Consider the following 70,298-nt stretch of genomic DNA (forward strand, 5'->3'; position numbering starts at 1 on the left):
TTATATCAACTACAGAACAGGAAGTCTCGTTCAGGTCGAGTCAGCTCTGAAACTCTGCACACAGATTTGTACCTGAAAACAATAATATTAACCTAATTCTGAATATAATCTGTCATCTTCTGAAATATCTGCTGCTATCAGACAGAAATACAGTATAATGGAGGTACAGTGTTAGTATATACCTTTATTATTATTAATGTTAGTTTTAATGTACTGGGATCCAGTTTCCTTCACCACTGAATGGACTATGATGCTGTTAAAATGAACAATTCTTAAATGGAGTCTGGTGTATACTTTAAATGCTGTTATTTTAAATGGAGTCTGGTGTATACTTTAAATGCTGTTATTTTAAATGGAGTCTGGTGTAAACTTTCATTACATGTAAACTGTATATGACTGATGACTAACAGCTCAGCATCACTTTTAACACTTATTGTCTCTGATGGGAAACAGGAAGTGGTTTATGCTGAGCAGGTTCATATACAGAGGAGGAAACACAGGCAGGAGGTCTCACTCTGAACTTATTTATGGAGACTCAGTCCCATTGACAGCCTGTTCGGTCCTTGAGCAGTCCTGGAATCCATCCAGAGGTTTCAGGGATCATTCAAGGACTTCAAGGGTCATTTTGAGGGCTCCAAAGATATATGAAGGGGCCCTTGAAATGCGTCCTGAGCTTTGGAGGAACCCAAGGAGCTACTTCAATGACCTCAGGAATATTTTCAAGCACCTTACTCTCACCATCATCCTGGAACCTCATTTAAGGACTTATATAAGGGAGTGGAACCTGGAACCCTAACGACACCCCATGAACTCTCCCAAAAGCATCCTTGAACCCTTTTTTAGAAAACCTGGAAACACAGTAAGTCTGGAAGTTCCAGGACCCTTCAGGAGGCTCCAGGCTGGTCGGAGGAGGCGTCACGGACAGTTTAAAACGGTCCCAGTATTCCTGAGGAGTGAGTCCTCTTGAGCTGCAGAGAGGATCTTTGGCGAGGCAGGTCGCTGCTTCGGAGAGGAAACAGGTTGATGTTTGAGACACTCAGAGGACAGACAGACACTCAGAGGACAGAGAGACACTCAGAGGACAGACAGACACTCAGAGGACAGACAGACACTCAGAGGACAGACAGACACTCAGAGGACAGACAGACACTCAGAGGACAGACAGAGACACTCAGAGGACAGAGAGACACTCAGAGGACAGACAGACACTCAGAGGACAGAGAGACATCATCAGAGCTTCAACTTCTTCTGAGTCCATCTTTTTTCCTCTCCGCAGCTTCAGGTGAGTTTTTAAAGTTGATTCAGTTCCGCTCTCATCACTTCTTCTTTAATTAATCTTAATGAGATAAAACCGCGTCACGTGCACGACTTTAAACATCATTTAGGGATCATGAGCGGTGACCGTCAGTGTGACGTCACCTCAGAGTTAAACTGACTTCGGGCTTCCTGTTTAAATCTTTGGCTTCATCAGTACAAGTACTGTGTGAGTACTGTGATCTAGTATTCACAGACTGATAGTCTTTAGAAGTACTTCTCTCAGTTAAAGAACACAAGTGTAGTCTGCAACATGTGAAGTAAAATAAAAGTACTTGTTCTGCAACATGGGCCTGTCAGTTACAGTATTCTGTAGTGTATCATTGTAGTATTATCAGTAGTAATAACTCATACACGAGTCAGCAGCCTGCCGCTGTTGTAGCTGCTCATTTAATCAGTAATGTGTAACTGCAGCTGTAAGATTAATGTGGTGCAGTAAAAGTACTGTGTTTCCCAAAGTATAAAGAAGCATTAAATGGAAATACTCAGTACAGTACAGATAAATGTACTTTAGTTACTTTAAACTGATACCGAAGTTGTTCATTTGTTCTGTCCAGAGTCGATTTAACTTCATCTGAGTTGTGATCAATTCTGTGTGAAAGGAAACAAACACGAGTACACGCTGTAATACTATCTGCTAATACTATCTGCTAATACTATCTGCTAATACTATCTGCTAATACTATCTGCTAATACTATCTGCTAATACTATCTACTAATACTATCTGCTAATACTATCTGCTAATACTATCTGCTAATACTATCTGCTAATACTATCTACTAATACTATCTGCTAATACTATCTACTAATACTATCTGCTAATACTATGTGTGTATTTTTACTGGCCTGGACCGACACTGACTCTGATGTGTCTCTTACTCAGTGATGAAGGAGCTCAACTACAAAGACGAGGTGATGAAGATCATGGAGGAAGCTCCAGGCGCCAGAAAGGCTCTGCTGGAAAACTACGACAACCTGCTGAGTGTGGCCGACTACTGCTACAACAACTATGTACAGGTCAGTGCTACTACTGCTACTGCTACTGCTACTACTACTGCTACTGCTACTGCTACAACAACTATGTACAGGTCAGTGCTACTACTGCTACTGCTACTACTACTGCTACTGCTCTTACTGCTGCTACTGCTACTACTACTGCTACTGCTACTACTGCAACAACAACTATGAACAGGTCGGTGCTACTGCTACTACTACTGTACTACTACTACTGCTGCTACTGCTACTGCTACTGCTACTACTGCTACTGCTACTACTGCTACAACAACTATGTACAGGTCAGTGCTACTACTGCTACTGCTACTGCTACTACTACTGCTACTGCTACTGCTACAACAACTATGTACAGGTCAGTGCTACTACTGCTACTGCTACTGCTACTACTACTGCTACTGCTCTTACTGCTGCTACTGCTACTGCTACTGCAACTACTGCTACTGCTCTTACTGCTACTACTGCTACTGCTACTGCTACTGCTCTTACTGCTACTACTGCTACTGCTACTGCTACTGCTACTGCAACTACTGCTACTACTACTGCTACTGCTACTGCTACTGCTCTTACTGCTGCTACTGCTCTTACTGCTGCTACTGCTACTGCTACTACTACTGCTACTGCTCTTACTGCTACTACTGCTACTACTACTGCTACTACTGCTACTACTACTGCTACTGCTCTTACTGCTGCTACTGCTACTACTACTGCTACTGCTACTGCTACTACTGCAACAACAACTATGAACAGGTCGGTGCTACTGCTACTACTACTGTACTACTACTACTGCTGCTACTGCTACTGCTACTACTGCTACTGCTACTACTGCTACAACAACTATGTACAGGTCAGTGCTACTACTGCTACTGCTACTGCTACTACTACTGCTACTGCTACTGCTACAACAACTATGTACAGGTCAGTGCTACTACTGCTACTGCTACTACTACTGCTACTGCTCTTACTGCTGCTACTGCTACTACTACTGCTACTGCTACTACTGCAACAACAACTATGAACAGGTCGGTGCTACTGCTACTACTACTGTACTACTACTACTGCTGCTACTGCTACTGCTACTGCTACTACTGCTACTGCTACTACTGCTACAACAACTATGTACAGGTCAGTGCTACTACTGCTACTGCTACTGCTACTACTACTGCTACTGCTACTGCTACAACAACTATGTACAGGTCAGTGCTACTACTGCTACTGCTACTGCTACTACTACTGCTACTGCTCTTACTGCTGCTACTGCTACTGCTACTGCAACTACTGCTACTGCTCTTACTGCTACTACTGCTACTGCTACTGCTACTGCTCTTACTGCTACTACTGCTACTGCTACTGCTACTGCTACTGCAACTACTGCTACTACTACTGCTACTGCTACTGCTACTGCTCTTACTGCTGCTACTGCTCTTACTGCTGCTACTGCTACTACTACTGCTACTGCTCTTACTGCTACTACTGCTACTACTACTGCTACTACTGCTACTACTACTGCTACTGCTCTTACTGCTGCTACTGCTACTACTACTGCTACTGCTACTGCTACTACTGCAACAACAACTATGAACAGGTCGGTGCTACTGCTACTACTACTGTACTACTACTACTGCTGCTACTGCTACTGCTACTACTGCTACTGCTACTACTGCTACAACAACTATGTACAGGTCAGTGCTACTACTGCTACTGCTACTGCTACTACTACTGCTACTGCTACTGCTACAACAACTATGTACAGGTCAGTGCTACTACTGCTACTGCTACTGCTACTACTACTGCTACTGCTCTTACTGCTGCTACTGCTACTGCTACTGCAACTACTGCTACTGCTCTTACTGCTACTACTGCTACTGCTACTGCTACTGCTACTACTGCTACTGCTACTGCTACTGCTACTGCAACTACTGCTACTACTACTGCTACTGCTACTACTGCTACTGCTACTGCTACTACTGCTACTGCTACTACTGCTACTGCTACTGCTACTGCTACTGCAACTACTGCTACTACTACTGCTACTGCTACTACTGCTACTGCTACTGCTACTGCTACTACTGCTACTGCTACTGCTACTGCAACTACTGCTACTGCTACTGCAACAACTGCTACAACAACTATGTACAGGTCAGTGCTACTACTGCTACTGCTACTGCAACTACTGCTACTGCTCTTACTGCTGCTACTGCTACTACTACTGCTACTACTGCTACTGCTACTACTGCTACTGCTACTGCTGCTACTGCTACTGCTACTGCTACTACTGCTACTGCTACTGCTGCTACTGCTACTGCTACTGCAACTACTGCTACTGCTCTTACTGCTGCTACTGCTACTGCAACTACTGCTACTGCTCTTACTGCTGCTACTGCTACTGCTACTACTACTGCTACTACTGCTACTGCTACTACTACTGCTACTACTGCTACTGCTACTGCTACTACTGCTACTACTGCTACTACTACTGCTACTGCAACTACTGCTACTGCTACTGCTACTACTGCTACTACTGCTACTGCAACTACTGCTACTGCAACTACTGCTACTACTACTGCTACTACTGCTACTGCAACTACTGCTACTGCTACTGCTACTACTGCTACTACTGCTACTGCAACTACTGCTACTGCTCTTACTGCTGCTACTGCTACTGCTACTACTGCTACTGCTACTACTGCTACTACTACTACTACTGCTACTGCTCTTACTGCTGCTACTGCTACTACTGCTACTGCTCTTACTGCTGCTACTGCTACTACTACTGCTACTACTACTGCTACTGCTGCTGCTGCTACTACTACTGCTACTACTACTGCTCTCACTGCTGCTACTGCTACTACTACTGCTACTGCTGCTGCTGCTACTACTGCTACTGCTACTGCTACTGCTACTACTGCTACTACTACTGCTACTGCTCTTACTGCTGCTACTGCTACTACTGCTACTGCTCTTACTGCTGCTACTGCTACTACTACTGCTACTACTGCTACTACTACTGCTACTACTGCTACTGTAACTACTGCTACTGCTACTACTGCTACTGCAACCACCGCTACTGCTACTGCTACTGCTCTTACTGCTGCTACTGCTACTACTGCTACTGCTCTTACTGCTGCTACTGCTACTACTACTGCTACTACTACTGCTACTGCTGCTGCTGCTACTACTACTGCTACTACTACTGCTCTCACTGCTGCTACTGCTACTACTACTGCTACTGCTGCTGCTGCTACTACTGCTACTGCTACTACTGCTACTACTACTGCTACTGCTCTTACTGCTGCTACTGCTACTACTGCTACTGCTCTTACTGCTGCTACTGCTACTACTACTGCTACTACTGCTACTACTACTGCTACTACTGCTACTGTAACTACTGCTACTGCTACTACTGCTACTGCAACCACCGCTACTGCTACTGCTACTGCTCTTACTGCTGCTACTGCTACTACTACTGCTACTACTGCTACTACTACTGCTACTGCTCTTACTGCTGCTACTGCTACTACTACTACTAGTGCTACTGCTCTTACTGCTGCTACTGCTACTACTACTGCTACTGCTACTACTGCTACTGCTACTGCTACTACTGCTACTACTGCTACTACTACTGCTACTGCTCTTACTACTGCTACTGTTACTGTACTACTACTACTTCTGCTACTGCTACTACTACTACTACTAATAGTACTACTACTGCTACTACTACTACTGCTACTACTACTGCTCTTACTGCTGCTACTGCTACTACTACTGCTACTACTGCTACTACTACTGCTACTGCTCTTACTGCTGCTACTGCTACTACTACTACTAGTGCTACTGCTCTTACTGCTGCTACTGCTACTACTACTGCTACTGCTACTACTGCTACTGCTACTGCTACTACTGCTACTACTGCTACTACTACTGCTACTGCTCTTACTACTGCTACTGTTACTGTACTACTACTACTTCTGCTACTGCTACTACTACTACTACTAATAGTACTACTACTGCTGCTGCTGCTACTACTGTGCAATGCTAAGCTAACCCCTCCCGTCTCCAGACTTTGTGCTAAGCTAAGCTAACCCCTCCTGTCTCCAGACTTTGTGCTAATTTGCACCTCATGTAAATACTGTAAATATCTTTTTAGTTTATTATTCTATTTAATTCTATCTGACTTGTTTGTGTCTGTGTACAGCTACTCCACTTTAATTGACCCCCGGGCACAAATAAAGTTTTTTGAATTGAATTGAATTGAAACTAAGCTAACTCCTCCTGTTTCCAGACTTTGTGCTAAGCTAAGCTAGCCCCTCCTGTTTCCAGACTTTGTGCTAAGCTAAGCTAACCCCTTCTGTCTGTGTGAGTCAGTCAGGTGATGGCAGCATGAAGGCGTTGGAGGAAACTAAGAAGTTCACCACCCAATCACTGGCCAGCGTCGCCTACCAGATCAGCACGCTGGCCAACAGCGTGCTGAGTCTCCTCGACGCTCAGACCAATCAACTTCGTCACATGGAGTCTTCCATCAACCTCATTGGTCAGGTGAGCCCCACCTCCTCTGTGACAGCAGGTGATTAAAGGTCTGGTTACCTGCAGAACCTTTAGAACCCAAACAGACGCTGAGTGTGTTTGTTCCCTCTGACTGTGTGCTTAGAATACAGATCATCACTGTGTGTGTGTGTGTGTGTGTGTGTGTGTGTGTGTGTGTGAGAGAGTGTGTGTGTGTGTCTGTGTGTGTGTGTGCGTAGGCCTCAGTGAATAAATGGAGCTTCTGTTCTGCGTCTGCTTTGTGTTCATTAACAAACTACTGCGAGCGGCGCTGTGGAGTGAAGCTCCTCCTCCTCAGATGTCTTCAGAGCTCCAGTGTTGATCTCAGATGTTGTCGTGTCGTTTCAAACAGGTTTTATTGTGATGATTGTTTGATCTGGATCGGGACACAGTTAGAGTTTGATGAGATAACAGCAGAATCTTTTACACCTCTGGACTCAGCCAATTATCATTATTGATTAAACTGCACTGTATGTATTGATAGTTTGAATAATATTTTAATAATTAAAATGTCCGAAAAGAGTCCAAAACCTAGAGATAATCAGTTGGACACGTTATCAGAAAAGCAGAGGCCTGAAGTGTGAGATGATGTATTGTGATCTTTAACTTTCATTTAATTATAAGTGTATTAAAAATAAATAGGTAGTTTTTAAGACAAGCGGCTGATAAACGGACTCGTTATTCGGTTCCTCTGCTTTAACGTTCTCACACATTCTGTTTCATGTCGTCCTCCTCAGACGGTGGAGATGCACAAAGAAAAGGTTTCTCGAAGAGAGATCGGTGTCTTCACGGCGGTGAGACGAGTCCCACGCAGCCACAAGATCCTCCCTCCTTCTCAACCGCCTGCTGGTACACAGCCCCGCCCACCGTACAGCCGCCGACCAATCAACTACCAGCAGCTGGACGGCCTGGGCCACGGCATGAAGGTCTGTCTCACACACACGATCATATTAACCAAGAGCTGTGTCAGTGTCTTTCTGACTGTTTTTGGTCTTAAACCAGTGCAGAAGTTCCATCAGAAAACTGTCAATTTAGTGCTGCTAATTCAAACATGTTAAACACATTGGTTAAAAATGGGCTGTGAGTGTTGGTGTGAATCAGTATGATCAAGAAAAGTCAAACAGAGCAGCTCAACAAGAAGAAGAAGCCAAAATAAAAACAAAAGCAGAAGTGAAGTGTTGTAGCAGCAGCAGCGTCTGCTGTGGAGGAGTCGCTGACAGGAAGTGAAGCCGCTGCAGTGAACCACAAAAAAGAAGTGAAGCTGCTGTGAAAGTTCCTCATTGAAACTTCAGTTCTCTTCACTGTGAACTGAGATTCTGACAGAGCTGCTGCAGGATTAGTTCCTTCTTAGAGTCTCCGGCCTGCAGCTCTACTGCTGCAAACTGCGAACTACTGCAAACAACTGATAACTACTGCTGCAAACTGCGAACTACTGCAAACAACTGATAACTACTGCAAACAACTGATAACTACTGCTGCAAACTGCGAACTACTGCAAACAACTGATAACTACTGCTGCAAACTGCGAACTACTGCAAACAACTGATAACTACTGCAAACAACTGATAACTACTGCAAACAACTGATAACTACTGCGAACTACTGCGAACTACTGATAACTACTGATAACTACTGCGAACTACTGCAAACAACTGATAACTACTGATAACTACTGCAAACTACTACGAACTACTGCAAACAACTGATAACTACTGATAACTACTGCAAACTACTGCAAACAACTGATAACTACTGCAAACAACTGATAACTACTGCAAACAACTGATAACTACTGCGAACTACTGCGAACTACTGCGAACTACTGATAACTACTGATAACTACTGCGAACTACTGCAAACAACTGATAACTACTGATAACTACTGCAAACTACTACGAACTACTGCAAACAACTGATAACTACTATAAACTACTGCAAACAACTGATAACTACTGATAACTACTGCAAACTACTGCAAACTACTGCGAACTACTGCAAACAACTGCAAACTACTGATAACTACTGATAACTACTGCAAACTACTGCAAACTACTGCAAACCACTGCAAACTACTGATAACTACTGATAACTACTATAAACTATTGCAAACAACTGCAAACAACTGATAACTACTGATAACTACTATAAACTACTGCGAACTACTGCAAACAACTGATAACTACTGCAAACAACTGCAAACTACTACAAACTACTGATAATTACAGAGAACTACAGAGAACTAGAGAAGGCAAGTTCTGAAGAACTTGCGGTTGTGAATGCTCCCTGTTGAGAAGCTGACGCCAAATGCGGATTGCTGGCGTTGAAAATGTTGATTAAAGTCCAGAATATCTAAAAACTGTGAAATAATTTAGGGTTTGTTGAAAAGCTGAGGCCAAACTGAATTGGTGACTTGAATTTATTTGAGGTCTCGTCTGAAGACAGCGAAGCTTCCTAATAGTTGGGTGAGAATGAAGGATTAAAAATAGAATATAAGCTGTGAGCCAAACAGGAGTATGAAGAGATGTGACAGTGAGAATGAATCAAATACTCTGAATGGGACTGAAAAGTGAAATAAATGTCAATGTATCAGTGTTTGGGAACATTTAAATATTTAGATGGAGATTCTGGCTTGAATGAATGAAAAGATAACAGTTAAATATAGTTACAATGTTTGGAAATATAGTCTGTATATCACTGTGTGTATTAAATTGACTCATTGATAAATCTGTCTCTCTCTGCGTTGGCCCAATTGATCTCGGTTGCCACGGTGATGGTAACCAGGGTGGTCACGGTAACGGACTGTGAGAGTTGATTTAATAGTGATTTTAGCTGAGGCTCACCTCACACTAACATGCTTCTCCCTGCAAAACAGTAACTGCTATCACTCAAATAATGATATGGTCGAAACTATGAGAGTCTTGTAAACATTTAGGGAATTTTTTGTGTGTGTGTGGTCAAAAATGTGTCTTGTGGAGCAGTTCAGAAAAGTGGATGTGTTCGCCTGCCTCCAGATATTTTTCCTATCAGTTTCATGGGAGTTAATGCGGCAGTTGGTCGGTGTTCCTGTCAGTTAAACGCCCACAGAGCCAAAAGTTTTTGTCCGATTGCCTCCAGAGAACCACTCTAGCGACCAGCACGAGTTTTCCTACAAGCTGATGTTGTCATTTTTCTGCTGGAGTGAAAATTGTGGACGCAAGTGCGAGTTGAAGACGAGGTTTTGTGAATTTTTTTGAGCTGCTCCCCACTCTGTCAGTTGGCTCCTGCACTCTGGCTGTCAACATTCCACCACATACACACCAATGCAAAAATCTGAAAGTGGCTGAAAAGTTACCGATGTTTGAACTGCGCCTGTGCAAAAAGTATGAATGCTGTGAGAAAGAAGAATACAGGCTTGAATGTAGACAAATAGTGGAATATTTCAGAGTTCGAATGGAGTTTCTATCTGGAAGTGTGAATGACTACATGAGCTTTGAAAATGCTTGAAAAAGTGTGAAATGTGGGATTTTTTGAACATCCCGTCATCTTGAATGGAAAAAAATGGCCGAAAAACGTTGAATATCTCTGAAAGTATGAACGATATGAATGAGACAAATGGACGCGGTCGATTCCCAATTGAGATGAATATTTGGTGTTTGAATGGAGTGAATACGTTGAAAAATGTTGAAGGAGTTAAGGGCCAAACTTTCTGACCCGGAAGATATAATAATAAAACAGAAGAACATTGTGAAGCCTCCTGCGCTCACAACCAACCACTGCAGCCCGAACCCTGAACCCTGAACCCTGAACCCTGAACCCTGAACTCTGAACTCTGAACCCTGAACCCTGAACCCTGAACCCTGAACCCTGAACTCTGAACCCTGAACCCTGAACCCTGAACTCTGAACCCTGAACTCTGAACCCTGAACCCTGAACCCTGAACTCTGAACTCTGAACCCTGAACTCTGAACCCTGAACTCTGAACCCTGAACCCTGAACCCTGAACTCTGAACCCTGAACCCTGAACCCTGAACTCTGAACCCTGAACCCTGAACCCTGAACTCTGAACCCTGAACCCTGAACTCTGAACCCTGACAAGCCAACTGGTGCAGCTCAACAACATTCATCAGACTTCATATTTCAGTTTGTTCGGTGGATCTGGATCACGGTGGATCTGGATCACGGTGGATCTGGATCACGGTGGATCTGGATCACGGTGGATCTGGATCATCACATCAGACTCGTTCAAATATATTTTACATGTTAAAAACAAACAGGCTTTCACTCAGGTTCATTTCACTGAATCTTTAAAGGGCTGGAGGCAGAACACACAGAATTAATATGATAATTATATTCTGAGGTTTTTATCTGAAGTGAACATAGTTTATTTTTTAACTCCTGAAATCAGTCAGAAGTCTCGTCTCTGCCAGAACAACCAGAAACTCACTGAGTGGAAACATGTGAAACTGTCCTTTAACCAGCCTCTTATTGTCTCAGCAGAGACACACACACACACACACACACACACACACACACAGACATCCACACACACAGACACACACACACACACACACATCCACACACACAGACACACACACACACACACACACACACACAGCCTTTGTTGAGCGTGGGAAAACATTTAGAGAGACTAATTAGAGCTGCTGAGGCCTGAGAGGCTCTATTGATGCCCCCCCACACACACACATACATACAGTAACACACACACTCATTAACACACACTCGTGTCTCTCTGCCCCCCCCAGGTCTCTGGGAAACAGCCGGACCGAACAGGAACGATCCGTAAACATGGAGCCTCCACCAGGTTCTTTGATTCTGCTGAGTTTCTGCTAATGACAACTTCCTGTTTCACATCCAGCGTCTGTAACAGGAAGTCTCACTCTGTGTGTGTGTGTGTGTGTGTGTGTGTGTGTGTGTGTGTGTGTGTGTGTGTGTGTGTTTCAGGTCCAACAAAGCTCCGGAGCCGGTCCAGTGCCCAGTGGCGCCCCCTGTCAGCGGGTAATAACCGTCTTTGTGGAGACTGTGTGAGAGTTAACACCCGGCTTCAGGGTTCAGGTTAGATCAGGTCCAGGTTGGATCAGGTTCAGGTTGGATCAGGTTCAGGTTAGATCAGGTTCAGGTTAGATCAGGTCCAGGTTGGATCAGGTTCAGGTTAGATCAGGTCCAGGTTGGATCAGGTCCAGGTTGGATCAGGTTCAGGTTAGATCAGGTCCAGGTTGGATCAGGTCCAGGTTAGATCAGGTTCAGGTTAGATCAGGTCCAGGTTGGATCAGGTCCAGGTTGGATCAGGTTCAGGTTAGATCAGGTCCAGGTTGGATCAGGTTCAGGTTAGATCAGGTTCAGGTTAGATCGGGTCCAGGTTGGATCAGGTTCAGGTTGGATCAGGTCCTGGTTAGACCGGGTCCAGGTTGGATCGGGTTCAGGTTGGATCAGGTCCAGGTTAGATCAGGTCCAGGTTGGATCAGGTCCAGGTTGGATCAGGTCCAGGTTAGATCAGGTTCAGGTTGGATCAGGTCCAGGTTGGATCAGGTCCAGGTTAGATCAGGTCCAGGTTGGATCAGGTCCAGGTTGGATCAGGTCCAGGTTAGATCAGGTTCAGGTTGGATCAGGTCCAGGTTGGATCAGGTCCAGGTTGGATCAGGTTCAGGTTGGATCAGGTCCAGGTTAGATCAGGTCCAGGTTGGATCAGGTTCAGGTTGGATCAGGTCCAGGTTAGATCAGGTCCAGGTTGGATCAGGTCCAGGTTGGATCAGGTCCAGGTTAGATCAGGTCCAGGTTAGATCAGGTCCAGGTTGGATCAGGTCCCGGTTGGATCAGGTCCAGGTTAGAGTGTCAGGTCAGAGACTCTTAATGTTTCAGGTTGATTTTCACATTAAAAGCCTCTGAGAAGTTTAAGATGAGCACCCAGCAGACAGTTCTGCCTGGTTTCACCTCTCAGGCTGCCGTACCTTAATGATGAAGGTTGCTGGGGCAGTAAGCAGAGAGGAAGAGAGGAATAGCTAACAGCTAACACTGTTAGCTAACAGTGTTAGCTGTTAGCTAACACTGTTAGCTAACAGTGTTAGCACTTATAGAGCTGACTGCACGTTGACGGTGTAAATAACGTCCTTTTAGCTTTTTAAATTTTATTTATTGATTACCGTCTCTCAGCTCCAGTTTTGGGAAACCTGTTGCTCCGCCCACCATCCCCACCACCTGTCCGCCTCCACCTGAGTGTGACATCATCACCAGTCTGCTGGACGATGCCCCGCCTCCTCCTCCTCCGCCCCCTATAGCGAATGAAAAGCCAGCTCAGGACAATGAGGTCACCAACACCTCGGCCGTGCCGCCACCACCTCCTCCACCACCGTCAGGAGCGATGGTGGCTCCTACCCCTCCGCCACCACCACCTCCCCCCCCTCCTTCTGTGGCTCTGACCAATCACAGCTCTCCACCGCCGGCTCCACCTCTCAGCCTAGAGACAGGTGAGGTGCTTCTGACCGAAATATGTCAATGGATGTTACAATGACGATTCAATCTAGTCGACATTCGTCCAGATCAGTTCAGCCTGGTTTAGATAAACCTGGTTTAGATAAACCTGGATTATTGAAATCTGGATTTGTTACGAGGTTAAAATGTTGGAAATAATAGTCATGGAAACATCATATAAACCTGGAGTAGTTAAAATCCTTCTTGGTCTTAATTTCCTGTGAGCTCGCTCAGTGTAAATCTATCATTGGTCAAACTGAGTGACATCATGATGACATCACATCTTTTCTGTCTCCTCAGTGGTGGAAGAGAACAGCTTCCCCCCTCCTTCTCCTCCCCCTCCTCCTCCCCCCTCTGATGATGATGGCTTCCCTCCGCTGCCCAATGACAGCTCAGAACTGTCAGCCCCGCCCCCTCCTCCTCCTCCAACACCTGGCCAGGAAGTAGATGGTACCTGTCTGTCTGTCTGTCAGTGGCTTCAGTTTTTGTGCTTCTTCTTCTCTGATGTTTTCCTCTCAGTTTGTTCTTCTGTGGTGTTTTTCTTCAGTGACCCTCCAGTCCCGGAGGAGTCGCCGCCGTCGCTCACCCCCCACCACTCGCTCTGTCTCTCTGAGGGTCCGCTCTGGCCCCGCCTCCCGCTGCCGCTACACGCGCTCTCTCTTCCTGCCCGCTGTCCAATCATGTAAGCCCACAGAGGATGGCGCTGTCATCCAATAGAAACTCTAAAAAAAAGTCTTCCCATTATCACCACACCTGAAGGACACAGATAGATTAATACTTTCATTTGTCATACAACACCGTAAGGGGTTCCAGTAGTCATTGAGAAAGTTCTAAAGGTCCTTGAAGAGGTCATAGTGTCATAAGTTAAAAGTTTCCTTGAGGAGGTTCAATCAGTCCCTGAGTTCCTGACCCAAGGATCCTAGAGTCCTTGAGTCCTGGAGAAGGTTCCAGGAATGTTCCAAGCATTTATTAAACCCTCCACAGATTGTCTATGAGGCAGATGATCACTCCTTATATAAACACCACTGTGAGCCCCCAAAGTAATGCTGACTCAGATTCTGTCTGTCTGTCTGTCTGTCAGTAATGATCCCTCCTCCTCCCCCCTACCCTCCCCCCCACGCTCCTCACCCCTCATCTCCCTCGCCTCGGCTCTGCTTACCTGCTCGCCTCGAACACCTGGGTAAGAAAATACTGTTGTTACTCTGTAGTTACAGTCTGTTACTATGTAGTTGCAGTCTGTTACTCTGTAGTTGCAGTCTGTTACTCTGTAGTTGCAGTCTGTTACTCTGTAGTTACAGTCTGTTACTCTGTAGTTAGTCTGTTACTCTGTTACTCTGTAGTTAGTCTGTTACTCTGTAGTTGCAGTCTGTTACTATGTAGTTACAGTCTGTTACTCTGTAGTTACAGTCTGTTACTCTGTAGTTGCAGTCTGTTACTATGTAGTTACAGTCTGTTACTCTGTAGTTGCAGTCTGTTACTATGTAGTTACAGTCTGTTACTCTGTAGTTACAGTCTGTTACTCTGTAGTTGCAGTCTGTTACTCTGTAGTTGCAGTCTGTTACTATGTAGTTACAGTCTGTTACTCTGTAGTTACAGTCTGTTACTCTGTAGTTGCAGTCTGTTACTCTGTAGTTGCAGTCTGTTACTATGTAGTTACAGTCTGTTACTCTGTAGTTACAGTCTGTTACTATGTAGTTGCAGTCTGTTACTCTGTAGTTACAGTCTGTTACTATGTAGTTACAGTCTGTTACTCTGTAGTTACAGTCTGTTACTCTGTAGTTGCAGTCTGTTACTTTGTAGTTAGTCTGTTACTCTGTAGTTGCAGTCGGTTACTCTGTAGTTAGTCTGTTACTCTGTAGTTGCAGTCTGTTACTCTGTAGTCACAGTCTGTTACTCTGTAGTCACAGTCTGTTACTCTGTAGTTACAGTCTGTTACTCTGTAGTTGCAGTCTGTTACTCTGTAGTTAGTCTGTTACTCTGTAGTTGCAGTCTGTTACTCTGTAGTCACAGTCTGTTACTCTGTAGTTACAGTCTGTTACTATGTAGTTACAGTCTGTTACTCTGTAGTTAGTCTGTTACTCTGTAGTTACAGTCTGTTACTCTGTAGTTGCAGTCTGTTACTCTGTAGTTAGTCTGTTACTCTGTAGTTGCAGTCTGTTACTCTGTAGTTGCAGTCTGTTACTTTGTAGTTACAGTCTGTTACTCTGTAGTTACAGTCTGTTACTCTGTAGTTAGTCTGTTACTCTGTAGTTGCAGTCTGTTACTTTGTAGTTGCAGTCTGTTACTCTGTAGTTAGTCTGTTACTCTGTAGTTGCAGTCTGTTACTCTGTAGTTGCAGTCTGTTACTTTGTAGTTACAGTCTGTTACTCTGTAGTTGCAGTCTGTTACTTTGTAGTTACAGTCTGTTACTCTGTAGTTGCAGTCTGTTACTCTGTAGTTACAGTCTGTTACTCTGTAGTTGCAGTCTGTTACTCTGTAGTTAGTCTGTTACTCTGTAGTTGCAGTCTGTTACTCTGTAGTTGCAGTCTGTTACTCTGTAGTCACAGTCTGTTACTCTGTAGTCACAGTCTGTTACTCTGTAGTTACAGTCTGTTACTCTGTAGTTGCAGTCTGTTACTCTGTAGTTAGTCTGTTACTCTGTAGTTGCAGTCTGTTACTCTGTAGTCACAGTCTGTTACTCTGTAGTTACAGTCTGTTACTATGTAGTTACAGTCTGTTACTCTGTAGTTAGTCTGTTACTCTGTAGTTACAGTCTGTTACTCTGTAGTTGCAGTCTGTTACTCTGTAGTTAGTCTGTTACTCTGTAGTTGCAGTCTGTTACTCTGTAGTTGCAGTCTGTTACTTTGTAGTTACAGTCTGTTACTCTGTAGTTACAGTCTGTTACTATGTAGTTGCAGTCTGTTACTCTGTAGTTACAGTCTGTTACTATGTAGTTACAGTCTGTTACTATGTAGTTGCAGTCTGTTACTCTGTAGTTGCAGTCTGTTACTATGTAGTTCCAGTCTGTTACTCTGTAGTTACAGTCTGTTACTCTGTAGTTACAGTCTGTTACTCTGTAGTTAGTCTGTTACTCTGTAGTTGCAGTCTGTTACTCTGTAGTTGCAGTCTGTTACTCTGTAGTTACAGTCTGTTACTCTGTAGTTAGTCTGTTACTCTGTAGTTACAGTCTGTTACTATGTAGTTACAGTCTGTTACTCTGTAGTTAGTCTGTTACTCTGTAGTTACAGTCTGTTACTCTGTAGTTGCAGTCTGTTACTATGTAGTTACAGTCTGTTACTCTGTAGTTAGTCTGTTACTCTGTAGTTGCAGTCTGTTACTCTGTAGTTACAGTCTGTTACTCTGTAGTTACAGTCTGTTACTATGTAGTTGCAGTCTGTTACTCTGTAGTTGCAGTCTGTTACTATGTAGTTCCAGTCTGTTACTCTGTAGTTACAGTCTGTTACTCTGTAGTTACAGTCTGTTACTCTGTAGTTAGTCTGTTACTCTGTAGTTGCAGTCTGTTACTCTGTAGTTGCAGTCTGTTACTCTGTAGTTACAGTCTGTTACTCTGTAGTTAGTCTGTTACTCTGTAGTTACAGTCTGTTACTCTGTAGTTGCAGTCTGTTACTCTGTAGTTACAGTCTGTTACTCTGTAGTTAGTCTGTTACTCTGTAGTTGCAGTCTGTTACTATGTAGTTACAGTCTGTTACTCTGTAGTTAGTCTGTTACTCTGTAGTTACAGTCTGTTACTCTGTAGTTGCAGTCTGTTACTCTGTAGTTACAGTCTGTTACTCTGTAGTTACAGTCTGTTACTCTGTAGTTACTCTGTCTGTTACTCTGTAGTTGCAGTCTGTTACTCTGTAGTTGCAGTCTGTTACTCTGTAGTTGCAGTCTGTTACTCTGTAGTTACAGTCTGTTACTCTGTAGTTACAGTCTGTTACTCTGTAGTTGCAGTTTGTTACTCTGTAGTTGCAGTCTGTTACTATGTAGTTACAGTCTGTTACTCTGTAGTTACAGTCTGTTACTCTGTAGTTACAGTCTGTTACTCTGTAGTTGCAGTTTGTTACTCTGTAGTTGCAGTCTGTTACTATGTAGTTACAGTCTGTTACTCTGTAGTTGCAGTCTGTTACTATGTAGTTACAGTCTGTTACTCTGTAGTTACAGTCTGTTACTCTGTAGTTACTCTGTCTGTTACTCTGTAGTTGCAGTCTGTTACCTAAAGTACTTGTTGTCCTGTTTATTATGACAACATCATACTATTACTGTAGTAACGCAGTAGTTCTACACATCAGAGTACATACACGACTCCAATAGCTCCAATCAGCTCTGCTGCTTTCTGTCAAAGCTCCGCCTCCTCAAACCTGATTGGCCCATTACAGCTGTCACTCACAGGAACTGTGTGCTGTTCACCTAGATCTAGAGATCCCAGCCCCACCCCCTCCTCTCCTATTGGCTGATGAGGGTGGTTTTGATGATGTCATGCCACCCCTCCCTCCCCCTGTGGACTACGACACCAACGCCCCCCCACACTACCTGGAGAAAGGTACCGTTACTACCAATACTACTACTACTACTACTACTGCTACTGCTGCTACTACTACTGTTACTACTGCTGCTACTGCTACTACTACTACTACTACTACTTCTACTACTATTACTGTTACTACCACTGCTACTGCTACTACTTCTACTACTACTACTGTTACTACTGCTACTGCTACTACTACTACTACTACTACTTCTACTGCTACTACTGTTACTACTACTGCTACTGCTACTACTGCTACTACTACTACTGTTACTACTACTGCTACTGCTACTACTGATACTACTACTACTACTACTGCTACTACTACTACTACTACTGCTGCTACTACTACTGCTGTTACTACTACTACTGCTACTACTGCTGCTGCTACTACTACTACTACTACTGCTACTACTGCTGCTACTACTACTACTGCTACTACTGCTACTACTACTACTGCTACTACTACTACTACTGTTACTACTACTACTGCTACTACTGCTACTACTGCTACTACTACTACTACAGTTACTACTACTGCTGCTACTACTGCTACTACTACTACTGCTACCACTGCTACTACTACTACTGTTACTACTACTGCTGCTACTACTGCTACTACTACTACTGCTACCGCTGCTACTACTACTGCTGTTACTACTACTGCTGCTACTACTGCTACTGCTACTACTACTACTACTGTTACTACTACTACTGCTACTACTGCTGATAGTACTACTGCTACTACTACTACTACTTCTACGATCAGACTAATATATACGCAGTATAGAGTTAGATACTGCAGCATTGTGTTAGATACTGCAGTATAGTGTTAGATACTGCAGTGTACTGTTAGATACTGCATTATAGTGTTATATACTGCAGTGTAGTGTTAGATACTGCAGTGTAGTGTTAGATAATGCAGTATAGTGTTAGATAATGCAGTATAGTGTTAGATACTGCAGTGTAGTGTTGGATACTGCAGTATAGTGTTAGATACTGCAGTGTACTGTTAGATACTGCAGTATAGTGTTAGATACTACAGTGTACTGTTAGATACTGCAGTATCTAACACTATACTGCAGTATAGTGTTAGATACTGCAGTGTACTGTTAGATACTGCAGTGTCTAACACTATACTGCAGTATAGTGTTAGATACTGCAGTGTACTGTTAGATACTGCATTATAGTGTTATATACTGCAGTGTAGTGTTAGATACTGCAGTGTAGTGTTAGATAATGCAGTATAGTGTTAGATAATGCAGTGTACTGTTAGATACTGCAGTGTAGTGTTGGATACTGCAGTATAGTGTTAGATACTACAGTGTAGTGTTGGATACTGCAGTATAGTGTTAGATACTGCAGTGTAGTGTTAGATACTGCAGTGTCTAACACTAAACTGCAGTATAGTGTTAGATACTGCAGTATTTGTCATCTGACTGCAGTTCTCCTGTGTGTCCAGTGGTGGCGCTGTACAACTACGAGGCCTCCAAACCCGATGACCTGTCGCTCACCGAGGGCGACATCATCTACCTGACCTGTCGCCATGACGACGGCTGGTGCGAAGGCGTCCTCAACAGCAACAGAGGCTTCTTCCCCGAAAACTACGTCCAATCATGTGACTAGACTGAAGCCCCACCCCCTCCCTGTGGCTCTGTTGCCATGGAGATTTTACAGTCAGTGTTACTCAGCTGTTGTCTGCTGCCTCCCAGAGGACAAACAGTTACTGCAGTTTGACTTTTTCATTTGTTTACTAAAAAATTATAAAAAATGATTAAACAATATAAACAGACAAATAAAAACAGCTTGTCAATCTACAAAAGCTCAAAACAAACCACGACTCCGTAAAATAAATATATACGTACAGAATAAAGTAGTGAAGTAGTGACGTCACTCTGACTCTCGTACAGCTCATCTGATCTGAGTGATAAACTTCCTGTAAATCTGAAATGAGTCGATGGTTTAAACAGCCTGATGAATCCTTCATCACTGAAACAGTTTTTAAAGCACAAATGCCAAAAATGTATCAGTTTCAGCTTCTTAAATATAAATATTGGCAAGTTTTCTTTGTTTTCTGTGACTTCCGTTGAACTCCTGATTAGTTTTAAAAATGAACTGATTCATAATTTTGTCTATAAAACAAACAACTTTTCTAAACATTGGTTCGTTCTCTTTCAACGGTCCCTTCAGTGGAGAGGATGATGATGAAGTCCAGAGTTCATAAACAATAAACAAGAAAACAACAGAAGATAAAATAAACTAAATATTTTAATTCCACTCGTAGAAACAATGGACAGAAATAAAACAAACAGGAAGTGACATCAGTAAGCTGTACAGGTGACAAACATCATAAACCCGGGTCACACATGGTCCAGATGTTGTGAAGACAAACAGACGTTAGCCGAACATCTTTCCAGTCCGTTCATCACACAGCAGCTCCAGACTTTAACCTTCAGATACAACAAGTCAGATTTAAAACAAGTGAAAGTAAAGAACTAAATGTGACGCGTCTGTCTGTAATCAGTATGAATACGATGAATCAGTAAAGCAGTTATTGTGTGTGTGAGGGATACAAATTATATTTAAAGAATAAAAGTTTAATTTAAGGAGACAGAAAATCATTTATTAATAATTTATGTTTAAAGTATAAAACTTAGATTTGCCTTTTTTTCTCTTCTGGTTAACAAACTGATTTTACAGCTGTAAATATCAAATGTAGAGTTTTTATTTTTATTCATCTTTTCTCTGATTGACACAGAACTTGAAGTATAGTTTACTGTGAACACTGCTGTACTTTTACTTCAATGAGATACTGAATGCAGCACTTTCCTTTGTAATGATGTATTATTCCAGTGTGCCTGTCAGGCTGAGCTGAGGGCTGCAGTACCCCCTGCAGGCCATAGACACAAACTACAGACTGAAGCTTCAAACTGTCGAACCATCAGTGTTCATTCATAGTGTTGTCACCGTGACGCGGTGTTGTTACTGCTCTGAATGTAGCAGTACAATTATTATTATTAATTAGTAATGTGACATCATCACTGTCTTCAAATGATCAATAAATGAATGAGTCTTTTAACTAAGTTGTGTAGTTTTGTCAGCTTTTATTAGCATTTCCTTGTTTGTTTCATGTTTTTGTTATTACCTTCACAATAAAACTGTGTTGTGGCCCGAAGGAAACGTTTCAGGGGCGTCCGACCAGCATGTTGCAAATAATCTCACACCAACACAAAAAATACAAACATTTAGATTTTGAATTTTAAAATATAAACAAGAAATTAGTATTAGAAACTAGAAGAATACAAACTGAGGTCGGAAACTAAAAGACTAAATGATGTAATATGAGTCCAATGACACGTTGGGGCCCCCTGAGGGAGGTTTCCTGCTGAGACTGCAAATCATCCTTTGGTTCTTTAAGGGGTCCACGTTTGTCTCTGGGGCAAAGTTTCCTGATTGTCTCTGAGGGGCCCCGCTGAGGACGGTTTGAGGTGGCAACAAAGACCTGTGTAGTACGTCTGTGGGAGGTTTAATGGTGCGTTCAGACTGAACGTGAAGAGAATATTCACCTCATGTTACTCTCGCAGCACCCAGCTGGTTGAGCTTCAGCATCTGGATGACGGCAGCTTCCGGCTCTACCTGAGGCCGACCGGTGTCCAAGACTCAGTCCGTCCATCCGTCTCCACTGAGTGGCAGCTTCTTAACAGGTGTGTTAAAATCAATAAATAGTAACTGTGAGCAGCAGGTAGACTGAATGAATCTGTCTCACCGCATCAGTCTGAACCAGAACAAAGAGGTTTCTCTGTGATCATCACAATGCTGCGTCAGGTCTGTCAGCCAGACGACACGTGAACTACTTTTAAATGTTTGTTCTCTGAATGGAGTTCGGATCGATCAGAGCTGTGCTGAGACATATTTCCATGACTTACCAGGTAGTCTGACTTGCTTGCTCACTTTTCTCCACAGCAGCTCCTTTCTGTCCTGTCTCTGTACAGCAGATGTGTTATCGTTCAGCTATGTGTGTCTGCAAACAGCCACGATTACTGATCATTATCCTCTCCTCCATTGCTGTTAATGAATGTTGGGATGCACAATATGTCATTTCTGCCACTAGAGACTCTCTATCCAATCGAAACAGAAGACGCTGCATGTTGTGTGGAGGGCCGGGTGGAGCAGGTGGGGGCAGTGCTGCTGAGAGTCGGTGCAGATCCAGACCTCCTGGAGAAATAAACACCTGGAGTCACATCAGATTCTCGGCTGACTGACGGGAGGAGAGCTCAGAGATTACTCTTGGACTTTGGGATTACTCAGTGGATTTCTCTTCACTCCTGTACAGTTCACAGTTCAGTGAATGAGCTGGACACATGGAGGATTTCCTCTCTGGCAGCACTTTCACTTTCACTTCTGACAACATCTGATTCTGATTCAGCCAATAGGAGCAGAGAGAAGCAGACAGCAGCAGTCTGATGCAGCTTCATCCTCATCTCAGTCAAGTCATAACAAGATAAACTGAGACTGACGCTCCAAACAGGTGAGACCTGTGCTGTAGAGCTGAGAGGCAGCACGACGAAGGTGATGATGATGATCATAATGATGATGATGGTCCACAGCCTGACTCAGAGACCATCTTGTGTCAGAACCGGTTCAGCTGACGAGTGGCTCATGAGGTCAGACAGCAGGATGTGACTTTTGAATCACTGTCTTTGTTTCCAGGTTGATGACATCATGAATGTTTCGACCCATCGGCAGTGCAGCATCGAGTTGGTCAATAAGAGCCGTGTGTACACACTGTGTAGCCCGAGGTGAGCATACAGAGAGGATCATTTCAGAGAGCTAAGCTAGCACGTTCCCCCTGCCTCCAGTCTTTGTGCTTAGCTAGGCTAAACACACCCTGTAGGTGTCTGTGGGCTGCTCCTCTGTCGCTCGTTGAATTAAAGTACATTACTGTGGATATCAGAAAAAAGAACCGTCGTCTGTCCCTCCCCTCCCGTCTGTCAGTCCAGTTCACTGCACAAAAAGACAGACTGTGTCTGATATTGGCGTTAAAGTTCTCCACAAACACGGCGAGAGGTGAAGACCAGTGATGAATTATCTGAGGTGAAGCAGCAGACAGCTCACAGCTACCTGTCACTCAAAGAGGCCACGCCCCTAATGATGCATCACTTTAAGCCTTTATATAATGTAAAGCAGTGAGTTATATAAAAGTTGTGATGAAGAGAGAAACTCTACAGAAACCAGCTGTAAACATGTTTATTTCTGCTGTAAAGTTTAACACGGACTCTTATTGACTCACTGTGGAGCCTCAAGTGGCCGTTAGAGGAACTGCAGTTTGTCACAGTGTTTTAAAAAGTCATACTTGAGTAAAAGTAAAGATATGTTGTTGAAATATTACTTTGGTAAAAGTTGAAGTCACCCAAACAAATAATAATTGAGTAAAAGTCTTAAAGTATCTGATATTTAATGTACTTAAGTATCAAAGTACCAGTAAAAGTAACTGATCCATATATTTTCATGTATAAACTGAAAACTGTGAGTCAGCTGATCAGCACAATCACTATTTTTTATCTGACTGATCATAAAATCAATTACTTTGGCTCTGATGCAGCATGTAATCTGTAAAGTGACTAGTAACTAAAGTCATCAGGTAAATGTAGTGGAGTAAAAAGTACAATATTTGTCTGAGGAGTGGAAGTATAAAGTAACAGAAAATGGAAATACTCAAGTACATTACAAGTACCTCAAAATTGTACTTAAGTACAGTACATGAGTAAATGTACTTAGTTACATTCCATCCCTGGTTCTTGGTTCCTCAGTGTTGGCCTCACTGATCGGGCTGTAGGATATCGCCCCCCACTGGACGTGTAATGAACTCAGTAAACTGTTCTGAGACGATGTCAACCTCCTCGTATTTCTGCTGTTGTTTGGTGAATGTATCAGAAAGTCATCAGTAATCCATTACTCTACACAGACAGTAATCCTGTGAAGTAACTGGTGAAGTAGATTACATTTTGGAGGTGTTTGTGTGTCAGTGTGTTTGTGAACAGTGGATCCTGTGAGACGCCTCTCCCACCAACACTCAGTCCCTGTGAGGCCGGCGCCGCTCTGTTTGTGAAGACTCGTCACGCCCTGCGTGGATCTGTCGGCGTCCTCACCTACGACCAGCTGAACGGGTCCGCTCAGACGTCTGAGGGAAAGATGGCCGTCATGTTCTCTGTTCCGTACGACTTCAACCTGTTCTCTAACTGGTTTGCAGTGGGAGTGTTTGAAATGACCGCAGCGTGTGATCGCAGCCTGTATGAGGAGATGTACTACAGAGCAGAGAGAGGGTTCGTCAGAGGCAGAGCTAAAGAGTCCAGTCTGACCTACAGAGGAGCAGCCGTCACCATCAGAGCCACCATGTCAGACAGTTATACACCTGTCGTCAAGGTGCAGGTGTGCAACAACTGAAGGATGAAGTGTCTTCAAACCCAGTCACCATTAATCCCTGTCAGCCCACCAAGTCCAGTTCATCTCCATAAATACATCACATTGTACATCATATAAACCTGTATGTATGTTTGTTTGCTGTGTCGAAATATTAAATTAAACTGACTGTGTGCAAAAACAATAAAGTTGAATTAAATCTATCAATTTTAATGTGATGAAACATTTTAGTTTTTACATTTTTTTTACTTAAAAACCTGATGACCCTGCACACACGTACGATACGTTTCAAATTATCCTGAGAATATTTACTCTGCGACAACAAAGAAAGAAAATGATTGAACTTGATCAGCTGCAGTCACGAGGTCGACGCGTCATCTGAGCTGCACGACAAATTTTATTCATCAAGTAACACCAGACTTTCAATAAACTGTTCACTACATAAATAAATATATAAATAAGATCAGATCATCAATTACAAAATTAATAAATATATAAATACGATCAGATTATCAATAAAAACATGACAATCAATAAATAAATAGGATGAGATTATCAATAGAAACATGATCACAGATCAATAAGTGTCTCGTGGAGCAGAGTTTGTCTCTCACAGAGAAACAGAATCAGACTCATGGATGAGACGTGTCAGAGCTGCTGCTGAGTCTTTGCAGAGCGCCTCCTGATGGACGCCACCAGCAGGTACAACCGGTCCAGGTGCAGTTTAGTTTCCTTCCGGATCAGCTCCCAGGACGCAGTACTACCACCCTGTACACACACAACTACAGTCAGTACTACTACTTTCAGCCAGTACACACAGTGATACAGCGAGTACTACAGCAGTACTTGTACTCACAGTGCGGTACACAGTACATGTCTCCAGCCTCCTGTAGTACTTCCTCAGTCTGCTGTCTGCTGAGCTGTTAGTCGACACCTGCAGACAGAAACACAGTGCAGATTGTTTCTCTGTGTTCACTTCAACACATTAAAGGAAACAAAGCGGAAACACAGAGGAGTTGAAGTGGCAGCTGAAGCATAAACACTGAGAGGAGTTGAAGTGGCAGCTGAAGCAGAAACACTGAGAGGAGCTGAAGTGGCAGCTGAAGCAGAAACACTGAGAGGAGCTGAAGTGGCAGCTGAAGCATAAACACTGAGAGGAGCTGAAGTGGCAGCTGAAGCAGAAACACTGACAGATGCTGAGTTTCAGTGTTTGTTGAAGTCAAACTGCTGAGAGGAGCTGAAGTGCAGTGAAAGGAGTTGACGTGTCAGTTGAAGTGATGAAGTCAGGTGACGTGTTGGTGGAAATATAAGAGGCTGCACGTCACTTCAAGTGTTAGCATGAAGGACTTCAGGTATCAGTTTAAGTGTCAGTGCTGAAAGGAGCTGAAACGTTATTCATGAAAAGAGCTGAAGTGTCAGTTGAAGTCCTGAAAGGAGGTGATGTGACAAGTCTGACAACTGAAAGAAAACAGTTGAACTGTTGACTGAAACACATGAGCTGAAGTGGTCAAAGGAGTTGAAGTGACAGTCAAAGTCTAAATACAGTTTCACTGAGTCTGACGCTACAGACGCTTCAACCCAAGAGTTTCAGCTGACGTGTTGGTACTGAAAGAAAATGAATACACATGAAGTGTGAGCAGAGAGAAGATGAATACACATGAAGTGTGAGCAGAGAGAAGATGAATACACATGAAGTGTGAGCAGAGAGAGAGAATATAAATACAGACAAAGTGTTTCTTGAAGTTAAAGGACTCGTGAAGTCCTGAAAGGAGTTGAAGCGTCCGTCTGTCTGTCTACTCACACAGGTGTTGAGTCCGTCTATCTGGCGGTCGATGACCGTCAGGAAGTGTTCGGTCTCGACGGTATCCCAGGTAGCGGAGGACAGGTTGTCATGGTGATAGAGATCAGAAATCAGCTCCAGACTGTCTCTGATGAAAACCAATTGAGACTCCACCTGGAGAGAGAGAGGGAGACAGGAGTGAATTCTAGCTTTCTGATTGGCTGATAGAGCTGATGTCATCAGTTGATGTGTTTGCATGTAAATGTGTCCTGAAGTGTGTCGGTGTGAACATGTGAAGAATAATAAAGGACCTGAACAACAGAAATGATCTGAAGGGAAAGTCAGTGAGCTCACTGCTGACAGTCTGCAGCTCAAACACTTCACTGAAAGGAGTTCAAGTGAAGCCGGAGACAACCAAACACTGAATACAGCTGAAGTGAAAGTGCTGAAGTGTCAGATTGACTGACTGACTGACTGACTGACTGACTGACTGACTTACTGACTGACTTACTTGATAATTGATTGATTGATTGATTGATGGATTGATTACCGTTTCATTACGGATCCTGTTGTAGAGTTTGTCTGGAAAGGGAACTGGACTCTCCTGATCAGTCAGCTGACCACCCTGAAACAACAACAGACATACATGTCAACATATAAATAAATATAAATATAGTTATTATTCACTGACACATGACACCTCCTGGAGAAACATTTGGAGCTCCTCAAGGACCTCACAGAGACTCTTAGCACATATTCAAGGAACTCTTTCAAAACCCACTGAACCTCTTCAACTACCCCTCAAACACCTTCAAGGACTCCTGGAGTCTCCGCCTGGACTCCTGGAGTCTCTTCCAGGACCTGGTGTGAGTGTATGTGGACTCACCATGAGGCGGATGTGTTTCAGAGAGGTCCTGCTCAGGTGAGCGTACTGTGTAAGCCAATCACAGCAGAGGACAGGAGTTAAGCTGCTGCAGAGGACGAGGAGCAGGCTGGTCCAGCTGAACATGATGATGATGATGATGATGATGATGATCAGATGATGATGATGCTGCTCTGCTGTGGGTCAGTGTGTCCAACATGCTGCTGATCTGTGTTCAGCTCTTTTTATTCCAGACAGGAAACAGAAAACAGAGCAGAGAAAAGTCCCGCAGTGTTTCCACTCTCACTTTCCACACTGAACTCCACAGTACAAGAATATCATGGAGGTAAAAGTACCTCAGAGTTGTGGTAAAAGTACTTTGATATTAGTGTAGTTTGTGTCAGGACGTGTTTGAAGAGTGTTTCTTACATTTGGATCACTCAGTGATTTTCAGCTGATGTCAGGTCAGTTTAAGATCATTTATTGAAGAACAAAAACATTTTGATAAATAACCCACATAAATAATTATTATTTCATGATTATGACTGACCGTGGGAACATATTTATTTTTTATCATGTTTTAACTCCTTTAGAGTCAAAACTGCAGAACGAGCCTTTGAGTTTGACAGGTATGTGACGTCAGCCTCGTTTTCACTCTGTTTGCTCGTTTTCACTTTCTGGTCGTCAAGGGAACTGCCGCTGATGATGCAAAGCTGTGATGTCATGACTGCGCCGTCACAGCAGGAAACAGCTCATTGGTTATCGGAGCAGACCCCGCCCCTCAGCGGAAGCGCGGCAAACTGTGTTTGTCCGGTGAAGACGGAAGAGACGGTGAGTAACGTAACTGTTACTGTAACTAACTGTAACTGTAAGTAACTGTTACTGTAAGTAACTGTAACTGTAAGTAACTGTAACTGTAAGTAACTGTAACGAGTTTAAACAACCGAGAGGCAAAGAGTGGACTGTTGACGGACTGTTGACGGACTGTTAGTGGACTGTTGACGGACTGTTAGTGGACTGTTGACGGACTGTTAGTGGACTGTTAGCGGACTGTTAGTGGACTGTTAGTGGACTGTTGACGGACTGTTAGCGGACTGTTGACGGACTGTTGACGGACTGTTAGTGGACTGTTGACGGACTGTTAGCGGACTGTTAGCGGACTGTTAGTGGACTGTTAGTGGACTGTTGACGGACTGTTAGCGGACTGTTGACGGACTGTTGACGGACTGTTAGTGGACTGTTAGTGGACTGTTAGCGGACTGTTAGCGGACTGTTAGTGGACTGTTGACGGACTGTTAGTGGACTGTTAGTGGACTGTTAGCGGACTGTTAGTGGACTGTTGACGGACTGTTAGCGGACTGTTGACGGACTGTTGACGGACTGTTAGTGGACTGTTGATGGACTGTTAGCGGACTGTTGATGGACTGTTAGCGGACTGTTAGTGGACTGTTGACGGACTGTTGACGGACTGTTAGTGGACTGTTGATGGACTGTTAGCGGACTGTTGATGGACTGTTAGCGGACTGTTAGTGGACTGTTGACGGACTGTTGATGGACTGTTAGTGGACTGTTAGCGGACTGTTAGTGGACTGTTAGCGGACTGTTAGTGGACTGTTGACGGACTGTTGACGGACTGTTAGTGGACTGTTGACGGACTGTTAGCGGACTGTTAGTGGACTGTTAGCGGACTGTTAGCGGACTGTTAGTGGACTGTTGACGGACTGTTAGCGGACTGTTGATGGACTGTTAGCGGACTGTTGATGGACTGTTAGCGGACTGTTAGTGGACTGTTGACGGACTGTTAGCGGACTGTTGATGGACTGTTAGTGGACTGTTAGTGGACTGTTGACGGACTGTTAGCGGACTGTTGATGGACTGTTAGTGGACTGTTAGTGGACTGTTGACGGACTGTTGATGGACTGTTAGCGGACTGTTAGTGGACTGTTAGCGGACTGTTAGTGGACTGTTAGTGGACTGTTGACGGACTGTTGACGGACTGTTAGTGGACTGTTGACGGACTGTTAGCGGACTGTTGATGGACTGTTAGCGGACTGTTAGTGGACTGTTGACGGACTGTTGACGGACTGTTAGTGGACTGTTGACGGACTGTTGACGGACTGTTAGTGGACTGTTAGCGGACTGTTAGCGGACTGTTAGTGGACTGTTAGTGGACTGTTGACGGACTGTTAGCGGACTGTTGATGGACTGTTAGCGGACTGTTAGTGGACTGTTGACGGACTGTTGACGGACTGTTAGTGGACTGTTAGTGGACTGTTGACGGACTGTTGACGGACTGTTAGTGGACTGTTAGCGGACTGTTAGTGGACTGTTAGCGGACTGTTAGTGGACTGTTGACGGACTGTTGACGGACTGTTAGTGGACTGTTAGTGGACTGTTGACGGACTGTTGACGGACTGTTAGTGGACTGTTAGCGGACTGTTGATGGACTGTTAGCGGACTGTTAGTGGACTGTTGACGGACTGTTGACGGACTGTTAGTGGACTGTTGACGGACTGTTAGCGGACTGTTAGTGGACTGTTAGCGGACTGTTAGCGGACTGTTAGTGGACTGTTGACGGACTGTTAGCGGACTGTTGATGGACTGTTAGCGGACTGTTGATGGACTGTTAGCGGACTGTTAGTGGACTGTTGACGGACTGTTGACGGACTGTTAGTGGACTGTTAGTGGACTGTTGACGGACTGTTGACGGACTGTTGACGGACTGTTAGTGGACTGTTAGCGGACTGTTGATGGACTGTTAGCGGACTGTTAGTGGACTGTTGACGGACTGTTGACGGACTGTTAGTGGACTGTTGACGGACTGTTAGCGGACTGTTAGTGGACTGTTAGCGGACTGTTAGCGGACTGTTAGTGGACTGTTGACGGACTGTTAGCGGACTGTTGATGGACTGTTAGCGGACTGTTGATGGACTGTTAGCGGACTGTTAGTGGACTGTTGACGGACTGTTAGCGGACTGTTGATGGACTGTTAGTGGACTGTTAGTGGACTGTTGACGGACTGTTAGCGGACTGTTGATGGACTGTTAGCGGACTGTTAGTGGACTGTTGACGGACTGTTGACGGACTGTTAGTGGACTGTTAGCGGACTGTTAGTGGACTGTTAGCGGACTGTTAGTGGACTGTTAGTGGACTGTTGACGGACTGTTGACGGACTGTTAGTGGACTGTTGACGGACTGTTAGCGGACTGTTGATGGACTGTTAGCGGACTGTTAGTGGACTGTTGACGGACTGTTGACGGACTGTTAGTGGACTGTTGACGGACTGTTGACGGACTGTTAGTGGACTGTTAGCGGACTGTTAGCGGACTGTTAGTGGACTGTTAGTGGACTGTTGACGGACTGTTAGCGGACTGTTGATGGACTGTTAGCGGACTGTTAGTGGACTGTTGACGGACTGTTGACGGACTGTTAGCGGACTGTTAGTGGACTGTTGACGGACTGTTAGCGGACTGTTGATGGACTGTTAGCGGACTGTTAGTGGACTGTTGACGGACTGTTGACGGACTGTTAGCGGACTGTTAGTGGACTGTTGACGGACTGTTAGCGGACTGTTGACGGACTGTTGACGGACTGTTAGTGGACTGTTAGTGGACTGTTAGCGGACTGTTAGTGGACTGTTGACGGACTGTTAGCGGACTGTTGACGGACTGTTGACGGACTGTTAGCGGACTGTTAGTGGACTGTTAGTGGACTGTTGACGGACTGTTAGCGGACTGTTGACGGACTGTTGACGGACTGTTAGTGGACTGTTGACGGACTGTTGACGGACTGTTAGTGGACTGTTAGTGGACTGTTGACGGACTGTTAGCGGACTGTTGACGGACTGTTGACGGACTGTTAGCGGACTGTTAGTGGACTGTTAGCGGACTGTTAGCGGACTGTTGACGGACTGTTAGTGGACTGTTAGTGGACTGTTAGCGGACTGTTAGCGGACTGTTGATGGACTGTTAGCGGACTGTTGACGGACTGTTAGTGGACTGTTAGTGGACTGTTAGCGGACTGTTAGTGGACTGTTAGTGGACTGTTGACGGACTGTTAGTGGACTGTTAGTGGACTGTTAGCGGACTGTTGACGGACTGTTAGCGGACTGTTGACGGACTGTTGACGGACTGTTAGTGGACTGTTAGTGGACTGTTGACGGACTGTTAGTGGACTGTTAGTGGACTGTTAGTGGACTGTTGACGGACTGTTAGTGGACTGTTAGCGGACTGTTGACGGACTGTTGACGGACTGTTAGTGGACTGTTAGTGGACTGTTGACGAACTGTTAGTGGACTGTTGACGGACTGTTGACGGACTGTTAGTGGACTGTTGACGGACTGTTAGTGGACTGTTAGCGGACTGTTGACGGACTGTTGACGGACTGTTAGCGGACTGTTAGCGGACTGTTGACGGACTGTTAGCGGACTGTTGACGGACTGTTAGTGGACTGTTAGTGGACTGTTGACGGACTGTTAGCGGACTGTTGACGGACTGTTGACGGACTGTTAGCGGACTGTTAGTGGACTGTTAGTGGACTGTTAGCGGACTGTTAGCGGACTGTTGACGGACTGTTAGTGGACTGTTAGTGGACTGTTAGCGGACTGTTAGCGGACTGTTAGCGGACTGTTAGTGGACTGTTGACGGACTGTTAGCGGACTGTTGACGGACTGTTGACGGACTGTTGACGGACTGTTAGTGGACTGTTAGTGGACTGTTGACGGACTGTTGACGGACTGTTAGCGGACTGTTAGTGGACTGTTAGTGGACTGTTAGCGGACTGTTAGTGGACTGTTAGCGGACTGTTAGTGGACTGTTGATGGACTGTTGACGGACTGTTAGTGGACTGTTAGTGGACTGTTAGTGGACTGTTAGCGGACTGTTGATGGACTGTTAGTGGACTGTTGACGGACTGTTGACGGACTGTTAGTGGACTGTTAGTGGACTGTTAGCGGACTGTTGATGGACTGTTAGTGGACTGTTGACGGACTGTTAGTGGACTGTTAGTGGACTGTTAGTGGACTGTTAGCGGACTGTTGATGGACTGTTAGTGGACTGTTAGCGGACTGTTAGTGGACTGTTAGCGGACTGTTAGCGGACTGTTAGCGGACTGTTAGTGGACTGTTAGTGGACTGTTAGCGGACTGTTAGCGGACTGTTAGTGGACTGTTAGCGGACTGTTAGTGGACTGTTAGCGGACTGTTAGTGGACTGTTAGCGGACTGTTAGCGGACTGTTGACGGACTGTTAGTGGACTGTTAGTGGACTGTTAGCGGACTGTTAGCGGACTGTTAGTGGACTGTTAGTGGACTGTTGACGGACTGTTAGCGGACTGTTGACGGACTGTTGACGGACTGTTAGTGGACTGTTAGTGGACTGTTAGCGGACTGTTAGTGGACTGTTAGTGGACTGTTAGTGGACTGTTGACGGACTGTTAGCGGACTGTTGACGGACTGTTGACGGACTGTTAGCGGACTGTTAGTGGACTGTTAGTGGACTGTTAGCGGACTGTTAGTGGACTGTTAGCGGACTGTTAGTGGACTGTTGATGGACTGTTAGCGGACTGTTGATGGACTGTTAGTGGACTGTTAGTGGACTGTTAGTGGACTGTTAGCGGACTGTTAGTGGACTGTTAGCGGACTGTTAGTGGACTGTTAGTGGACTGTTAGCGGACTGTTAGCGGACTGTTAGCGGACTGTTAGTGGACTGTTGATGGACTGTTAGTGGACTGTTGACGGACTGTTAGTGGACTGTTAGTGGACTGTTAGCGGACTGTTAGCGGACTGTTAGTGGACTGTTGATGGACTGTTAGTGGACTGTTGACGGACTGTTAGCGGACTGTTAGTGGACTGTTAGCGGACTGTTAGCGGACTGTTGACGGACTGTTAGTGGACTGTTAGCGGACTGTTAGTGGACTGTTGATGGACTGTTAGTGGACTGTTGACGGACTGTTAGCGGACTGTTAGCGGACTGTTAGTGGACTGTTAGTGGACTGTTGATGGACTGTTAGTGGACTGTTGACGGACTGTTAGTGGACTGTTAGTGGACTGTTGATGGACTGTTAGTGGACTGTTGACGGACTGTTAGTGGACTGTTAGTGGACTGTTAGCGGACTGTTGACGGACTGTTAGTGGACTGTTAGTGGACTGTTAGTGGACTGTTAGTGGACTGTTGACGGACTGTTAGTGGACTGTTAGCGGACTGTTAGCGGACTGTTAGTGGACTGTTAGTGGACTGTTGATGGACTGTTAGTGGACTGTTGACGGACTGTTAGTGGACTGTTAGTGGACTGTTAGTGGACTGTTGATGGACTGTTAGTGGACTGTTGACGGACTGTTAGTGGACTGTTAGTGGACTGTTAGCGGACTGTTAGCGGACTGTTAGTGGACTGTTAGTGGACTGTTGACGGACTGTTAGCGGACTGTTAGCGGACTGTTAGTGGACTGTTAGCGGACTGTTGATGGACTGTTAGCGGACTGTTAGTGGACTGTTAGTGGACTGTTGACGGACTGTTAGCGGACTGTTGATGGACTGTTAGCGGACTGTTGATGGACTGTTAGTGGACTGTTGACGGACTGTTAGTGGACTGTTAGTGGACTGTTAGTGGACTGTTAGTGGACTGTTGACGGACTGTTAGTGGACTGTTAGTGGACTGTTGACGGACTGTTAGTGGACTGTTAGTGGACTGTTAGTGGACTGTTGACGGACTGTTAGTGGACTGTTAGCGGACTGTTAGTGGACTGTTGATGGACTGTTAGTGGACTGTTAGTGGACTGTTAGCGGACTGTTAGTGGACTGTTAGCGGACTGTTAGTGGACTGTTAGCGGACTGTTGATGGACTGTTAGTGGACTGTTAGCGGACTGTTAGTGGACTGTTGACGGACTGTTAGCGGACTGTTAGTGAACTGTTGACGGACTGTTAGTGGACTGTTGACGGACTGTTAGCGGACTGTTGATGGACTGTTAGTGGACTGTTAGTGGACTGTTAGTGGACTGTTAGCGGACTGTTAGTGGACTGTTGACGGACTGTTAGCGGACTGTTAGTGAACTGTTGATGGACTGTTAGCAGACTGTTGACGGACTGTTGACGGACTGTTAGCGGACTGTTAGTGGACTGTTGACGGACTGTTAGCGGACTGTTGATGGACTGTTAGTGGACTGTTAGTGGACTGTTAGCGGACTGTTAGTGGACTGTTGATGGACTGTTAGCAGACTGTTGACGGACTGTTGACGGACTGTTAGCGGACTGTTGACGGACTGTTAGCAGACTGTTGACGGACTGTTAGTGGACTGTTGACGGACTGTTAGTGGACTGTTAGTGGACTGTTAGCGGACTGTTAGTGGACTGTTGACGGACTGTTAGCGGACTGTTAGTGAACTGTTGATGGACTGTTAGCAGACTGTTGACGGACTGTTGACGGACTGTTAGCGGACTGTTAGCGGACTGTTGACGGACTGTTGACGGACTGTTAGTGGACTGTTGACGGACTGTTGACGGACTGTTAGCAGACTGTTAGCGGACTGTTAGTGAACTGTTGATGGACTGTTAGCAGACTGTTAGCAGACTGTTGATGGACTGTTGACGGACTGTTAGCAGACTGTTAGTGGACTGTTAGTGGACTGTTGACGGACTGTTAGCAGACTGTTAGCAGACTGTTGATGGACTGTTGACGGACTGTTAGCGGACTGTTAGCAGACTGTTGACGGACTGTTAGCGGACTGTTAGTGAACTGTTGATGGACTGTTAGCAGACTGTTGACGGACTGTTGATGGACTGTTGACGGACTGTTGACGGACTGTTAGCGGACTGTTAGCAGACTGTTGACGGACTGTTGATGGACTGTTGACGGACTGTTGATGGACTGTTGACGGACTGTTAGCAGACTGTTGACGGACTGTTGATGGACTGTTGACGGACTGTTGACGGACTGTTGATGGACTGTTGATGGACTGTTAGCGGACTGTTAGCAGACTGTTGACGGACTGTTAGCGGACTGTTAGCAGACTGTTGATGGACTGTTAGTGGACTGTTGACTGACCAAACTCCATTCAAAAATCTGCCAGTTTAACTCTGCTTCGCCGACAAACTCTTCAGTAGTTTGACATAAGAGGTCTAATGTCAGGTCCGTGTTTCTTTAGAAAACACAAAACCAAACTTAGTTTGATTAAATGAAATTTTTCTTCTGGTTGCTGTTAATATTGTCAGGCCTGTCCGGCCTGCTTGTAAGTTACTTCGGTGAGTTAATAGCTTTTTGAAAGGACACTTGTTTACCGAAACTTTCAGTTCACTCAAAAAAACGATTCAAAGGTTGAAATGTTCTGTATGAATGAATGAATGTGTCAGCTGACAGTGAAGAACTGTTAAATCCAGAGATATTTCAGGCAGGATCTGAACTATGTTCTGCTGCTGGGCTGTATCTCTTCTGTCCTGACACACTGTCAGTGCTGCACTGTGACTAAAACCAGAAGCTATTAATTAATCAAGAGAAAATAATAATAAGTTTTGATTTTAATATATTGATTATATTATTTTCTGATTTATTCATTTACAGATCTCGTTACTTTGAGATGTATTCAGTTACTGATTACAGACATTTTAACTTTAAGCATCTCAAAACATTTCCAATAAAAATAAAATGCTTTTTATATCAGAAGCTTTTACAGTTAATACTGGTACAAAGTACACATGTACTCACAGTACACACAGTACACCTGTACACACAGTACATGTGTGTACACACAGTACATGTGTACTGTGTGTACTGTGAGTACAGATGTACTGTGTGTACTGTGAGTACATGTGTACTGTGTGTACTGTGAGTACAGGTGTACTGTGTGTACTGTGAGTACAGGTGTACTGTGTGTACAGGTGTACTGTGTGTACAGGTGTACTGTGTGTACAGGTGTACTGTGTGTACTGTGAGTACAGGTGTACTGTGAGTACAGGTGTACTGTGTGTACTGTGAGTACAGGTGTACTGTGAGTACAGGTGTACTGTGTGTACTGTGAGTACAGGTGTACTGTGTGTACAGGTGTACTGTGTGTACTGTGAGTACAGGTGTACTGTGAGTACAGGTGTACTGTGAGTACAGCCTCCTGCAGGACGAGAGGAGTTGTGTCTCTGTGTTTCAGTCTTGATAAACAGTTACAGATGTGGAAACTCAAACCTGATGTTGCTGATGAGGTCATTAAATGTATTTATAATATTTGTGCCATGAAGCGGATCACTTCTCTGAGAAACCCTCCATCAGTAATTATAACAATTAGTTTTTATAAAAAAAGGTTCATGATAAAGGTACATGAATTGCCATATTTTTAAGATGTCCTTGTCCTTGTGTCCTCTACAGGTGTGATGGAGGTGGACATCCTGGAGTTCCAGGTCCCTGTGGAGAACAACAAGACTCTGTTTGTGTGGGACATCCAGCCGTCTCACACTGAGGCTCAGATCTATGTGAGTCCACCTGGGGTCAGGTCTGTGTGAGTCCACCTGGGGTCAGGTCTGTGTGAGTCCACCTGGGGTCAGCTCTGTGTGAGTCCACCTGGGGTCAGCTCTGTGTGAGTCCACCTGGGGTCAGGTCTGTGTGAGTCCACCTGGGGTCAGCTCTGTGTGAGTCCACCTGGGGTCAGCTCTGTGTGAGTCCACCTGGGGTCAGGTCTGTGTGAGTCCACCTGGGGTCAGGTCTGTGTGAGTCCACCTGGGGTCAGCTCTGTGTGAGTCCACCTGGGGTCAGCTCTGTGTGAGTCCACCTGGGGTCAGGTCTGTGTGAGTCCACCTGGGGTCAGCTCTGTGTGAGTCCACCTGGGGTCAGGTCTGTGTGAGTCCACCTGGGGTCAGGTCTGTGTGAGTCCACCTGGGGTCAGCTCTGTGTGAGTCCACCTGGGGTCAGGTCTGTGTGAGTCCACCTGGGATCAGGTCTGTGTGAGTCCACCTGGGGTCAGCTCTGTGTGAGTCCACCTGGGGTCAGGTCTGTGTGAGTCCACCTGGGGTCAGGTCTGTGTGAGTCCACCTGGGGTCAGGTCTGTGTGAGTCCACCTGGGGTCAGCTCTGTGTGAGTCCACCTGGGGTCAGGTCTGTGTGAGTCCACCTGGGGTCAGGTCTGTGTGAGTCCACCTGGGGTCAGGTCTGTGTGAGTCCACCTGGGGTCAGCTCTGTGTGAGTCCACCTGGGGTCAGGTCTGTGTGAGTCAGAGTATGAAACATGTCAAACAACGTTCTGCTGAACTCCATTCAGAAATCAGTCATTTTAAGCAGCTCTTTCATCAGACAGTAACATGTGTGTGTGTTGTCCTTCAGGAGGGGCTGTACGGTGTGTTCTCGTCCTTCGGTCCTCTCTACCTGCTGAAGGTGTGTCCTAACGCTCCTCTCAACCCGCCTGGGTTCTACGCCCTCATCAAGTTCTACTCTGCTGCTCAGGCCTCAAAGGCACAACGGCAGACTGACGGACGCTCGCTGTTCCAGAGCTCTCCACTCAAGGTGGTCACCTCTCAGCTCTCAACGCAGTGCTGTTCTTCTTCTGCTGATCCTATAGTTCATCATGTTCACTTCAAAATAACACTGTTTTCATTTAGTGTTTAACAATGAATCTAAAACTTTATTTATACAACAAGTTTCAGACGAGTTTGATAAATATAAAAAGAGACGAGATGAAGGAAGAGTCTGTCAAACAGGCTTTTACTGTGAAAGTGACACTGAAACAGGAAGTCCTGATGGCTGTGTGTGTGTTCAGGTGAGGCTGAGCTCCAAACAGACTCCTCACTTCCTGTGTGACAGCAGCAGACCTCTGAGCCACGCCCGCTGTCTGGAACTGGCCAATCACTGCTTGGGATTTAATGGCTGGACCTCTGACATCATCACAGTGAGAAACACATGTCAACAGTGTACATCTTTACATTCAGGTGAGTTAGTGTGAGAGCAGTTGACTTCCTGTTTGTATCCATCCTCCTCAGCTGAAGGAGATCACCAACGAAGAAGAAGAGGAGGAGGAGGAGGAGGAAGAGGAGGTTGGAGGCCGATGGAGGAGGCTGAAGTTTGGCTGTCTGCTGCAGCTCTCCTTCCCTCATCACGGACAGACGACCAGAGCGGCAGCAGTGGTGGAGGACAGATTCACCTGCACAGGTGAGGATGGCTTCGGCTTCACCTGCGCAGGCGAGGATGGCTTCGGCTTCACCTGCGCAGGTTCATGTATTTATTCTATATGTTGTGTTGTGTCTGCAGGTCCAGATGTTCTGCTACAGAAACGTTGTAAACTCCAGAAGTTGGTCAGAGAGAAAGCTCTGGTCCAGGCCTTCACCACAGTACTTCTCATTCTACTAGGTAGTACTACTCATACTACTACAGTACTACTGTAACTACTACAGTAGTACTCTAAGTACTGCAGTAGTACAGTGAAGTGCTGTCAGACTGTTGAAATGATTAATAATCAGTGATCAATAACTCTCTGCAGGTGGAGGTAAAGTGATGGTGGAGGTGAAACAGACCTCAGATGAGTTCCTACCTGAGCAGACTGAAGGAGTCCTGCAGGTAAACTCACCTGTTCACCTGCTGCAGCTGTGTGTGATGTCCAGAAGCTGATGAAGTGTCTCTGTCTCTCAGGTGAACGAGCTCACCTGGAGTCAGTTGGCTCCTGATGAAGAGGAGGATGATGAAGAGTGGGACCTGACTGTGTCGTAGACTGTGGGCGGACAGAGGTGCATGATGGGACGCTTCATATTAAAGGTGCAGCAGAGTGAAGAAACAACAGTGTTGACGCTACGACAAAGACGTTTATGTTTTGTGTGGAAGAGATCTCTACTGATGTTAGCATGCTAACCAGCTAGCACCACGCCTGAAAACCCCTTTCACCAACACGCCCTGGTAGTCCTGCTAGCTGCACAGCTAACTGAGCCAACAAGCTAACAGTAGCTACAGTTATGAAACAGGATATAGTTAGCAGCAGTTAGCAGTTACTCTGGTGGTGTGCTGCCCCTTATTTGTTAGGTCTCAACCCCCTAACCCTAACCGTCTCATTTAGACACTTGTTAGCAACCGCTAACCGTTTTTAACACACAGAAGAGCTTTATAATGCAAACATGGAGTGTTTACTGACATGTTCTATGTTGTAGAAGAAAACGTGAAAAATCTCTTAAAGTTTCAGGCATCAGAATCCCCACTGACTTTGGGAGGAGGGAACAGGAAGTTATTTCAGCAGCAGCAGTGATATCCAACAGTGACACTTTCTGACAGCTAGCTACTTGTAGATCGTTGATCGTTGATTATTGAGTTGGCAAATTGTACCTCTAAGAATTGGTGCATCAAATAACGTTAAAATGAGAATCTAAGCACACGTGGAGCCTTTTCTTTTTTATGTCACAGTCATGGAAACAAGGATAACAACACTTCACCTCCTGTGCCAGGAGGAGTGTGGATTTATTTCAGGGATCACTTACAATCAAACAATCACACTTTAACTTTAATTATATTTTTCTGTTGTCAGTAGTAATGATAATTTTAGTTGAAAACATTCAACTAAAATTATCACTAGAAAGTAAAGGAATAACAGTTTTTATCTGATGATGAAGTTAGCATGCTAACCAGGTAGCCCTCTCCCATCCTAGTCCAAAGCTCCCGTGCTAGCAGTGTCGACACTAACAGTCCTCTGGTGACCCGCGCTCTGAGCCTGGACCACTAGATGCATGGCTAACTGAGCTAACTAGCTATGGCAACTAGAGTTAGCTGAAGTTAGCTGTTACTCTGGTGAAATGCTGACCACTTGAGTGTTACTTCAACAGCTGGCCTATTCTTACATATTGCACCTTTAAAGAAACTCCCTGAATGTGAAAATCAACTGTATCTACTTTACAACAGGACTTCTCATTTAAAAACAACTGCAGTAACGAGTGTTTCACATTCTCACCTGTAGTCAAGATTCTGATATCAGTGAAGCACAACAACTGCAGGTCATAACTGTGAGACAGCACCAACTCTATCTATATGGTGGGAGGGTTATTATGATCTAATTATTACGGATGACTCTGTCATATTCTAACGACAAACTATAAATAAATGATTAAAAACATGCTCGTATCATTACTGTCAGTTGAAGGAAACATTCACACAACTGTATCTCTGTTGGTGCAGTGATCCAAACATCTCATTCTAAAGAAAGAAGTCATTTTCCACACAAACGTTTCCCGTCTGCATTCATTTCTTTAAAAAGTCAACAAGCTTTCTGAAGAAATAATAAGTGACCCACTGCTAAAATACATTTCAGTCCACAGCTGTGTTCTTGTGACTCTTTGACCACAAACAGCAGCTGATTTATTCAAGAAACCATCAAACCAAACAATATACAGTTATTATTTATTTTGTAGTATACACAAATTATAACCCAAGTTCAGAGCATTTAAACGCCCCACAAAGTCCTCCTGCTTTGAATTCATCTATTTAAATAAAAATGTAAATCTACAGAGCACACACATCATTTATATGCTAAGAACGTCGACTACGATAGTGTGAAATTTACAGTTTCTCTCTCCTGAACATGAACTCTTGTGATTTCTTTTTGATGTGGTGGAACCTCAATGATTCCGCACCGAAATCAATAATTTATTATGTTATCAGTCAAATATCTAAAAGTTTGACTTCTTGATTAAATTGATCTCCTCTCCACTCCAAAGGAATACACAGAACAACTTGGTCTCAATGAGAATATTTATTAATTGATAAAATACTAATTCAATGATTTAAATGAAATGATCATCAGATATGAATATTAAGGAACACAGAATACACAGCACTGGATGTGGTGGACGGAAACCTCTTCACACTGGCCTCTGGGTGGTGTTGTCCCTGAGGCGATGTGTGGTTACTGGCCGACGGGTTCTACTGGGTCTCTTCTCTGCAGTGGTTCGCTGATGAAAGTCCGCCAGCAGACCTTTTCCACTAGAAGCAGCTTCCTGCTGGTCTGTAGGACAGAGCAGTGCTGGCTGCCCGGCTCTCTCTCTCTCAGCGACTCCAGTGTTATTGGCTCTGCCGGATACAACTAAAGTCAAAGCAAAAAGGGGAACAAGAGAAAGGAGAAGACGATGACAAGAAAAAACAAACAAAAGAGACAAAACGATAAAGAAAGGAGCTAAAAACCCACTTTTCAGTTATTTTCATCTTTGGAGGAAACGGGCTGTGTTTCCTGTCCTGTCATTGTTTGAGACTGTGACTCCAAATGTTAAATTACTAAAACAGAGTTTTGCGTGCTGAAAATACATTTATATCACCCACCAAGACACATAACAGTATATAAACAAAGAGAAAGGAAAGAGAAAAAAATAAAGTAAATTCCTCTTTTCATCAAATTATAGTGAAGAACATTAACGTCACCCAAATAACAAAGACTAAACAGTTCCTAACTATATTACTAAATAAATCTTGATTCTACGACATACTGTAAGTATTGTAATAAGACACGCTGGTCACTCAGTTTATATTGGTATTGATGTAGAAGATATTTTCCATACATGGTCGGTAGATGGCAGTGTAGTCACACGTTAGAAATGCAAAGAAAACCTGAAATGATTAACTCGGGTTTGGAACATGTTGACTGAATGTGATGAGCAGAATGGCAAATTAATAAAGCTGTTATTTTATAATGATTTTAAAGGTAGAAACTTTTAATGTTCAGTCAACTTGGTATGAAGGCAGATTTACGATCTCTTGTTATCTGCCAGGCTCCCCAGGTGGAGAACAGAGCGGGGCTTCATACTGTAGTGTTACTTATTGTCTGTCTGATGTTGAGGTCCACAGACATTAAAGCAAACAGTCAATATCAATTAAAGATGAGGTCTGATTATTCCCAAACTGTGGAACAGACCCCATCTCCGTCCTGTGGCCGTCATTGGTCCTTTTGGCCCCAGTAATCTCACCAGGCCTCTATTGTAAATCAGTGTGATGCGTTCAGCTGGTCCTTCCTTGAAAGTGGGTGTCCTCCTCCGGTCTGGATGGTATCATGATGACAGTTTTGTGGAGGAATCATTTTGTTAAGTGTACTTCAGATGACCTTGTTTTTTGCTGAGCTGTGTCCGCTATGTTGAGTTCCAGTTAATGGAAAGTGACATAGAACATTTCATTAGAGGTTTTTAACACTCACACCCGCTGCATCACATGGCAAAGGGCAAATCTGTTACAGTACAAAATACACATGTTGAAAGGCACGTTACTTTCAAGTTAGTCTGCCAATAGCACAGTGAGTTAATTCCATTAAGGTGTGTAAAATAGAATAACATTGGGATTGATTTCTGTAATGGCTTATTCAGAATGGTCCTGAGATAGTAAAATAAAGTTATTTTCAATTAGACCAAAAGGAAACAATGCTTGTTCTATTCTGAAAGGTCTCTGATGATGATCAGGCAGCTCGAAGATCTCCATAGTTTTCATTTTTCTTGTTCACCAGTCAGACTCGTCAGTTCACTGTCAAGAAAACACAAATCCACTCTGGTCAGCTGTCAACATGATGCACAGTACACACTGTAAGACTGGTTTCTTAATGTGTACATTCTCATTAAATGTGAATATGTTTATTTTTAAAACTCTTCTAAAGGACGAAGACTCCTCAAGTCCTGCGTGGCAGTGAGCATCAGACACAATGACATACACGAATCAGCCACAACATCAAAACCACTGACAGGTGATGTGAATAACATCGATCATCTTGTTACACTTCAATGTTCTGCTGAGAAACCCTGGGTCCATTCATGTGGATGTGTCTTGACACACACGCCAGGCTTTGAAGTCAACTTTCATAGTGGTCAAACTGTGTAATGACATCGTCAAGTGATGCACTGTGGCCCAAAAATACTTTTTCTCATAAACTAACATTGTGAAAGAAGCATCTCTAAAATGGTGGACACATATTTTTGAGCATCACAACCCCCGAGACATGACTTGTTTCACTGTTTCACTTTGGAAAGTCTAGAAGAGACTTAATTATTTTATCTCTATTCAAGTAAGCCAGCTTGGTGCGACAGACGTCTCTAGTGCGCTCACTCTATTGGCTGCACAACACGGAAGATCCGGGTAATTTTATATCTCCAACACTGTGTCCAGAAGTGATATAACGTCCTTGCACCACCCATTCGAACACTGTTGTGGACCAAGAACACCCTTCTCATGGCAACGCCGCTCCCTGATGGCAGTGGCCTGCCAGCAGGACAATGAGCCATGACATACCACAAAAACTGCCCAGGAACGGTATTGATTCATGACGGCCCAACCCCCAAACACACAGGACCCAAAGGATCCACTACAAACGTCCCGATGCCAGACACCTCAGGACACCCCAGAGGACCATGACTTGATGGGTTAGAGCTGTTTTGGCTGCACTAAGTGAACCTGCACAATATTAAGCAGGTGGTCTATATCCAATGATGTTGAAGGAGAGTTTTCAGTTTAAAAAAAAGCAGCTGACCAGCCAATCAGTCTGTCTCCTCATTATTTCGCATTGTTTCCTGGTTATTTTAGTCGCAGAGCCAATTGTTCAGTCATCAGTTTTGGACTCCTGCCAAAGACCAAACATCATGGCTCTACTCCATGTACTCCCTGACCCTTCAAATTGAACAAAGAGGTTCAATTTGACCTTTTTTCACCTAGTCTTTAAAAATGATCAATAATTATCAATATCAGCCGATATGAAACCTCTCTATTGTGATTGACTTTTTCAGCCATGTTGCCCAGTATCATAAGTATAATGTTAAATGTTATGTTACCTTTTCATTGTAGATGCTTGGAGACTTCGTCCCTGTGTGGATCATTTTGATTATTGTAGCCCTTCTTGTTGATCCATGCAGTGATGGTTCGAAGATCGTTGTCTGTCATGATGTTCTTGTCTTTAAGCAGGTCGGACCACGTCTCTACCACCTTCAAACTGTGTTGCTGAAAACTGTTGTCAAAAACTTCAAGCCTGGTTTTACTCATCAGGTCATTCTGAAAGTTTTCAAACTTCTTGGTGCTATCCAACTTGTATCTGGGCATTGCTCCAAGGATTGTGAGCTTGAATGTTCCTACGACATCGTTATTGCTTATGGCTTTGGCTACGCATGTTCGGAAGCCTTTTGATGTTGTACTGGGAAACTCGCGATGCATTTCATAAGGCACATAAACAACTGGGAGTTCACGGCCATGATACTTTCCCACTTTATGAATCAGGTTTTGATCCAGAAGACTTGACTTTGTTGCCACTTCAAGCATAGCTTCTGCTAATCTGCTATTCTGTTTCAAGTCTCTAGCCTCCAATATACTCTTCACTGGTGGCTGGTGATCTCCATTCATAAATTGTCCAAGTCCACTTCTGTAGATACAATCCTGCTGCCACTCTTTGTACAGTCTCACTCTCCCAGTTTCTTGCTGAAGAACTTGTGGGGTTTCTACCATGAGTATTCTGTTTGCCGGTGCAGCTCCCTCTGCCATGAACCAGTCCCCTCCTCTGATTGATTCAGTCAACACATTGCGCTTGATGAAAGGTTCCCATTGGCCTGGGTGTCTGCGGAGAGTGTCGGCCACCACAGATCGGAGTCGTTGTGCTTCCGAAGTGATTTCTTCTTCACTGGCCTTTGGTTTCATGCCTCGTGCCAAAGCACGGAACAGGCAGCTCTTGCCCTCTCTGCCTATCTTCACTGTCTGGTTGTTGATGTGCACATCATAATGTCCGTCTGGGTTTTCAGCACTCTTTGGTGTGTAGATCAGTGTCACAGTTCGACTGGCAGGTTTGGTGCTTGGGCTCAGCTCCTGCATTTTGGTTGGATGGCCCTGGCTGTCCTGTGTTAGGATGACAACCTTGGTGCCAGTGGTTTCTGACAGGACTCTGATATCGGGGAGGGTGCCTGGAGTCATGGAGTTCATGATCTTGTTAGCGTGTGACTGCGAGTGTTTACCAGCCTCTCCTGCAGGTTTATGTTCAGAATTCATTTCTACTGGCATGTGTGCGATGTATCTGTTGTTCTGTCCAGCTCTGAGTAGTTCTTCTGTTCTGTTACTCTGCAAGCCAGTTCGTACATAACTGCCAATGATGCCATTTACTTTTCTTTGAACATGAGAAGTAATGTGACTGGTGAACTTCTGGTGAAACACTTCTACCAAAGCATCAGCCACTAAAGCACTGATGGTGTCGGCTAACTCCTGCTTGAAGTCTCTCAGCATCTCAGAGTCTGATTCAGACAGGTCATTGCCCTTCACTTTCTGTGAAAACCCTTTTTCTTTTTTGAATTCATTCAGCTGTTCTTGAAGGTTTGAGAAAAAGCTGCTGGTTAGGCTGAGTGCTGCAGCAACGGCATCTGATGCCAGCGCCCCCATGTGGACAACTTGGATAGTCGTCAGAATCAAATGTGCTGTTCCTTTAGCCTCTGCTTTAGCTCTTTTAATCACTGTGGAGAAGGATGAGCTAAGCTTCCTCTGCCAGCCGAGGTCTTCGTAGAAAGGTTGTACTGCAGTGCTGCTCAGCCCCCTGAAAACAGCCAACAGGTCACTCCTTCTCTTCTCGTCCTTCAGGAGGTCATGAAGTTGTTTTGTATCCTCAAGATGTGAGAGGATGATTTCATCTATGAATGTAGCCAAGGGCTTTTTTCCCATGTTGGATTTCACATTTTTACTGATTCCCTCTTCTACGTTATTTTTGATGCTGTTTAGTATTGTTTTCAGTATTTCCTCTTCTGCCTTCCCCAGTCCATAGGCAGTGATTTCCTCAACCATTTTTTTCGCAGTGTGTTTGACTGCATTTTTCATATTTGTCTTTGCGACCGCACTAAAACCCTCTTTAGCCTGACTGGAAAAAAACTTTGGCATCAACTTCAGCTCTTTGCCGAATTCCTTAATTAACACTTTAGAAGCTTTAAAGCCCTTTGCAATCAGCTTTCCAACTCCAAACCCAATGAAAGTAACACCAATGGAAATGGCTTTTTCTATAGCCCACGACTTCCAGCTGAATTCTCCTGTCACCATGGACTCGATGCCAGAGATGCAGTCTGATATTCCTTCAGTGATGAGTCCCATGCCGACTTGAGCAAACGTACCAAGTGTAAATGCAATGAGCAATGCTCCTCCAACAATCTGTAAAACTCCAAGACAGAACACCAGCAGACCTTCCCATGAGAATCGAGGCTCCTCTTCCACAGAAAACACATATTTCAGACCTTGACAGTAGAGGTTTTCAGCTTCCACTTGGAGATCTTCATCACCATTCGACACCAGGGAGAAAATTGGTGATTTTTTGGCTATTGCATCTCTCTCTCTTCCCTTTATTTCATCCAGCTTTTTGATGGCCTCTCCAATGTTTTTGTCAAAGTAACTCAACAGGCTGCACTTTGTTGTTAACTGTTTCTCGAGGCTGGTCAGGTCACTGTTGGCTGAGTTTGCAGAAGACATTTTTACAAACTGCAGACAGACCATGGGTTCCTCACTGAGATACTTCAGAGACTCCTGTGCCTTCATTAGATCGTCTCTGGCCTTTGAAAGGTAATCTGCCTTCTTCTGCTGTATAGTGCAGTATGCATGATTGTAAAAAGCTATGGCTGCCCAACTTCTATCTTGTTTCATGGCTTTTTCAAAGAGCCTGATGCTGACAGCCCATTGTTTTTCAATCAGCGCAATATTTCCAAACTTGATGTAGTGATAAATGCTAGAACATGGTGAAGTCTGACTCTGAGACTGACTTTTTGCCAAAGACAAATCATCTTTTAAACTCTTTTGCAATTCATTTGTCTTCAACTGGTCAATTTCTTCTGATTTAGTTTGCAACCAAATCCCCCAGAACTCATTCATGATGGCAACAACAGCTCTTTTCTCATCTCCATCCGTGTCCTCATGAATGTCTTGGAGAGTTTTGAGGTACTCTGAAAACAGGTCCTCCCGCAGTTTCATCTCAGCAACATCATTCATCATGTGCTTTATCTTTTCTCCCGAAAGTCTGTCCCTGGTGCTCTTGGCTTCCTCCAGAGAAGAAACTGTCCTGGAGGACGGCTGCAGGTGTTCAGTGGACATGATTATCTGAGCACATCCAGGTTGACCTTTGCGTGCAGTTCGACCAAAAGCCTGGAGCTCGACTCTTGTGTTCTCAGAAAGGAAAGAGAGGATCACACATAATCCTCCATTATTGTTCACATGTTTGGACACTTTTATGTCGGTGCCACGGCCAGCGAGGTTTGTGGCAACAATGACATCACCAGGAAGCAGTTCTTTGTCTATCTTGCTCAAACTGTCTTTGTCACTGCGGCAGTAAAGAATGATTTCACCTGGAATGCTGCTTTTTAGCTCTTCGTAGATCTCTTTGGCTGTGTTGATAGTTTCACAGATCACCAGGGCTGCCCTTCCACCTCTGTATGAATTTGCGGAGATCTGAGCCAAAACTACATGTTTTATTTCTTTCTTCCACTCTTCAGCTGAGGTCTTCAGAGTACCTTTGACCTCAAACAGCTTCATCCTGTTGAATGTTGGCATCTTGCAGGCTGAGAGATTTGGATATAGGTCCTGCAAAAAGAGCATGTCTGTTTTGCTCCCAAGCGTCCCTGTTGTTCCATATATTTTCCCATGGTACTTTTCAAAAAAGGCAATGTTAGAAACGTAGTTCGTCACTGTTGAAATTGTGCTCAGCTTGATTTGGTGTTTAATCTCAACAAACTGCTGCAGACCATCACCCCACTTCTTGTTCAGTTCAACAATACCAGTGGATCTGAAATCCACTGGACAGACATTGTCGTTTTCTACAACATATTCCTGTCCTTCCTTCAGCTGTAAAGCCAGAAAGGCATTCTGAACCCACACTGACACTTTCTTCTTCACCAGATTCTTCAAGAATCCAGGGATGCTGATTTTGTCTTTATTGTTTGGACATGGGGTGTACTGAATCCTCTCTGAGATTAGTTGTGCAATGGGCTTGACGACAGTTTCCTCTGAATCATAGAGAGGACAACACAGGCCTTCCTCCAAGACAAAAAATGTTAGTTCTGGGATGTCCTGGTTGTTGTACTGGCTGCGCTTTCGAAGACAGAGCAATCCTTCGTTGTCTAAAGTGTAAACAGTAAAACCGTAGGGGACATGTTGCTCAAGTTCTTGGAGAAAATCTACCACAGCATCCTGACTGACAGTTCTCAGTTTCCGAATAATTTCATCCTTTTCACTGTTGCAGATATCTTCTGTGAATCCTTTTGGCACAGTCTTGGATTCTTCAGCGATACGTAAAATATCTGTTGGATCATTAATTTCAGTTCCTTCTGTGTTCATTGAGTCAAAGATGGCCTTGAAGAATGAAGCAGGAGGACCATGGACAAATGTCTGCTGTCCTGCAGACAGGAAGCCATACTGGCTGACTTGGCTCCAGATCATGGCCAGAATAATGTTCAGGTGCTGCATGGAGACCATGGGGCTGGACAGGTAGGTCATCTGTACTCCCTGATCCAGCAGCAGTGAGTCCACTTCATCGATTATGATGCACTCATAGCTGCGATCAGGCCTCACATCCTTCATCTCGAATGTCTGCCGAAGGTGATCTGCAGCGAAGGCTTCGATGGTTCCATAGACAACGTCCTTCTGGTAGCAGTCCTTTCTATCCTCATCTTTGGTTTTATTTGTGTTTGTGTCAGCTGTTATTCCAAAGAACTTGTAGAAGTTGTTCCATTCTTCTGCATCTCTTTGACATAATACAGAAGAGCTGGACACCACATCTACTTTTTCACCTCTAAGCACTCGCAGTGCTGCGAACATCGCTATGACACAAGACTTCCCTTCTCCAGTGCCCATCTCCAAGAGCTTCCCAGTGTCGGACAAGGCCAAGAGGCACCAGCTGATCATCTGAGTGGCTCTGGGCCAAAAATCCAACTTCTCTTCAGCCCTCTGCAGGTGTACAGCATTACACAAGACTGCCAGCAACTCCTGAAGGTCTTCTGTGTCCGTGCTGTGACTCAGTTTCCTCGCTCGCTGTACATCTTTGTGCTTTTTAATTTTACCGGTTTTGATCAGGTTTGCTACATGAGTCACTACACTGTATGACTTATTCAGTGTTTGTTCATCAATGTCTTTCATCTGCCGTAGTTCATCAAAAAGACGGTCAATGCTTTTTGTCTTCTCATCTCTGAGGCCCTTTTCTAAATGCTGGATCAAATTCTTTGTTCTAAGCGAATTTAAAAGTTTAAGAAGAGATTGGTTGTTTTCATCTGTCCATTTGGAAAACACCTGATATGTTGCCATCAAATGTAAAATCTTCCTGATGGAAATACAGCCTTCATCATGATGGTGGTCAGTTAATGCTCTGAGGAGGTCTAAGACCTCGATTGGTGACCAAAGTCTTTGTTCTCTGAGATTTGAAACCATCTGGAAGAGTTCTTTGGTTTGCTTGTTTGATGCTTGGGATTTCTCCACACAGACAAATAAAACATCCAAACACCATTTTCCTGCAGGAGACGTCCTGTTTTCCTCACTGTCTGTTCCTTCAGTTAACACTCTGAGGAGAGTCTCGACAAAGGTCAGAATGAAGACCTCAGTAGAAGACAAAGCCTTTCCAGTGATTTTCTTTGAGATGGTGATGGTTTTATTGTCAGTGTTTGTGTCTTTGTTTAGGTTGGTATGGAGCACCTGAAAAAGACCCTTAATAAACCTCAGTTTCATATCTTCACTGTGAAATTTACCCAGGAGGCTTTGCAGGACCTCTGCAGCAAACACCAGGGAGTCTTTGTCCTTGAGCTGTGAAAGTTCCAGATTATTGGAGGCACTAAGACTTTGTCTTGTAATGATGAATCCACGACTAATCGCAGGGTTTCCTGTTTCCATCACCTCTACGCCGTGTTGAAAGTAATCAGACACAAAATCATCCATGGTACCGTACACAATGTCCGCTTCATAGACATCCCTGTACGATGCACCGGGTGTCTTCATGTTTGTGTTGACAGAAATTCCAAGGTGCTTGTAGAAATCAGACCACTCCTGAGTCCACTCCTCCGAGTGAACGTCAGAGCTCAGCACGATGTCCAGTTTGTTTCCCATGTAGACTTGTGTGGCAGAAAACATGGCTGTGACACACGGGTCTTCTTCCACACCAACCAGCTGAGGCGCTTCACTCTTCTGAGTCAGCACCAACGCACACCACCTCAGCATCTGCTTCACTGTGGGCCTCCAGCCTTTTGTGTCAAAAACTGCTTTGCAGAGCTGAGACAGAGAGCTCTGTAAGTCGTCTACATTCAAGGTTTCACATTCAAAGGACTCGTTCATTGATGGTGCATCTTTTGGTGCATCTTGTGAATGTTGCAGGACACCAGTGGTGATGTTTCTGATCACATCAATCACAGACTCATCCAAATTACATGACACTTTTAATTCTGCCAGATCTGCAGCCAGACTGCTCTCGTCTTTCTTCCTGAGAGTCTTTTGGAGATCCTGATGGAATCTTTCAGGGCCAGCAGAGTCTACAGCCTGGACGAGAGAGAGTCCGGACTCGTCCGTCCACTCTGGTGATAAGTCATACACTTGTATCAACATGAGGACCTCAGTAATGGAAACATCCTCTGCATGTTTCTGTGACAGAGCTTTGAGCAGAGTCACTGCCTCCGTTGGGGTCCACTGGTTGGTTTGCACCAGTCTGAGGATCATTTCAGTGGATCCTGAGTGGGTTTCATTTAGATGTGTGAGTGTTGATAAGAGAAGCTTTAAGCACTGGATCTCCATCTTTAAAATGAACACAGTGGCTCTTCCAACTGTCTTCTGCAGCGATGATGTGAGGGTGCCCAGGAAGTCCACAAGAAAGAGTTGTTCAGCTGAAAACTTGTCTTCTGCCCATTGTTTCGCGATGAGGACTGCGTCAGTATCACTGCAGCTACAGTCAGTGAAGGAGTGCATCAGGTTCAGGTACAGGGCTTGAGTCAGTAGGAAACTCTCAAAAACATTACCTGCTGATTGGCCGATGGACTCCACCAGGAACTGCACATGATCAGAGATGTTTCGGAGGGAAACCCCCTGAGATATCTCCACAGAGAGAAGACACAGCTCTGTGATGAACACCTGAGTGTGCTGCAGAGTGCTGAGCGATGGACGAGCACTCATCCATTCATCAAACAGAAGTTTGTCCAGGACTGACAGGATGTTCCCCAGCTGATCAGCCGTCAGCCGAGTCAGACTGAGATCTGGAACTGGGATGCTGCATTTCACAGAGAGGATTTGTAGAAGCTCATCAGTGTCACTGCCTGGTTCATAGTTCACCTCAAACTCATCCAGATGTGTTATCAGAACATCTCGTCTGGACTCAAGTTCTTCTGAAATGTCGCTGCGCTGTCGTTCCTCCCGCTGCTCTTCAGCTCGCTGCTGCGATTCTGTCAGTCTTTGATTCAGTTTTACTTTTCTTTTGTCCTCCTCGTTTCGCCTCCTTCTCTCCTCCACCCCTCTCTTCTCCTCTTCCCTCCTCTGTCTCTCCTCCTCCTCCCTTCTCCGTCTCTCATCTTGTCTTCTCTTCTCCTCCTCCATCCTCTGTGTCTCCTCTAGTTTTCTCTCCTCCTCCCCTCTCCTCCGTCTCTCCTCTTGGCTTTTCTTCTCCTCCTCCCTCCTCTGTCTCTCCTCCTCCCCTCTCCTCCGTCTCTCCTCTTGGCTTCTCTTCTCCTCCTCCCTCCTCTGTCTCTCCTCCTCCCCTCTCCTCCGTCTCTCCTCTTGGCTTCTCTTCTCCTCCTCCCTCCTCTGTCTCTCCTCCTCCCCTCTCCTCCGTCTCTCCTCTTGGCTTATCTTCTCCTCCTCCCTCCTCTGTCTCTCCTCCTCCCCTCTCCTCCGTCTCTCCTCTTGGCTTCTCTTCTCCTCCTCCCTCCTCTGTCTCTCCTCCTCCCCTCTCCTCCGTCTCTCCTCTTGGCTTCTCTTCTCCTCCTCCCCTCTCCTCTGTCTCTCCTCTTGGCTTCTCTTCTCCTCCTCCCTCCTCTGTCTCTCCTCCTCCCCTCTCCTCCGTCTCTCCTCTTGGCTTCTCTTCTCCTCCTCCCCTCTCCTCTGTCTCTCCTCTTGGCTTCTCTTCTCCTCCTCCCTCCTCTGTCTCTCTTCCTCCTCTCTCTTCCGTCTCTCCTCTTGTCTTCTCTTCTCTTCCTCCATCCTCTGTCTCTCCTCCTCCCCTCTCCTCCGTCTCTCCTCTTGGCTTCTCTTCTCCTCCTCCCTCCTCTGTCTCTCCTCCTCCCCTCTCCTCCGTCTCTCCTCTTGGCTTCTCTTCTCCTCCTCCCTCCTCTGTCTCTCCTCCTCCCCTCTCCTCTGTCTCTCCTCTTGGCTTCTCTTCTCCTCCTCCCTCCTCTGTCTCTCTTCCTCCTCTCTCTTCCGTCTCTCCTCTTGTCTTCTCTTCTCTTCCTCCATCCTCTGTCTCTCCTCCTCCCCTTTCCTCCGTCTCTCCTCTTGTCTTCTCATCTCTTCCTCCCTCCTCTGTCTCTCCTCCTCTCTTCTCCATCTCTCCTCCTCCTCCCTCCTTTGTCTCTCCTCCTGTCTTCTCATCTCCTCCATCATCTGTCTCTCCTCCTGTCTTCTCATCTCCTCCATCATCTGTCTCTCCTCCTGTCTTCTCATCTCCTCCATCATCTGTCTCTCCTCCTGTCTTCTCATCTCCTCCATCCACTGTCTTTCCTCCTGTCTTCTCATCTCCTCCATCCACTGTCTTTCCTCCTGTCTTCTCATCTCCTCCTGTCTTCTCGTCTCCTCCATCCACTGTCTTTCCTCCTGTCTTCTCATCTCCTCCTGTCTTCTCGTCTCCTCCATCCACTGTCTTTCCTCCTGTCTTCTCATCTCCTCCATCATCTGTCTTTCCTCCTGTTTTCTCCTGTTGTCCTCCATCTTCTGTCTCTCCTCCTGTCTTGTCTTTTTCTCCTCCATCTTCTGTCTCTCCTCCTGTCTTGTCTTTTTCTCCTCCATCTTCTGTCGCTCCTCCTGTCTTCTCCTTTTCTCCTCCATCTTCTGTCTCTCCTCCTGTCTTGTCTTTTTCTCCTCCATCTTCTGTCTCTCCTCCTGTCTTGTCTTTTTCTCCTCCATCTTCTGTCGCTCCTCCTGTCTTCTCCTTTTCTCCTCCATCTTCTGTCTCTCCTCCTGTCTTGTCTTTTTCTCCTCCATCTTCTGTCTCTCCTCCTGTCTTGTCTTTTTCTCCTCCATCTTCTGTCGCTCCTCTTGTCTTCTCTTTTTCTCCTCCATCTTCTGTCTCTCCTCCTGTCTTGTCTTTTTCTCCTCCATCTTCTGTCTCTCCTCCTGTCTTGTCTTTTTCTCCTCCATCTTCTGTCGCTCCTCTTGTCTTCTCCTGTTGTCCTCCATCTTCTGTCGCTCCTCTTGTCTTCTCATCTCCTCCTCCATCTTCTGTCGCTCCTCATTTTGTCTCCATTGCTCCTGTCTCCTCATTTGCTCCTGCTCCCTGATTGGCTGATGAAAGCAGTATTCACACTCGTACATATTATCTTCAACATTACAGTCCACTGGTCTGTAGTATTCACCTCCGTGGAACACATACACATGCCGCCCATAAATATGAGTTTGGGATAAATGGTCGAAGGAATGACATGGAGGCAGGACTTTATTACACTTGCAGCATCTCAGGCGGTCGCCCATGTTACTTTCTGATGGTACGTTTCCCATTTTTGTTGCTTTATTCAACAGTTAGGTGATGTTTTCATGTGCAACCTGTGTTTCCTGGAATATAAAAAAAAGATTCATGATATTACAACCAACTCATAAGAGGGATTCCTCCTGCTTGATTATTGGTAAAAAAGCAAAGTATTTTGTTAAAAATACCTCTGCAGCTCAGCAGGCACAGTGTGACCATGTATCAAGGCTGAGCTCCAACATGGGGCTGTTTGCTGCACATCGTCCTCTCTCTGTGTCCTGGATCGGTCCACTATCAAATAAGACAATTGTAACAGCTGTCTTTAAAAAATAGTTGTATCAACATACTGTAAATGTAAAAATTTCAATTAATTCAATATATATATACACGTGTGTGTGTGTGTGTGTTTCATTATGTGTCTCATTAGCCCTTCCTTGTTCCAAGTGTTTTCCAGCTCCGTTCCCGGTACTAGTGTTTTTTTTTACTCATTTACCTGCCTCATTCCTTTGTTTAGTTTGTATTTCAGTCCAGTCTTGCGTTCAGACCTTGTCTAGTCTTCTGTTATGCTTCCCTGTTCCTGCTGTGGTTGCCTGATCCTGCCTTGTTTGCTTGTTCCTGCCATGTTTGCCTGATCCTGCCCTGTGTGCTTGTTCATGCTGTATTTGCCTGATCCTGCCTTGTTTGCTTGTTCCTGCCATGTTTGCCTGATCCTGCCATGTTTGCCTGTTCCTGCCCTGTTCCTGCCCTGTTTGCTTGTTCTTGCCGTATTTGCCTGATCCTGCCCTGTGTGCTTGTTCTTGCCGTATTTGCCTGATCCTGCCATGTTTGCTTGTTCTTGCCGTATTTGCCTGTTCTTGCCGTATTTGCCTGATCCTGCCATGTTTGCCTGATCCTGCCCTGTTTGCCTGATCCTGTCGTGTTTGCTTGTTCTTGCTGTGTTTGCCTGATCCTGTTGTATTTGCCTGATCCTGCCATGTTTGCCTGTTCCTGCCCTGTTTGCTTGTTCTTGCCGTATTTGCCTGTTCCTGCCATGTTTGCCTGTTCCTGCCCTGTTTGCTTGTTCTTGCCGTATTTGCCTGATCCTGCCCTGTGTGCTTGTTCTTGCCGTATTTGCCTGATCCTGCCATGTTTGCCTGTTCCTGCCCTGTTTGCTTGTTCTTGCGGTATTTGCCTGATCCTGCCCTGTGTGCTTGTTCTTGCCGTATTTGCCTGATCCTGCCATGTTTGCTTGTTCTTGCCGTATTTGCCTGATCCTGCCATGTTTGCCTGTTCCTGCCATGTTTGCTTGTTCCTGCCATGTTTGCTTGTTCTTGCCGTATTTGCCTGATCCTGCAATGTTTGCCTGATCCTGCCCTGTTTGCCTGATCCTGTCGTGTTTGCTTGTTCTTGCTGTGTTTGCCTGATCCTGTTGTATTTGCCTGATCCTGCCATGTTTGCCTGTTCCTGCCCTGTTTGCTTGTTCTTGCCGTATTTGCCTGTTCCTGCCCTGTTTGCTTGTTCCTGCCCTGTGTGCTTGTTCTTGCCGTATTTGCCTGATCCTGCCATGTTTGCCTGTTCCTGCCATGTTTGCCTAATCCTGCCATGTTTGTCTGTTCCTGCCATGTTTGCTTGTTCTTGCCGTATTTGCCTGATCCTGCCATGTTTGCCTGATCCTGCCCTGTTTGCCTGATCCTGTCGTGTTTGCTTGTTCTTGCTGTGTTTGCCTGATCCTGTTGTATTTGCCTGATCCTGCCATGTTTGCCTGTTCCTGCCCTGTTTGCTTGTTCTTGCCGTATTTGCCTGATCCTGCCGTGTTTGCTTGTTCTTGCCATGTTTGCCTGTTCCTGCCCTGTTTGCTTGTTCTTGCCGTATTTGCCTGATCCTGCCATGTTTGCCTGTTCCTGCCCTGTTTGCTTGTTCTTGCCATGTTTGCCTGTTCCTGCCGTATTTGCCTGATCCTGCCGTGTTTGCTTGTTCTTGCCATGTTTGCCTGTTCCTGCCATGTTTGCCTGTTACTGCCCTGTTTGCTTGTTCTTGCCATGTTGCCTAATCCTGCCATGTTTGCTTGTTCCTGCCCTGTTTGCTTGTTCTTGCCATGTTTGCCTGTTCCTGCCCTGTTTGCTTGTTCTTGCCATGTTTGCCTGTTCCTGCCATGTTTGCCTAATACTGCCGTGTTTGCTTGTTCCTGCCATGTTTGCCTGTTCCTGCCCTGTTTGCTTGTTCTTCCCGTATTTGCCTGATCCTGCCATGTTTGCCTGTTCCTGCCCTGTTTGCTTGTTCTTGCCGTATTTGCCTGATCCTGCCATGTTTGCCTGTTTCTGCCCTGTTTGCTTGTTCTTGCCGTATTTGCCTGATCCTGCCATGTTTGCCTGATCCTGCCCTGTTTGCCTGATCCTGTCGTGTTTGCTTGTTCTTGCTGTGTTTGCCTGATCCTGTTGTATTTGCCTGATCCTGCCATGTTTGCTTGTTCTTGCCGTATTTGCCTGATCCTGCCATGTTTGCCTGTTCCTGCCCTGTTTGCTTGTTCTTGCCATGTTTGCCTGTTCCTGCCATGTTTGCCTGATCCTGCCGTGTTTGCTTGTTCTTGCCATGTTTGCCTGTTCCTGCCCTTTTTGCTTGTTCTTGCCGTATTTGCCTGATCCTGCCATGTTTGCCTGTTCCTGCCCTGTTTGCTTGTTCTTGCCATGTTTGCCTGTTCCTGCCGTATTTGCCTGATCCTGCCGTGTTTGCTTGTTCTTGCCGTATTTGCCTGATCCTGCCATGTTTGCCTGTTCCTGCCCTGTTTGCTTGTTCTTGCCGTATTTGCCTGATCCTGCCATGTTTGCCTGTTCCTGCCCTGTTTGCTTGTTCTTGCCATGTTTGCCTGTTCCTGCCCTGTTTACTTGTTCTTGCCATGTTTGCCTGTTCATGCCATGTTTGCCTAATCCTGCCGTGTTTGCTTGTTCCTGCCATGTTTGCCTGTTCTTGCCGTATTTGCCTGATCCTGCCATGTTTGCCTGATCCTGCCCTGTTTGCCTGATCCTGCCCTGTTTGCCTGATCCTGTCCTGTTTGCTTGTTCTTGCTGTGTTTGCCTGATCCTGTTGTATTTGCCTGGTCCTGCCATGTTTGCCTGATCTTGCTGTGGTTGCTTATTCCTGCCGTGTTTGCCTGTTGCTGCCATTTTTGACTGTTCCTGCAGTGTTTGACTGTTGCTGCAGTATTTGCCTTTTCTTGCCCTGTTTGCCTGATCCTGCCCCGTTTGCCTGATCCTGCCGTGTTCACCTGATCCTGCCCTGTTTTCCTGATCCTGCCGTATTTGCCTGATCCTGCCCTGTTTTCCTGATCCTGCCCTGTTTTCCTGATCCTGCCGTATTTGCCTGATCCTGCCCTGTTTTCCTGATCCTGCCGTGTTTGCCTGATCCTGCCGTGTTCACCTGATCCTGCCGTGTTCGCCTGATCTTGCCCTGTTTGCCTGATCCTGCCCTGTTGTAAGTGTAAAACAAAACACATCCATGACTTTGTTCTGTTTGGTTTCAGTAGTTGTGCTGTGAGTAGGGATGTAACGGTTACCGGTGTCACGGTAAACCACGGTAAAATTCCCGACGGTGAAGGTTACCGTTTAAGTTTTAATTACCATGGTAACCGCCGCGGTCGATAACCACGGTGTGGAAAACTCGCGAGATACTTTATCCAAGTCTCCCTACGCAGGCGCAGCGTGCAACGTGCGCTTGTTATGTAGTGAAGAAGACATGGCGGAGGGAGGACGTGATAGTAGCGGCCCTCAAGGCATTTTTCCGCCTTCAAAGAGAACCAAATCTGAAGTCTGGGCGTATTTTGGTTATTATAAGAATGCTCAGGGACAGCTGGTCGAGGATGGCAGCCATATCTGCAGGAGCTGCAAGAAGAAAGTTGTTGCGAGGGGCGGCAACACATCCAATTTACTTACTCATTTGCGCGACCATCACCCTCAACTGTTCAGAGAATGCAAGGTAAATTAACCTTAAGCTCAGGTGAATGATGTGTGTATGTCGAGTTTTCTCTGTCTAATTTGCTGTTGTCACTAATGTAAACTGACCAGATAGTGGTATAACTGAACGAAGTTGATCCGTGATTTGGCACGTTATCTGAACCGCTTATTAATTGTAGATTTCACTTTTTAAAGTCGACCTGATATTGATGCAGAGCTGCAGTGAGGAGGATTTGAGACAAACACGTACTGGGTGGACTGAGTTAGTGAATGCAAACTGACTGAGATGACTGTTTTTCATCTCAGCTCCGTTCACCGGAGCAGCGTCTACCTGTGGCTCAGCAGCCATTAGACCAATCAGACTGACCGAGTCCATTGACAACAGACGAGCAAGCGGACAAAGAGACAGACAGCCAATATATATAAGTAATATCAGAAATATATAATACTTGTGGATTATTTGTAGAATAGACTATATATAAAGAATAATATAAAATGGTGAATATAACAAGTGTCTAGATAGAGATAAGAGCCAAAATAGTGTTCATAATTAATTTAACAATAATCCTTTTTGTTTTGATCTAAAAAATTATCCAACCTGTTACTCACAAAAGTGATATGATCTAGATTGTGAGTTTTGTGATCTGTTGGTTGCACCCTTAGTATTAAGTAACAATGACAGTAATAATTAATAATGACATTTTCTATTCATTTTTTTCACAGAGAGGGTCTGCTGGCCAATCGAGTGCTACTGCCAGTACATCTCATTCTACCTCTGTAACGCAGACATTACAGGACGCATTTCAAAAACAGGCTGCTTATACCCTAGCCCTTTTAATATATAATAAATCTATTTAAATACAAATCTTGGTGAAATTATTTCAATTTATCAGTGTATCAGTGTTTTTTCAACATTTTGAAGACATTTTAAAAATACCGCGGTATACCGATAACCGTGATAATTTTGGTCACTATTACCGTGGTGTGAAATTTTCATACCGTTACATCCCTAGCTGTGAGATGCAACACTGAAAATACTATATTTATAAAAAATACTGTAATTTACCAGATGTACATTTGCCAGTGATGTAAATTGTAAATTACCCTAGTTATTGTATGATTCTGCTGTATTTAGAGGAAATGCTGTACATCCTGTATATTTAGCTGATTTTTCAGGTAACAGTTAATTATGGTCATTAAAAAACTATTTTTACACTACATGTAAAATTACGGAGCCCCAAAAGAGACAAAAACTTAAACTTTTCTCATGCGCACGGGAAAGTTTCTGGTGTGTACGATCAGTCTGACTGCTTCACGTGCCCAAGTTATGCGTGACAATCAGTGGTATCCCTCAGCCTGGGATATCATTTGAAAATGGCAGTTTGACAGGTGAACACTATTTATTCATTGAAGTGTAGTTACAGTGAACTCCATTTACAGGCAGGCCGAGTTCACCGTATCTACAAACACTGTTTGGGCTGAAAGATCTGCAGGACAGTGATCCATATGTGGAGCTTCATGAGGTCATGTGACCTGATGCTGTGACGTATGAAGGATAAGATGAGACACCGATCGGCTTCCTGTTGATTATTTATTATTTATTTGAGTTGATTAACAGTTTGATTCAGTCTCCTCTGTCCTGACTCATGAGTCCTGGATGAAGACGGAGAACATGTCGACCTCACAGCTGCCAGTCAACATTCATAGTTCATATTTCATAAATTAAAAAAAAGAAAGTAACGTCCCGTCAGTTCATCCGTCGATCACACTAAAGCAATAATGATGCTGTTAAATCAGCTCAGCTGTCAGCTGGAGGGATCAGGACTCACCAACACATCTGTGCTCAACGTGTGACAGGAAGTTTTACATCTGTTACTTCAACATGTGAAGAACTGGAGCCAAAACTAAACTGTTTATGCTGGTTTAGTGTTGCAAGTGTTTGTTTATACGGACAGAAGGACGGACGGATGGACGGTGTAGGAGGAAGATCTCAGATTGTTTCCAGAAGTGAGAGCAGGCCAGCTGACAGCACACTGTAAACGTGGTGCAGTGAAGATGGTCCTTCAGTAAAGTTTGTGGTTTCTCTTGAATGAAACTCAAAGTGTACTTCTGGTCTCTTAGTTCTGCTGCTGCAGACTGACTGGGTCACATGACGAGCTGAGCCAATGAGCACAACACTGACGACTGTGAGGTCAGGGACAGGGCGAAGTTCCTGTTATCTTCAACTGCTACTAAAACAGCACAGCAGGACAAAACGGAGTAATTCAGGTCATCGTATCTCTGCTGGCAGATAAAACGTGTTTATAGAGAACCACAACGTGTCCTCACATTGTGCTGAAGCTGCAGCCACACAGGAAACAGTGAAATAAACACAAAACAGATCGAGAATAAAATGGAACCAGAACTGATGATCAGAACCAGAGTTATTAGAATCTGAGTACTGCTCAGCAACTCGTTAACAAACTGCTCATTAAGTCAGTTCACAGATATTTATCATCAGAAAGATTTATGTTCCATCATCTCCCAGTCTGTTCTCCAGGGCCCAGTATTTCAAAACTTGTAATCTGGATCAGAGTAATCCGGATAATGAAATCCTCCTTTTCTCAGTCATGGATCACGGTGATCCTGCTGACTTTACCTGAGTATTTCCAAACACTGGCAGGGTGGATCACCTGATCCCGACCGGGCCGGATACGGATTTCCAAATCTCAAGTCTCCGCCTCCGGGATCTGAAACATGGCGAACTACTTCATGAAAGGAGAAGCTGAGAGCGCGACTTTCACGTCAAAAGTGTAAGTTTACCGTTGTCTAATGTGTAGCGGTTTTAAGACCATACGAACACCAACCAACATCTCATGCAAGGCAACTATTTGAACTGTCACCTTATTAAAACCAGGCCATAGCGATCTGTAATTGAGCCACGGCCGTGCTAATGGGAGCTAACCCGCTCCATTGACTTGTGTGTTAAGCAGCTAGCGGGCTATCGTTAGCGTGACGTCATTGGCAACACAGCAGATTTATAAAGAGGCTACATGTGTACAGACCTGCTGCAGTACTTACACAACGCTGCACAGTGAGTATTAACTACACGGTTGGTTCAGAAGTGTCAATGCTACAGTAGTGCTGGTGATGACGTCATGTTTTTGTGTACATAAACACAGTTTGGGATTGTGGATTAAGATACTCACACACCTTCTGCTTTCAGAGCCACTCAGCCGTGGACCACTCAGCTACAACAGGGCGAGTGCTGGAAATCCCTGGAAATGCTTTAATTGTATTGATACATTTAAGGTTTTCAAGTAATTGGAGTTTGAATAAAGTGCTTGAAACTGCTCAGAATTGTAATAGCATTACTTTCATGGTATATACCTTGGTCAGTGACACAATTAGAAACATTTTTTCATCCTAATTTCTCTCCCGTATATAGAAGCTCTCACTTAACATAATGATGGTCATTTATAAAAGGATCTGATTTGATGAAGTAAAATAATCAGTGTGTACACAAACACTTACTGAAATACATTGCTGCATGTTTTAAAATCACATTCAAGCTTTATCCAAACATTTTAAAAGTGCATTATTAGAGACAGAGACGGAAGAGGCATGCTGGTGATGAGGACGCCTACGAAAAGCTCCTCAAACAAATTGAACTGGCCAACGAACAAATAAAGCTGACGCTGCTTCAGCAAAGAAAAAACGGAACTGAAACTAAAGCTACTGGAGAAACAGCTCACTTCTGACCTCTGAGATGGGTTCGGTCCTGTTTTAGTTAGTGGCCACATTATTTGAAATGTCTTTGTTTTGTTGGAATTAAACTTTCTTTGGATCCTGCATTCCTGTTGTCTTTCTCTGATGTTTTGGTACATGCAAGTTACAATGTTCGGTGAACTAGAATTTGAGAAATAGATTTGTAATTGTTACTTTTATTTACAGCAGTTTCAGAAAGTGTGGTCAAAAATATTTTACTATGCTTTAAATTTCTTACAATTACTTTAATTATTTGTTAAAAGTAAAACACTAACACTTTAGATAAAGTGTAATGAACATCTTGAGTAACAATATCTAGGAGAAGTGGAGCTGAGACTTTGTCAATCCAAGTCAAATCCACCTCTGAGCTGCGATTCAAGTGATCCTGAAATTTTGGTATCAAGTTGATCCAGATATCTGCCTCGCGTTTTGAAATACCCAAATCCAGCCTTTTATCTGGATTCAAGGGAGGATTGGATTACCAGAGCTGAATCCTGATCTTCAGGATCAGGATTCTCTGGATCTGTGTTGAAATACCCAGTTTTCAGATCAGATCTAGATTTAATCCAATCCGACCGGGATGATCCTGTCAGATCACTTTTGAAATACTGGGCCCAGGAACTCACCATGATCCACTACAGGTCCTGAGTCCTGTGTGTGTGTGTGTGTGTGTCTGTCTGTGTGTCTGTCTGTCTGTGTGTCTGTCTGTGTGTGTGTCTGTCTGTGTGTGTGTGTGTGTCTGTCTGTGTGTGTGTCTGTCTGTCTGTCTGTCTGTGTGTGTCTGTCTGTGTGTGTGTCTGTCTGTGTGTGTCTGTCTGTGTGTGTGTCTGTCTGTGTGTGTGTGTGTCTGTCTGTGTGTGTGTCTGTCTGTGTGTGTGTCTGTCTGTCTGTGTGTGTGTGTGTGTGTGTCTGTCTGTGTGTGTGTCTGTCTGTGTGTGTGTCTGTCTGTGTGTGTGTGTGTGTGTCTGTCTGTGTGTGTCTGTCTGTGTGTGTGTGTGTGTGTGTCTGTCTGTCTGTCTGTGTGTCTGTCTGTCTGTCTGTCTGTCTGTCTGTGTGTGTCTGTGTGTGTGTCTGTCTGTGTGTCTGTCTGTCTGTGTGTCTGTCTGTCTGTCTGTGTGTCTGTCTGTGTGTGTGTCTGTGTGTCTGTCTGTGTGTGTGTCTGTCTGTGTGTGTGTGTGTGTGTCTGTCTGTCTGTGTGTCTGTCTGTGTGTGTGTGTGTGTGTCTGTCTGTGTCTGTCTGTCTGTGTGTGTGTGTGTCTGTGTGTGTCTCTTCAATTCAGCCGAATTCAGCACAGAGCAGACAGGAAGTCAGACACGAAACAACAACATGACATCCGGTTAATTTCCAAAATAAAACTCCGTGTTGATGCCGGCACAAATACGCGCTCTTCTTCTAATCCTTCGGTCGGGAACACTTCGTGTTGTTGTGTTGTTGTTGTTATAACACATACGTATAACTGCGGTCGCGGGTGATTATGTAATTATCGCGGGAACTTGGTGTCCTAACTCCAGCTGTTCGGCGGAGCTGCCGGACCACGGACGGACATGCGTCCAGTGGATAGGATCAGACAGGAACCCACCGTCTGTATATATAATATCTGTAATAATATATATAATATCTGTAATAATATATATTATATCTGTAATAATATATATAATATCTGTAATAATATATATTATATATATAATATATATGTTGAGATTATAAACCTACCTCATTAAATGTCTGTCTGTAGTAACGTCTGTTCTCCCTTTTCTCCCAGTCCCTCTGCTCTCCTGTCAACTTTCACTTTCAGTCTCCGGTTCCTTGTTCTGCTCACTGGGTCGGTTTAGTTCGACCTCGCCTGTGAATCTCTGTTCTCTTCACTGTGTGTCGCCCTCGCAACATATATAAAGTTTAAGTTTCACTCACTAGAAGAGCAACGCCTCCTTAGATTATTTAAGGTGGTGTCAGTGGAGAACAGTGCTGTGTTGTGTATGTAAGAACAGTGCTGTGTTGTGTATGTAAGGTGGTCTCAGTGGATGTGTTTGTGTGCATTCAGGGGAGGATTGTGGAAAAGTTTCAGATCTATTTGAAGTTCGTCTCTGCAGCAGAACTCCTGAGAGTATTTATTGATGAGACCATACATGGACCTGCTGCAGTGTGTGTGTACGTGCATGCGTGCGTGCAGAGTTTAAAGAAGTCCACCGAGTGCTGGGCCGGCCCGACCTGCAGGTACACACACACACACACACAGACAAGTTGTTCCTGTGTTTGTACATGTTGGGTTCACAGTCCAGATTGAGTTCAGAACTGATGATTCTGAGTTTGTTCTGATTTATTTCAACAGACAGTCGGTTACACTTTGATCCAGCAGAGGGCGCAGACATAACTGTGATGTCATGTCTGTGGCGGTGATCAAAGAAACATCTGTGTGATTCTGTGTTTCCTCTCACATGCGACTGTGGAACAACCACCATCCTCGTCCGATCCGATCCACCGTCCGATCCGATCCACCGTCCGATCCGATCCACCACTCGCTCTTTGAAACTGTCCCACACAGCCAATTAAAGAAAGTGGGCGGGTCTCATCTGAACCAGCCGCAGTGTAGGGTCCATCACAGGAGTCCCTAAACTTGGTACTTCGGGTGGATGGGCGTGGTTCTGCAGGACGTAGCAGTGCACGCTTCAGTGAGCTCTGTGTGCTCCTTGTTTTAGAAATTATTATTATTATTATTATTAAACAATATTAACACTTTTCGCTGTCAGTTTGTTTAGAATTAGGTAAAACAAAAGCTCATGAGGTTCTGGACTGGAGGTTCTGGACTGGAGGTTCTGGACTGGAGGTTCTGGTCTGGAGGATTGGATTCATACGTCAGCGTTCACTTTGTTTCCAGCTGACAGAAGTGTGGGAGGCCGCCAGCCGACGAGGCGGAGCGTCAGGCAGACAACACTGCAGCAGGACGTCAGGCGTCAGTCACTATGTCTTCTTCTGCTTCTGCTTTGTTATTCAGTGCAGTTACACTCTCATTTCCTCTGACTCGCTCGGCACCAGGACGTCTGTACTGATGGTTCAGTCCAGCTTCTATAAGTCTGCATGTGACACTGAGCTTCTCTCTCCGAGCAGACATGGACAGTCAACAGTTGGACTTTGAGACCGTCCTGCCGATGCTGCAACATGTGGCTCAGTCCAAAGACAGAGTACGTTTTCCCCACACAGGTCAGAGGTCAGTTAACAGCAAAAGGATTTATTATTCACTGTGTGTGTGTGTGTGTGTGTGTGTGTGTGTGTGTGTGTGTGTGTGTGTGTGTGTGTGTGTGTGTTTGTTCACAGGGGACGTACGAGGACTTTGATGGGAGCAGAACTGAGACATGTTCTGGTGACTCTGGGTACGAAGATCACTTCATTAAAACACATTCAGTTTAATGATCTGTAGCTCAGGTCTGAAGTTCTGTTGGAGCGGGTCTAACTCGGTCCGATAGTTAAACAGTACATAATCTGGACACAAAGGAGGAGGAGGAGCAGGAGGAGGAGGTGGCTGCTGTACGTCAGTGTGTAACTGTAGGAGCCACATTTAAGTTTTATGTTTTACATGATTTACTTATAGTTGTTCTTTTTTGAGTGTGCGCCCTCAACAGGTGGTGATGGTGCCACCTTTTAGAAAGGCTGCTGGTAGAGCACGACGGGAGAAGGCAGGCCAGCAGATACCGTCATTGACCTCAGTCTGTGAGCTCGCTGTGCATCGTGGCTGCGCCTGTGAAACCTGCTTTAAACCTCTTACATTTTATCTTGTGTTTTATTTCATTTACAATAAAGTACCGGCAACCGTGAACAGTCAAACTCTCTGTGGATGTTTTTTGACACAAACTGCGAGTCTGACACTGCATCACCTGCATTCTCCAGGTGGTACACACACAAAGGAAATAGGACATAAAGGGTTAAAGGAAAAACTCTGGACTGTTGCCACTACAGTAACAGTGATGTGATGTGTGGATCAGGAGGAGCAGGAGCAGGAGGTGGCTGCTGTACGTCAGTGTGTAACAGTGATGTGTGGAGCAGGAGGAGCAGGAGGAGCAGGAGCAGGAGGTGGCTGCTGTACGTCAGTGTGTAACAGTGATGTGTGGAGCAGGAGGAGCAGGAGGAGCAGGAGCAGGAGGTGGCTGCTGTACGTCAGTGTGTAACAGTGATGTGTGGAGCAGGAGGAGCAGGAGCAGGAGGTGGCTGCTGTACGTCAGTGTGTAACAGTGATGTGTGGAGCAGGAGGAGCTTCTGTTCTGTGTGCTTCACACAGTTCTGGTTGGTACAGTCCAACAGGTTGGAGTTAAACATCCTGATGAATCCTGAGCTCCATCAGAGCTGCCAAACAAAAATCTCATATTTTAGAGGATAAAAGTTTGATTCTGTTTCCTCTGGAGAGGATCTGCTGTCCTGTCCAGCTTTAACTACAGCTTTTAGTTTGATGCTTAAATGTGTTTGGTGTGTTTGGTACATGATCAGGAGAGAAGATGACGGAGGGGGACGTTGACCGGCTGTAGGAAAGGAGGATCCTAACGGACATATTAACTATGAAGGTAAAACACAATCAGTGAAAACAAAATGAAGGCGCAGAGCCCTCTGAGCTAACACCTGACCAACCTGTGCTTATATCTTTCAGCTTTTGTGAAACACATCCTGAACGTGTGAAACAACATGTGAGTGACTTCATCACTTTGTTAATCAACACAATCTGTTCACGTCCAAATTAAACCAGCGTGTCTGTGTTTCAGGTTGTTCCTGCTCTTCTTCTTCTTCTTCCATCTGGGATCCCTGCTTCTTCCTGTTGACCCTCCAGTGTTGAATAAATCACATTACATGTTGACCTTCCAGTGTTTCAGCTCTGACTCTTCCTCACAGTCATTTATTTACCACTTGTAGGCCTGATAGCATGTTAGCATGTCACCCTTTTAGCACATGTTAGCATGTTGTTGTAAAACTATAATATTTTATAGCTAAATGAATTATGCTGCTGACTCTGATTAAAGTATTTCCCTGTAATGTACCATTTTTTACTTTTCATGGTCTTTAGAAGCGTTTAAATTCAACTTCACAGCAGCTCACTGTGATATTCCAGATAATTACCCATCATGCATGTCAGGAGCATAACGACAGTGTTCTGCTGTCTGCAGACTGTGAGCTGAGACGCGGTTTGTATGTTTACATCAACATGTCACTTAACAACTGGACTCACTGCAGATCTGTCATTGTAGCTCACACGGGTCCACAGTGTCGCCTCATCGTCTTTAATACACGAGGCTCTAGATGTTCAATCATCTGCTCGTCCGTCTGTATTTCTGGTTTCTCTTCACCGACTTCTTCCCTCAGAATCCAGAGTGCTGCTGTTGCTCCACCTGGACAGGAAGAGGTAGTCAGTCACACCTGTGAGCTGAGAGACAGAGGCAGCCTGGAGGAGGACAGCAGAGAGAGGAGATGAAGTATAAACAGAGGGACAGCTGGACATGTGGTGGAGACAAGCTGATCGCTGCAGCTGGTTGGATGAAGCTGTTTCTTATTGACCTGATGGAGACGACGGAGATATTTGTCTTTGGTTTCACTCGTTCAGATAAGTTTCCTTTTCTACAATTTCTTCCTCCTGACCTCTGACCTCACACACACACACACATTGGATTTTAATCTCAGGACATTTGACCAGTTTTTTCCTTCTTTCTTTTAAAATCCAGACTTTAGTTTGATGGTGGACTGTGAGCCGTCGTCGGACATCTTGTTTGCGTTTGTCCTTTAAAGCACAGCTCGGAGGCGACGGGGGCGACGGGGGCGGTGTGCTAACGTAAGTCCTGTGACGTAAAGTCTCGCTCTGACCTTTAACCTTTAACAAGATGTGCAGAATTAGCAGCTCAGCTTCAGCTATTCGATCAATAACTCTAAGTTCGGGCCGGTGATCGGTTCATTTAGATCGATCGATGTGAGGGACCTCACTTTACACCCTGCTATCTGTTGCCATGGATACTGACGGGGATAAAGTGCAACTGTTCGTAACATTTACTCTGAAACTTTTTGATTTAATAAAAGTAAATAAAAGTGTTTTCATGAATTGAATAATTAATTTAATTTACAGTTTGAATTAATTTCTAAAATTAACAAATGATTAAAAAAGAGTTCTGACAGGAAGTAATGAACATGTGACTTCACGTGTGTGTGTGTGTGTGTGTGTGTGTGTGTGTGTGTGTGTGTGTGTGTGTGTGTGTGTGTGTGTGTGTGTGATGACACACTACCTGACCTCTCAGGTTTCACTCAGAGAAGTGAAGTGAGAGAGTCACACAGACAGACGGACACACAGACAGACGGACAAACAGACCGACAGACAGACAGACGGACGGACGGACAGGCTGTGGAGACGTTGATGTTTACTGGAATAATTTTGGAATAAACGACAGAAGCAGGTAAGACTCAACCATCATCTGTTTACTGAGACGGAGAGGACAGTTAGTGTGTGTGTGTGTGTGTGTGCTCTGTAGTACACCTGCTGTGTTGCTGTTAAAGTGATCCTCTCTCTCTATCGTGATATCAGCTGTTCACAGTCCTGAACTGATTCAAACTCTCTGAAACTGTTGTGATCCAAACTGAAAACTGACAGACAGACACACACACACACACAGACAGACAGACAGACAGACACACAGACGGATGAGCGTTCACTCATTCACCAGTCAGAGTCACTGCAGGTTAACTGGTAACTGTGGGCAGAAACTGGTCTGGGGTCAGGGGGGTTAGCTTATCACACGTCATCATATTTGCAGTCTTTTTTCACAATATGAAACAGCTGTCATGGCGTCTTTGGGCTTTTATTTTGAAAGGAAAGCACACTGAGCTGCCGTGGCAGTGGAGCAACACGCATCGATATTTGACGACGTGGTAATGAGAGCAGGCAGGCGGAGGTGACTGCAGGTTAACTGGTCTGATGCAATATTTAATAAACAATATTTAAGGTTTAATGTGCAACTAAATGGCGCGCTGAGGGAGCTAATGAGGCTACATGTCCTCTGATTTAGGATGATAATATCATCTATCACCATATTTGGGCGGGACAATATCCTGATGTAAGCCAAGAAGAACCTGCACGCACAGTCAGTGATGATTGTAACACACACACACACACACACACACACACACATCTGATGGACATAATCTGTGATTTTCTGTCAGTATAACATCTGTAAACAGAGAGTCTGTGTAACTGTGAGCTGCTGAGGGGGAGTGAAGAGGACACACTGGAGCAGTGAAGACACACTGGAGCAGTGAAGAGGACACACTGGTGCAGTGAAGACACACTGGAGCAGTGAAGACACACTGGAGCAGTGAAGAGGACACACTGGAGCAGTGAAGACACACTGGAGCAGTGAAGAGGACACACTGGTGCAGTGAAGACACACTGGAGCAGTGAAGACACACTGGAGCAGTGAAGTGGACACACTGGAGCAGTGAAGACACACTGGAGCAGTGAAGAGGACACACTGGAGCAGTGAAGACACACTGGTACAGTGAAGAGGACACACTGGAGCAGTGAAGACACACTGGAGCAGTGAAGAGGACACACTGCAGCAGTGAAGAGGACACACTGGAGCAGTGAAGACACACTGGAGCAGTGAAGAGGACACACTGGTGCAGTGAAGACACACTGGAGCAGTGAAGACACACTGGAGCAGTGAAGAGGACACACTGGAGCAGTGAAGACACACTGGAGCAGTGAGGACACACTGGAGCAGTGAAGAGGACACACTGGAGCAGTGAAGACACACTGGAGCAGTGAAGAGGACACACTGCAGCAGTGAAGAGGACACACTGGTGCAGTGAAGACACACTGGAGCAGTGAAGAGGACACACTGGAGCAGTGAAGACACACTGGAGCAGTGAAGAGGACACACTGGAGCAGTGAAGAGGACACACTGCAGCAGTGAAGAGGACACACTGGTGCAGTGAAGACACACTGGAGCAGTGAAGAGGACACACTGGAGCAGTGAAGACACACTGGAGCAGTGAAGAGGACACACTGGTGCAGTGAAGACACACTGGAGCAGTGAAGAGGACACACTGGAGCAGTGAAGAGGACACACTGGTGCAGTGAAGACACACTGGAGCAGTGAAGAGGACACACTGGTGCAGTGAAGACACACTGGAGCAGTGAAGAGGACACACTGGAGCAGTGAAGAGGACACACTGGTGCAGTGAAGACACACTGGAGCAGTGAAGAGGACACACTGGAGCAGTGAAGAGGACACACTGGAGCAGTGAAGACACACTGGAGCAGTGAAGAGGACACACTGGTGCAGTGAAGAGGACACACTGGTGCAGTGAAGACACACTGGAGCAGTGAAGACACAGTGGAGCAGTGAAGACACACTGGAGCAGTGAAGAGGACACACTGGAGCAGTGAAGACACACTGGAGCAGTGAAGAGGACACACTGGTGCAGTGAAGACACACTGGAGCAGCGAAGACACACTGGAGCAGTGAAGAGGACACACTGGAGCAGTGAAGACACAGTGGAGCAGTGAAGAGGACACACTGGAGCAGTGAAGAGGACACACTGGTGCAGTGAAGAGGACACACTGGAGCAGTGAAGACACACTGGAGCAGTGAAGAGGACACACTGGAGCAGTGAAGACACACTGGAGCAGTGAAGAGGACACGCTGGAGCAGTGAAGAGGACACACTGGTGCAGTGAAGACACACTGGTACAGTGAAGAGGACACACTGGAGCAGTGAAGACACACTGGAGCAGTGAAGAGGACACACTGGAGCAGTGAAGACACACTGGAGCAGTGAAGAGGACACACTGCAGCAGTGAAGAGGACACACTGCAGCAGTGAAGAGGACACACTGGTGCAGTGAAGACACACTGGTACAGTGAAGAGGACACACTGGAGCAGTGAAGACACACTGGAGCAGTGAAGACACACTGGAGCAGTGAAGAGGACACACTGGAGCAGTGAAGACACACTGGAGCAGTGTAGAGGACACACTGCAGCAGTGAAGAGGACACACTGGAGCAGTGAAGACACACTGGAGCAGTGAAGAGGACACACTGGAGCAGTGAAGACACACTGGAGCAGTGAAGAGGACACACTGGAGCAGTGAAGAGGACACACTGGTGGAGTGAAGAGGACACACTGGTGCAGTGAGGACACACTGGAGCAGTGAGGACACACTG

General features: G+C 45.1%; 5 protein-coding genes across 9 annotated transcripts in view; 3 read left to right on the forward strand and 2 right to left on the reverse strand.

Annotated features, from left to right (window-relative positions):
- The first annotated feature begins 1,012 nt into the window (after window positions 1-1,012).
- Window positions 1,013-20,923, forward strand: abi3a (ABI family, member 3a). 2 transcript variants are annotated; one of them, XM_073493673.1, is made up of 12 exons: window positions 1,202-1,282; window positions 2,199-2,332; window positions 6,692-6,862; window positions 7,606-7,794; window positions 11,611-11,669; window positions 11,810-11,863; window positions 13,016-13,329; window positions 13,634-13,783; window positions 13,881-14,015; window positions 14,415-14,513; window positions 17,727-17,855; window positions 19,303-20,923. In XM_073493673.1, exons 2-12 carry the CDS (start codon window positions 2,201-2,203, stop codon window positions 19,464-19,466), a joined length of 1,596 nt encoding a protein of 531 aa, XP_073349774.1. In that variant the 5' UTR covers window positions 1,202-1,282; window positions 2,199-2,200; the 3' UTR covers window positions 19,467-20,923. The 2 variants fall into 2 exon arrangements, with proteins under 2 accessions (XP_073349773.1, XP_073349774.1); XM_073493672.1 differs by lacking the exons at window positions 13,881-14,015; window positions 14,415-14,513 and having other exon boundaries at window positions 1,013-1,282.
- A 3,985-nt stretch (window positions 20,924-24,908) lies between these two features.
- Window positions 24,909-27,049, reverse strand: LOC141020022 (interferon a3-like). The gene is made up of 5 exons (XM_073495055.1): window positions 26,927-27,049; window positions 26,591-26,665; window positions 26,062-26,214; window positions 25,117-25,194; window positions 24,909-25,028 (listed from the first exon to the last, which is right to left on the reverse strand). The coding sequence occupies exons 1-5, from the start codon at window positions 27,047-27,049 to the stop codon at window positions 24,909-24,911; spliced, it is 549 nt and encodes a 182-aa protein (XP_073351156.1).
- Window positions 27,050-27,683: 634 nt separating this feature from the next.
- On the forward strand, window positions 27,684-39,953 carry rdm1 (RAD52 motif containing 1). The gene is made up of 8 exons (XM_073494489.1): window positions 27,684-27,733; window positions 36,247-36,350; window positions 37,193-37,372; window positions 37,626-37,754; window positions 37,846-38,014; window positions 38,114-38,212; window positions 38,343-38,419; window positions 38,492-39,953. The coding sequence occupies exons 2-8, from the start codon at window positions 36,252-36,254 to the stop codon at window positions 38,567-38,569; spliced, it is 831 nt and encodes a 276-aa protein (XP_073350590.1). The 5' UTR covers window positions 27,684-27,733; window positions 36,247-36,251; the 3' UTR covers window positions 38,570-39,953.
- Window positions 39,954-40,574: 621 nt separating this feature from the next.
- LOC141018906 (uncharacterized) lies at window positions 40,575-47,619 on the reverse strand. 3 transcript variants are annotated; one of them, XR_012180754.1, is made up of 3 exons: window positions 43,633-47,619; window positions 41,022-42,337; window positions 40,575-40,919 (listed from the first exon to the last, which is right to left on the reverse strand). XR_012180754.1 is itself a non-coding variant. In XM_073493656.1 (2 exons), exon 1 carries the CDS (start codon window positions 47,396-47,398, stop codon window positions 43,637-43,639), a length of 3,762 nt encoding a protein of 1,253 aa, XP_073349757.1. In that variant the 5' UTR covers window positions 47,399-47,619; the 3' UTR covers window positions 40,575-40,919; window positions 43,633-43,636. The 3 variants fall into 3 exon arrangements, 2 of the variants coding, with proteins under 2 accessions (XP_073349757.1, XP_073349756.1); XM_073493656.1 differs by lacking the exon at window positions 41,022-42,337; XM_073493655.1 differs by having other exon boundaries at window positions 40,575-42,337.
- Window positions 47,620-63,892: 16,273 nt separating this feature from the next.
- The window catches only part of scn4ab (sodium channel, voltage-gated, type IV, alpha, b), a 33,902-nt gene continuing 27,496 nt past the window's right edge, over window positions 63,893-70,298 (forward strand). Inside the window, exons 1-6 of one of the 2 annotated variants that reach the window (XM_073495286.1) lie at window positions 63,893-64,294; window positions 64,428-64,483; window positions 65,592-65,665; window positions 65,749-65,785; window positions 65,861-66,918; window positions 67,376-67,531. The gene's annotated coding sequence lies outside the window, so the exon portion shown is untranslated. The remainder of the gene's footprint in view (window positions 64,295-64,427; window positions 64,484-65,591; window positions 65,666-65,748; window positions 65,786-65,860; window positions 66,919-67,375; window positions 67,532-70,298) is intronic. The other variant, XM_073495287.1, reaches the window with a different exon arrangement.

Source organism: Pagrus major, chromosome 23 (assembly GCF_040436345.1).
Source record: "Pagrus major chromosome 23, Pma_NU_1.0".
Taxonomy (NCBI): Eukaryota; Metazoa; Chordata; class Actinopteri; order Spariformes; family Sparidae; genus Pagrus; species Pagrus major.

What these genes read in the sequence shown, in the direction of transcription:
- abi3a (XM_073493672.1), top strand. Translation starts at nt 1,024, where the DNA reads ATGTTTGAGACACTCAGAGGACAGACAGACACTCAGAGGACAGAGAGA. An exon ending in GTGGCGCCCCCTGTCAGCGG is followed by an intron (nt 11,864 to 13,015) that starts GTAATAACCGTC and finishes ACCGTCTCTCAG; the next exon opens with CTCCAGTTTTGGGAAACCTG. An exon ending in ACCTGGCCAGGAAGTAGATG is followed by an intron (nt 13,784 to 17,726) that starts GTACCTGTCTGT and finishes CTGTTCACCTAG; the next exon opens with ATCTAGAGATCCCAGCCCCA.
- LOC141020022 (XM_073495055.1), bottom strand. Translation starts at nt 27,049, where the DNA reads ATGTTCAGCTGGACCAGCCTGCTCCTCGTCCTCTGCAGCAGCTTAACT. An exon ending in TAGACGGACTCAACACCTGT is followed by an intron (nt 25,195 to 26,061) that starts GTGAGTAGACAG and finishes TTCTGTCTGCAG; the next exon opens with GTGTCGACTAACAGCTCAGC. An exon ending in CATGTACTGTGTACCGCACT is followed by an intron (nt 25,029 to 25,116) that starts GTGAGTACAAGT and finishes GTGTGTGTACAG; the next exon opens with GGTGGTAGTACTGCGTCCTG.
- rdm1 (XM_073494489.1), top strand. Translation starts at nt 36,252, where the DNA reads ATGGAGGTGGACATCCTGGAGTTCCAGGTCCCTGTGGAGAACAACAAG. An exon ending in GGACAGATTCACCTGCACAG is followed by an intron (nt 38,015 to 38,113) that starts GTGAGGATGGCT and finishes TTGTGTCTGCAG; the next exon opens with GTCCAGATGTTCTGCTACAG. An exon ending in AGTACTTCTCATTCTACTAG is followed by an intron (nt 38,213 to 38,342) that starts GTAGTACTACTC and finishes AACTCTCTGCAG; the next exon opens with GTGGAGGTAAAGTGATGGTG.
- LOC141018906 (XM_073493656.1), bottom strand. Translation starts at nt 47,398, where the DNA reads ATGCTCTTTTTGCAGGACCTATATCCAAATCTCTCAGCCTGCAAGATG.